The sequence below is a fragment of the Schistocerca nitens genome, chromosome 9 (assembly GCF_023898315.1).
Source record: "Schistocerca nitens isolate TAMUIC-IGC-003100 chromosome 9, iqSchNite1.1, whole genome shotgun sequence".
In the NCBI taxonomy this organism is placed as follows: Eukaryota; Metazoa; Arthropoda; class Insecta; order Orthoptera; family Acrididae; genus Schistocerca; species Schistocerca nitens.
Genome location: NC_064622.1, coordinates 388,991,203 through 389,052,627, shown reverse-complemented (window position 1 = coordinate 389,052,627; position 61,425 = coordinate 388,991,203). Strand labels below are relative to the sequence as shown.

The 61,425-nt window shown below is 42.1% G+C and overlaps 1 protein-coding gene across 1 annotated transcript; it reads right to left on the bottom strand.

The window, feature by feature from the left end:
• Nucleotides 1-1,527: 1,527 nt before the first annotated feature.
• On the bottom strand, nucleotides 1,528-41,212 carry LOC126204254 (nematocyst expressed protein 3-like). The gene is made up of 4 exons (XM_049938645.1): nucleotides 41,198-41,212; nucleotides 17,125-17,281; nucleotides 6,739-6,899; nucleotides 1,528-1,782 (listed from the first exon to the last, which is right to left on the bottom strand). The coding sequence occupies exons 1-4, from the start codon at nucleotides 41,210-41,212 to the stop codon at nucleotides 1,528-1,530; spliced, it is 588 nt and encodes a 195-aa protein (XP_049794602.1).
• Nucleotides 41,213-61,425: the final 20,213 nt, after the last annotated feature.

Here is a 61,425-nt window from a genome sequence, read left to right as displayed (position 1 = left end):
GAGGCGTCCGCACAACTGAAACACTTACAGTTTCGATATTCTGTGGAATACGAACGGTTCTAGTCAACCCTGTGATTTCTTTTTTTCGAGGAGATTCAGTTTCTTCAAAATTTTTCATCCATGTTTCTATCGTGTATTTCGAGGGAATCGAACCATGACGCCCTAAATTGAAAGTACGTTGGAACCCCCTCTCTGCGCTTCCAATTATTGTGTTTGGAAAACAGTTTTACGGCAGAAGCGTGTTGTTGACCATTCTACTGATCCATGATTACTAACTGGCGAGACTGATTACAGTTCAAGATCCCTTTTCTACAGTGCTGACAACTACTCATGGCTACCAACACGGTTTTCGAAAATTCCGGTTTTTTTATCAACCTGCATAAAGTTCCGGTTTCAATAATTTTACCCAAATTCATTTCAAAATATATTTCTCAGTTCTTCATTTTGTATCTACTGTGATATCTTTTCCTGTTTCAGCTTATTCTTTAATACAGATCAACAAGTGTCACACATGTTCTGGTTCTGAATAGCTACATACGGCTTCTGATTTGTGCTACTTTTGATTTTGTAATTGCATGTGAATGCTTGCAGTTACTATGAACTGTGGCCAAAATTCACAAAGTTACTCCTTGTCAACTGGGACTGCCTAGCTCATTGTCATATTTTGCTTTTCTTTACTTTTTCATATTAACATTACATGTAATTCCTGTCGATAAATAAATAAGTAAAAGTTAACATTATAAATAATTCTTGTCCATTTTGTGAGAGTTATAACAATGCCACTGTCTAAACGGTAAGTAATTTAATGAACTAGCTGCAACCAGTTTCTTTTATACCTGTTTATTTTTACACGATGCTATTCCAAGATGCCTGACATTTACCCTTCAGATGTTTTCTTTTATTTACGATTTGTGAACATTGTTTCCTTACTAACAATGTTGCAGAACGAAAGTTTTTAAGCCAGCTATCGGAAAACGTCATCAGTAAAGATGTTCACGAGGCGTAAATAAATGTAAACATCTGAAGATGAAGTCAACACAAAACGAATGTACTCTCGAAAATGCGCTTTTTGAGGTATAATTTGCTGGCGTGGAATACCAGGAAAGGGATGCCGTTTATGTCAGTGCATTACCCAATAAGCATTAACCTCACGGACGCTATAGTTTTGACTAGGAGCGCTGATGTCGCGTCACGTGACTAGACGGCTCGCGAGCTTATGTATGAATGCGAACCAGGCCCGCAGGTCACCAGTTTACTCATGTCTTTTCTGGAAATACTAAGTTCACGCGCGCCATGTCACGTAGTAATGTCGAGGATGAAGCGGCCGCATCCAATGTGGAGTTAGTGTACGCTCATATATGACGTAATGTGCCCTCCAAATGACTTCATAGCCGGCAGTCAGAGTATATAAGTACATAACAGCACCCATAGGCATTCATTCCAATTGACAGTGGCCGAAAAGTACTTGAACGAAAACTGGTGGCATTTTAACAGTTTCACGCGGACAGAAGACCGAAAACATTTTGTTCAGCTAAGTCGGCCAGGATCCACATGTCGCAGATTATCGGTGACTGGTGGCGTATGTGGCAGCAGTACCTGATAGGATGTGACGCCTGGTGCTGCGGCAGGCGCTGGTACGGCGTGTCCGCGGTAGGCAGCTGCGGGCTGAGCTTCAAAGATGGGGGCCGGGCCGCGGGGGCGGGCCTGGGGGCGGGGGGCGGCTGCGGCGCTGCGGAAGACGGCGGGGGCAGCCACCGCCGCCAGCGACGCCTGCTGAGGCGCCTGCAACACCACAACACCAGTCACAACCTCACATGTCTACCATAGGGCGTGAGGGGCATTTGGTTCTCCCGAAATCTGGGATACAGACTTTTTTCTCGCTACAAAATTCTCTCGTTTTCTAGAAATTATTCTCAGTAACTCAACTAAGTCGCATTTAGCCTGGATTAGCAATCGCCGTATAAATTCGATTTGTCTGATTGGCCAACAATTACATTGCCCCACACTGACCCACATTCAAGATGGATTTGGACCTTCACAGATCAGTCGCGAAACGGAGTCTCCCAGTCTATTCTCCATAGCTGCATCGTGCTGCTACATAGCACGTTTGGCTGTAATTGTACCAGGTTAACATCTGACTGAGCTAAATAGGTATTCATTGTGCAAAAAAAGTAATTAGAATTATATGTGGAACTCACACACGTATGCCGAGAATTCTTCCGGGTTGTATGGCCGTGGTCCATGGGACTCTTCTATCCCTGACGTTTCTTTCACTGCTACGTTGGACATCTTCGGTGGTGCTCCTGGTTGTGCTGAGTCTTGCCGACAGAAAACCAGGAGCACTGCTGAAGATGTCCAACGTAGCTTTGGACGAAACGTCAGGGATAGAAGAGTTCGATGGACCACGGCCATACAACCTGGAAGAATTCTCGGCAGCTGAAACATCCGGTCGTGAAAACCTACATTGTATGATCACACACGTATATCTTACAAGAATGTCTTGACACAACTAAGAATATTAACAGCAGCCTCACAGTACATTTATTCACTTGCGAAAGTTGTTTTCAATTTGAGAATAGTATGGACATTCACCAATACAATACTACAAGGAAAAGTGATCTGAGCACAGAAAGAACTGCAATACTCAGCTATAATCTAAAGATGAAATGATCATAACGCATTGATGGCCGGCAGTCCCCACCGAGTTTCCAGTCTTTCCGGTTGACGCAACATTGGGCGATTTGCGTGTCGACGATGATGAAATGATGATGAGGGCAACACAACAGCCAGTCCCCAAGTGGAGAAAATCCCGACGCGGCCGGGAATCGAACCCGGGGCCACTGCTGGACAGTCAGATGTGCTGGCCAAGGAGCCAAGGAAGCGGTGTAATTAGCTGTGAAACTTATTGATAATCTGCTCATTTCACATCATGACGTTTATCGTATCATATACGGCACTGGAACTGCCTAACCAAATTCCCACATATCCATATCTCCCTCCTGCCACTCGACTTGATGATGACACTACTTTACCTTTACATCCATTAAAATGATGATAAGTGAATGTTTGAAAGCAAAGTGCGGTATCGATTTACGTCCATTAACATGATGATAAGTGAAGGATTGTAAGCGAACTGTGGTATCTCTTTACATCCGTTAACATGACGATAAGTGAAGGATAATAGGGAAACTGTGGCATGGATGCCATCAAACTGACAAACCGTTTTTAATTCTTGTTTGTTAAGCGATGTAAAGGACATTTATCTGTAGGGTCTCTTGCCGCTTATTTGTATTGATATTTAACGAAGTTTTCTCTGTGCTTTTGATATTTTTCTAAGTCCTATTTTCAGAGACGTTATCCTTTACCAATGGAAATATCTCTGTGTATGTTTTCTTCATTTACTTACTAATTTGTAGGATTCCTTACATTTAATCATCTGAGGAAGTAACTTCAGATTATTACCTCAAGAAAGTATTTTTCAAAATGTAATTAGCTCTTACTAATTTCCTTATCTGTAATGTATCGAAGTACTCTACCTTTAAATCGTGTTCCAGGTACCATCCAGATGCGAATACATCGAGAATCACTCTCCAAACTAAATTGAGACTCACCTGTAAAAATAACATCGGCCCACTGTTCGACCGGCCAGGTGACCTGTTGGTGACTCCAATCTAGACGTTCTCATCGCGACAGGGGTAGACATACAGCGTGTCACCGACACTAAGGGCCACTCTGCCGAAGCCTTCTACACACCTTTTGACTCGATACAATAGTCCAGTGCGTGCTGCGGACTCACATGCCAGTTTCCGTGTAGTATTAAGGAGGCTATGTGCCCTTACAGCCAAGTGAAGGTTCTCTCTTCTGAAGTCACACATGGTCGGCCCTGCCCTGGGCCTCGGAATACAATTTAGATCTGTACAAACTGTCGCAACATCCGAGAAACAACGATTCACATAATCTGGCCAAATCAGTTTGCGGCTGTCCTGCTTCCTTTCTATGGCCTTCCACCGTGGAGAGTGAGGTAGGCATCTTGTCTGTGACATACTGCCATGTACACAACTATTATGGATTTGGGATTACCTCTTCTCATAGTGGCTCTGACGTCGCCGTTGACGTGGTTTTCCGTTGACCGGAATGCCATCTTCCGTGCAGAACCCTACCATGCGAACATCTAGTTGACAATTAGTATCATTATATCGTGGATTAGATACAAGACGGGGAATAGCGGTCCGTTGCTTTAATTTTGAGCGCCTGTGTATGTTGCAAATAGAGCTACTAACAAAGAAGTAATAAATTTAAACGTCTTGCACAATGTGGCAGTTTTTCACGCATCTCAGTGTTTATGATGTCATACCTCCCGAACTACGTGTGACACAAGATGTAATTTTGTGGGTGCATTTAGAGGCACATGTGAATACTCCCTGCGACAGTTATTGCTAATGGGGTTAATAGCACAGAAGTAAGAAATTTAAACGTGACCCATGAAGTGGCAGTTTTACACGCATCTCATTATTTGTGACGTCATATCTCCTGAACTGTGAGACACAGATGACTCTTATCGCACCATAAATATTACCTGACAATGAGGGATATGTGTGTCATGTATAGTTGAAATCAGTCCAGTGATTCACGACGAGATCTCAACACTGACACACACATACAAACGTAATATCAGCCAGTATATTATGACAACCGATCTGCTATTGGTATGAACCTGTCCAGGCTATAGCATCGTCACCTGACGAGAAATGACTGCTGGTTAGACACATGCACGGTGCATGTAGTATAAGTGGGCGAGATGTCTGTTGTTTGTGTGTAGAATGGGGAAGGCACGCAATCTATATGAGTTTGACTGAGGACAGATTGTGATGTCCCGGAGATTCTGCACGAGGATTTAGGAAACTGCACGACTTGCCGGGTGTTTGAGAAGTACTGTAGTGAGTGTCTTCAACATGTGGTGAAACCACGTCCAGACGTCTTTGGGTTAGGCAGCCGCCCCTCATTGCAGATGTCGGACATCGTATTCTGAATCGACTGGTAAAACAGGACAGGTGGCGAACTGTGATGGGGAAAGCCTCGTCAGAGATCCACCGTATGAGCGTCTAGGAAAGTGATTCCAGTGGTGGTTTCCCGTTGCCTTCCACTGGTGATCATGAAATGATAATGAGGACAACACAACACCCAGTCCCTCAGCGGAGAAAATCTACGACCCTTCCGGCTGGTTATATGTTGTTGTTGTTGTGGTCTTCAGTCCTGAGATTGGTTTGATGCAGCTCTCCATGCTACTCTATCCTGTCCAAGCTTCTTCATCTCCCAGTACCTACTGCAGCTTACATCCTTTTGAATCTGCTTTATTCATATCTTGATCTGCCTCTACGATTTTTACCCTCCACGCTGCCCTCCAGTACTAAATTGGTGATCCCTTGATGCCTCAGAACATATCCTACCAACCGATCCCTTCTTCTAGTCAAGTAGTGCCACAAACTCCTCCGCAACTATTCAATACCTCCTCATTAGTTATGTGATCTGCCCATCTAATCTTCAGCATTCTTCTCTAGCACCACATTTCGAAAGCTTCTATTCTCTTCTTGTCCAAACTATTTATCGTCTACGTTTCACTTCCATACATGGCTACGCTCCATACAAATACTTTCAGAAACGACGCCCTCTCACTTAAATCAATACTCGATGTTAACAAATTTCTCTTATTCAGAAACGCTTTCCTTGCCACTGCCAGTGTACATTTTATATCCTCTCTACTTCGACCATCATCAGTTATTTTGCTCCACAAATAGCAAAACGCAAAACTCCTTTACTACTTTAAGTGCCTCATTTTCTAATCCAATTCCCGCAGCATCACCAGACTACATTCCATTATCCTCGTTGCTTTTGTTGATGTTCATCTTATACCATCCTTTCAAGACACTGTCCATTCCGTTCAACTGCTCTTCCAAGTCCTTTACTGTCTCTGACAGAATTACAATGTCATCGGCGAACCTCAAAGTTTTTATTTCTTCTCCATAGATTTTAATGCCTACTCCTAAGATTTCTTTTGTTTCCTTTACTGCTTGCTCATTATACAGATTGAATAGCATCGGAGAACGGCTACAGCCCTGTCTCACTCCCTTCCCAACCATTGACTCCCTTTCATGTCCCTCGACTCTTATAACTGCCATCCGGTTTCTGTACAAATTGTAAATAGCCTTTCGCTCCCTGTATTTTACCCCTGCCACCTTTAGAATTTGAAAGAGAGTATTCCAGTCAACATTGTCAAAACCTTTCTCTAAGTCCACAAATGCTAGAAATGTAGGTTTGCCTTTCCTTAATGTAGCTTCTAAGATAAGTCGTAGGGTCAGTATTGCCTCACGTGTTCCAACATTTCTACGGAATCCAAACTGATCTTCCCCGAGGTCGGCTTGTACCAGTTTTTCTATTCGTCTGTGTAGAATTCGCGTTAGTATTTTGCAGCTTTGACTTATTAAACTGATAGTTCGGTAATTTTCACATCTGTCAACCTGCTTTCTTTGGGATTGGAATTATTATATTCTTCTTGAAGTCTGGGGGAATTTCACCTGTCTCATACATCTTACTCACCAGATGGTAGAGTTTTGTCAGGACTGGCTCTCCCAAGGCCGTCAGTAACTCTAATGGAATGTTGTCTACTCACGGGCCCTTGTTTCTGGTAATATATAAACAATATGTTGCTGTACCATTGACCAAGTTATTGCAGTGACTTACCACAGCCTGAGGGACAGGATAGTAGTGTACGGCTACCGGAGCAGCGGCGTAGGCGACAGGCAGCGGTCTAGGAGCTGGCGCATGGGCCACTGGTCGTCGCACAGGGGCGGGCGCCGCAGGGGGCGGGAACACTGAGGAACCCAGGTCAGCCACACCTGAAACTGTGTGACGCACACGCAGCAATAGCATTGTGGAAGCTGACACATCTTGCAAGACTGCAGTTTGGTCAAGCTCTGTGACAACTCGATGCAGAAAGTCTGTTACTACCACTGTTATCCCTTTCTTTGGTTCTAATTGCAGGGTACTTATCAATGTTTGTAAGTTTAACATACAGTTAAGAAAATTCATATTCATTGTTTACCTTTCCCCCCTGTAGTGTCCTGCGGTCGGCAGGAACGAACTAACAGTCAGTTTGAACACACTTTATTATAAATAAGAAAAACGCCTTCTTGGCATCCACTAAGTGTAAAACACAAGAACAAACAGAAAAACCACACAACTCATGTGGTGGCGAACCAGATAAGGAAACAAGACAAAGAAAGAAATACTGACCAGAATCTTCTCTACAAAATGCAAAATACAATGTGCTACTGCAATGCTACGGCGCGTGAATACAACGCTAGGGCCGGCTTAAGTACTGGCAGGAGCTTATCCTAGCGGTTGGTAAAAACAGCCGGTCTAACAGTCTAGGCGTGCTTATAAAGCCCGGTCGACGGAGTGCTACATGAGTCATATGAGTTCCGATTGATGGAACACTGTCACATGTTTTCTAGCGAAGTAGTTCCGTGTTTATTTGGGAAGTCTGTTATTGTTTCTGTCCGCTGGCAATGCTTCTCTCCGCTCTCCTGAAAGAGGTTCGGCAACCCATCTTGCGTCTCCGTTCTGCGGGCCCTCTAATAATAAGCGGCCGCTACGACACTCCGTCTCCAACATTTCAAGATTGCAGCTGCAAAGAAAGAAGTTCTCTAAAATCCCACCATGCCTTCGGACTTATTTGATATTTTGTTCTTGATAGTTCAAAGAATTCAGAACTAATTGGAGTAATCAGTAATGTAAAATTTTGAGTTCATTATGAAATGATTTTTAAAAATTAATGTTTAAGTTTACACAAACTATCCGATGTCATTATAGGAAATTAGGCGCGTGGTCTAGAAGCTGAAAGAAGCACTACATTAACGTAAAGCAACTACATAAATAGGACGAGCAAAAAATCTATATGACAGGATAAAGATGGATCTGCCATTTGTGGTGCATTGAGTTTCTGCAGAATTAGTATCTGATGCGCATAGACTATGAATACCTTTGGAGTGACCATACAGATGTACAGAAGAGGATTTTTATCGCGAACACACGTAAAAATGACTCCAAACGTCATGTGATTATAGGGTGGTTTAGGTTTACCGATTGGCGCTGTAAGTTTTTCAATTTTATAACATTTCTCGTAATACAGACATAGGCCCTGAGGATTATGCACATACGCCTCATCAGCTTTATACAAATTTGCATTTAGAATATCGAATGAACTTTGCTTAACGCTCTAATGAAGAAAAGGCAGGGACAACTGGCTTCTTTCCTACAAGTACCGCAGCGTAGGTACCACTTTTTTGTTACAGAAAATTAAGGGATAACTATTGCTAAATCTTCTGTATGGTTGTGTCCACGAAACTTTTACTTTACTAACGTTTCGTCCAGAGCTGAGCTGGACATTGTCAAACGTGATCCTGTTTTCGCTGAGTCTTACCAACTGACGGGTCGGACGTCAGAAAGAAATATAAATATTGTGAAATATGGGGTGAGGTGGAACTTTGCAAATGTTCGGTAGACACAATCCTTCCCAGAGATAAAACTGAACTACCATCTTTTCGATTGAAAAGCCACTAAGGATATATCACCAAGTTTCAAGGATTCTTCTTTTTTGTTAAAATTATACTCATGTTTATATATCTCTCGGCTTCTCCATACGGACATGGATAGTACTTTGTGAATGTATATATTTTGAATGCGGAAAGCCAAATTCATGATTTCCTGACTCAAGAAATGTTCTGCTACAGTTGGCCCTGCTATTTTCCCTAGTTGACGAAGACCTTTTGTTCCATCAGCCGTCCATTTAAACATCTCTAAGTAGTTGTAATATCGTACGTGTATAGAATGTCATGCGCTGATGACCTAACTGTTTAGCACCCTACACCATAAATCATCATCATGGCATTTCATGTATCTTACATGGGGACACATGAGGGCGTTTATTCTTTACAGATAAGAACGTTTGACAAACCAGTCTAATACTATGTTTGTGTAAAACATTCCCGAGATGATCATTTTTAGTAAAAGGGAGAGAAACTAAGTGCTTCCATCGTAGTGTTTAAATCTTGTCTTTTGTGCTATTGTTACTTGGTTGTAAGACTATCACTTGTTTCCAGCAGTAATTTATTTATCGGAACACTATGTTGGTCTTTTAATGCCAGGGCAGTAGAAGCAAGTGAAAAAACGTCGTACAGGTGGCATAATAAATAAACTAATATTCTGAGAAAGTAATCTACTTCATTTCAAAATGTGGGTGAGAAACCTATATCGATGGCTGACGCTATTTCTCCCAGATGTTTTGGTCTGGTCTTCCTCTGACGCCTATTGTTAGTGCTATCAATCCTCCCGCGTATCATATAAAGAGACATCAAGGGACTTGTTTATAACCACATATTGAGAAAACTGACTCATGGCTAAGAGACTCACGTAGTTTCACTGAAATTTTGAAGAGCTGACTTTGGCTCCTGAAGATATTTTTGTATACTTCGACAACCTGTCTTTAAAGATTATAATTCCAGTTAACGAAGTTATGATTTTATAGCAGGTGTTTCCTCCTGGGATTTGACTGTTCTTTGTAGACATTGCTTTACTTTTAGGCAGTTCCAAAAGGACAAGGTTTAGAGACAGTTATGGAAAATGTTGGTTTCTGCCCCTTTCATTAAAAAAATAACTGGCCACATCGGAGAAGTTTTCCAGAAACATAACTCGAGACCATATTTTACACCAACAAAGAAAATATGTCAAATGCTTTGATATATAAAGGTTAAATGTCCACAATTGTCGGAATGCAGGGTATAAGAAATTACGAGTACGTTTGGCGAGAACTAGTTCTTCGTTGGAGCTACGAAACAGGCGTGATTTTCTCCATCTGGAGAAAATAGAAAAATCTACTACAGCAGAACATTTCTTTAGTCAGGGAATCATGAAGTACACTCCTGAAACAAAGATTTTATCTACTGTGACGAACTGCTATCGAAGGCTATATAGAAAATCCATCGGAATTTACTAAAATGGTTATAATTTTAACAGAAACGAACGATCCATGAAATTTAGTGATATATCGACAATAGCTATACAGAACCGATAATCAACTTTTTGGCAGGCAACTAGTCAATAGCTAAGTTTTTCCTCTAGGAAGGATTATCTCTCTCCATCATGTGTAAATCTCTGGCAGGCCTACGTAGATCTCTGACGTCCCACCCGTCGGTTGGCAAGACTCAGCGGATCCAGAATCACATCTGACAATGTCCAGCTCTGCTCTCGACGAAACGTTAGGAACGGAGAAGTTCCATGGACGATGGCCACACATCAAGAAAGTTTTGTCAGCAGCAATGACATCTGGTCATGAAAGGCTTCATTCTATGAAAAAAAGGGATAGCCACTGATGTTTTTATTCATTTATTATTTGTTTACTTTTTACTGGTCACGGCCTATGTTTTATAAATTATGAAGCGGCGGCATCGCGGAGCGGCTTCATCCTATGAGAAAGAGCACAGAAAAAGTATTGAATCTGGGACTATGTGTACAAATAATTAGCGTTTTGTCACACGTTGACTGATTTCTAGAGGCGATATAATTCCGATTTTGCTTGCAGGATATTTAATATTCATTCTTTTTATGAAAAGGAAGTTACTAACTGCACTCATTGCCCATGACATCGGTCCTGGTACTCCAGCTTCGTATTGTGACTACTTGAAAACAAGCACAATGATTTGGAGATAGGTACAGTCTGGAATTAATGACACAGACAGTCAACATAAATCTTATCGGTAGGAGGAAGCTAGTCGCAGTGCGAATATATTCGGCGGATTGATAGGCAGCGCATTCCCACGCTATCTACTTATGTAATACTTGATACATACAGGGGATGGAGAGAAAAACACCAAAAACACAGCACATTAATATGCCTAATGCGGTGTAGAAAACCCGATGTCACACGAAACAGCTTCCAGTCGTCTCGGAATGGATAAATATAGGTTCGCATGCTGTTCAAGGGTATCTTATAGCATTCCCCTGCACTATAGTTGCAAGAACAGTTAACGTTGATGGATGTGGGCAGCGCCACGCACATTTCTCTCAAGAGTAGACCATAAAGGCTCCCTAACATTAAGATCTGGTCACTGGTGACCCGGGAAGATGCTACAGTTCATCCTTGTGCTCACAAAATCAGTTGAGAACGATGCGAGCTCTGTGAACAGGGGTGCAAGTACAATATTCAGCTCTGCATTGACTTTTGCAGCTACCATTCCCTTATTTTTCATCACAACCCTGTTCAGTGACCGTCTGTCACAAATATTCTACACACATCTTCGTTCGCATTGTGACATAGCTTATGACGTTTCTCTGCCTTCCCTGTATGTAGCATAAATCTTCGATACGGTGCCTCCGGAAACACCAGAAACTTAGACTACCTTGGTTACGGAAGCATAGACCATACGAGCACTAACAATTTGCCTACATTCGAATTCGCTTAGATCCGTAACTCGGAACTACAGAGAGCAGTGTTCTGATCTCGACAGACACTTTTAACGCATTGGGGATACAGCAAAGGTGCCGTTTGCGGTCAGATACAACAGCGCAACCTGCACACTTCGTTAGCATCTGCATTTACAGGGTGTTTCAAAAATGACCGGTATATTTGAAACGGCAATAAAAACTAAACGAGCAGCGATAGAAATACACCGTTTGTTGCAATATGCATGGGACAACAGTACATTTTCAGGCGGACAAACTTTCGAAATTACAGTAGTTACAATTTTCAACAACAGATGGCGCTTCAAGTGATGTGAAAGATATAGAAGACAACGCAGTCTGTGGGTGCGCCATACTGTACGTCGTCTTTCTGCTGTAAGCGTGTGCTGTTCACAACGTGCAGGTGTGCTGTAGACAACATGGTTTATTCCTTAGAACAGAGGATTTTTCTGGTGTTGGAATTCCACCGCCTAGAACACAGTGTTGTTGCAACAAGACGAAGTTTTCAACGGAGGTTTAATGTAACCAAAGGACCGAAAAGCGATACAATAAAGGATCTGTTTGAAAAATTTCAACGGACTGGGAACGTGACGGATGAACGTGCTGGAAAGGTAGGGCGACTGCGTACGGCAACCACAGAGGGCAACGCGCAGCTAGTGCAGCAGGTGATCCAACAGCGGCCTCGGGTTTCCGTTCGCCGTGTTGCAGCTGCGGTCCAAATGACGCCAACGTCCACGTATCGTCTCATGCGCCAGGGTTTACACCTCTATCCATACAAAATTCAAACGCGGCAACCCCTCAGCGCCGCTACCATTGCTGCACGAGAGACATTCGCTAACGATATAGTGCACAGGATTGATGACGGCGATATGCATGTGGGCAGCATTTGGTTTACTGACACAGCTTATTTTTACCTGGACGGCTTCGTCAATAAACAGAACTGGCGCATATGGGGAACCGAAAAGCCCCATGTTGCAGTCCCATCGTCCCTGCATCCTCAAAAAGTACTCGTCTGGGCCGCCATTTCTTCCAAACGAATCATTGGCCCATTTTTCAGATCCGAAACGATTACTGCATCACGCTATCTGGACATTCTTCGTGAATTTGTGGCGGTACAAACTGCCTTAGACGACACTGCGAACACCTCGTGGTTTATGCAAGATGGTGCCCGGCCACATCGCACGGCCGACGTCTTTAATTTCCTGAATGAATATTTCGATGATCGTGTGATTGCTTTGGGCTATCCGAAACATACAGGAGGCGGCGTGGATTGGCCTCCCTATTCGCCAGACATGAACCCCTGTGACTTCTTTCTGTGGGGACACTTGAAAGACCAGGTGTACCGCCAGAATCCAGAAACAATTGAACAGCTGAAGCTGTACATCTCATCTGCATGTGAAGCCATTCCGCAAGACACGTTGTCAAAGGTTTCGGGTAATTTCATTCAGAGACTACGCCATATTATTGCTACGCATGGTGGATATGTGGAAAATATCGTACTATAGAGTTTCCCAGACCGCAGCGCCATCTGTTGTTGAAAATTGTAACTACTGTAATTTCGAAAGTTTGTCTTCCTGAAAATGTACTGTTGTCCCAAGCATATTGCAACAAACGGTGTATTTCTATCGCTGCTCGTTTAGTTTTTATTGCCGTTTCAAATATACCGGTCATTTTTGAAACACCCTGTATGTTCAACCATGCATTTCTCGAAGCGTTGTCTCACTTCTGTCTAGTGCCTGTCAGCTAGTTCTCCGGTATTGACTCGTTAGTAACCCATGTCTTAATAGCTGCAACAAGTAAAGCTGCTCTGTAAATCGATCTTCCGGTGCTAACTTATTGAAGCTGCTTTCCTCTTTTAAGTATTACGGTGTGTTTCCCAAGCAGCAATAATTATTCAACAGTGCTGTCGATCTATATGAATAAAAATTTAATTGTTCGTTTGTTGGATATATAAGTTTATATATAAGTATGTATAAATTTTTGACAATTTTTGTAACAGCGGTTCCCAGTTATTATATTTATTTAAAAATCTATATGTTAAATATATTTAAAAAAGGTACTTAAAACATACGCGTATTACAGTGCACGTTGTGTAAAAATTTCAAAGCATTCGGTCAAAATATTTCGGAGATCAGCGAGTAGAAACATATACAGTTACTATATAGGTGCAAACGTAGATTTTCGTTTCTTCAAAATCTCAAATTTCTGAAAGCTCTTCACGAATTGCTTTGAAATTTTGACGTGACCTTACATTCGAATTCTCATATGTTTTTGTATAGCTAGTTGAACGACATGTAATAAAAAAGAAAACTTTACAAAAATAAAAGCGTCGATTCGTTCAAAATCGTTAATATTCGAAAGTTCTTGACTGACTGCTTTAAAATTTCGCCACAACGTTGAATTATATTACGGGTTTGTTTTTAGGTACCTAATTCATTAAAACAGACACACACACAAACACACACACACACACACACACACACACATGTCAAAGAATCTCAAAATGTACCTTTACACGTTACTGCAATCGACGTTAATGCACATATAAATTACATACTTCCAGGAGATGAACAGAGAGGGGGAGGACAAGATGAACACAGAAAATGAGGAGGAGGTGCTGGACTGAGGGACACAGCACTCTGCAACAACACGCTGTTTACCGCTCTGAGAGAACTGACCAAGGACACAGAACAGAAAGCACACACACGCAAGAGAACCACCTCCCCATCACACACAGAAACATAAATAATGAACAGAAGTCGTCGCAATTCGCGCTACAGTTTTTCATAGTCTTTCTCGCCACATGCGATACGCCTCTCGCGACACACGTGAAGATGGCGTAATATTCTGGATCAGAAACTAAGTGCAAAAGTTTTGTTTTTCTGTGTATAAAAGCAGTCACATACCATCCAACGAACGTGAGTACACAAATAGCTAAGCAACAGCTCAGTACACACCAAATAACCGGTTTCCACAACACTACCACAACCCCAAGTATATACTGCTGACATACGAAGTTCACCTTTTAGTATTTGTTTACGAACAGCCACTCACATGGTTGCAGATGACATGATGTTCGCTAAGTAAAAAGACGACAACAGAAAAAACGCAGCACAGGAATTATGTCGCAAACAGCGCCAATAATTGTTTAAAACATGCTCAAACATACAATAAATAATGTAGTATGAAAGTATCAATAGAAAACTATATTTCAAAAGACGATTTATAAATATGTAATAATGTTTTACTGTGTTTACACAACCATGCCATTTTCTGCATATTTTAGATTAAAAACTCCACTGATGATGGTGATATTTGTCGCCGAAACTAGTTTGAGATATGTTGTTGTTGTTGTTGTGGTCTTCAGTCCTGAGACTGGTTTGATGCAGCTCTCCATGCTACTCTATCCTGTGCAAGTTTCTTCATCTCCTAGTACCTACTGCAACCTACATCCTTCTGAATCTGCTTAGTGTATTCATCTCTTGGTCTCCCTCTACGATTTTTACCCTCCACACTGCCCTCCAATGTTAAATTTGTGATCCCTTGATGCCTCAAAACATGTCCTACCAACCGATCCCTTCTTCTAGTCAAGTTGTGCCACAAACTTCTCTTCTCCCCAATCCTATTCAATACCTCCTCATTAGTTACGTGATCTACCCACCTTATCTTCAGCATTCTTCTGTAGCACCACATTTCAAAAGCTTCTATTCTCTTCTTGTCCAAACTGGTTATCGTCCATGTTTCACTTCCATACATGGCTACACTCCACACAAATACTTTCAGAAACGACTTCCTGACACTTAAATCTATACTCGATGTTAACAAATTTCTCTTCTTCAGAAACGATTTCCTTGCCATTGCCAGTCTACATTTTATATCCTCTCTACTTCGACCATCATCAGTTATTTTGCTCCCTAAATAGCAAAACTCCTTTACTACTTCAAGTGTCTCATTTCCTAATCTAATCCCCTCAGCATCACCCGATTTAATTTGACTACATTCCAGTATCCTCGTTTTGCTTTTGTTGATGTTCATCTTATATCCTCCTTTCAAGACACTGTCCATTCCGTTCAACTGCTCTTCCAAGTCCTTTGCTGTCTCTGACAGAATTACAATGTTATCGGCGAACCTCAAAGTTTTTACTTCTTCTCCATGAATTTTAATACCTACTCCGAATTTTTCTTTTGTTTCCTTTACTGCTTGCTCAATATTCAGATTGAATAACATCGGGGAGAGGCTACAACCCTGTCTCACTCCTTTCCCAACCACTGCTTCCCTTTCATGCCCCTCGAATCTTATAACTGCCATCTGGTTTCTGTACAAATTGTAAATAGCCTTTCGCTCCCTGTATTTTACCCCTGCCACCTTCAGAATTTGAAAGAGAGTATTCCGGTTAATGTTGTCAAAAGCTTTCTCTAAGTCTACAAATGCTAGAAACGTAGGTTTGCCTTTTCTTAATCTTTCTTCTAAGATAAGTCGTAAGGTTAGTATTGCCTCACGTGTTCCAACATTTCTACGGAATCCAAACTGATCTTCCCCGAGGTCCGCTTCTACCAGTTTTTCCATTCGTCTGTAAAGAATTCGCGTTAGTATTTTGCAGCTGTGACTTATTAAACTGATAGTTCGGTAATTTTCACATCTGTCAACACCTGCTTTCTTTGGGATTGGAATTATTATATTCTTCTTGAAGTCTGTGGGTATTTCGCCTGTCACATACATCTTGCTCACCAGATGGTAGAGTTTTGTCATGACTGGTTCTCCCAAGGCCATCAGTAGTTCTAATGGAATGTTGTCTACTCCCGGGGCCTTGTTTCGACTCAGGTCTTTCAGTGCTCTGTCAAACTCTTCACGCAGTATCTTATCTCCCATTTTATCTTCATCTACATCCTCTTCCATTTCCATAATATTGTCCTCAAGTACATCGCCCTTGTATAAACCCTCTATATACTCATTCCACCTTTCCGCCTTCCCTTCTTTGCTTAGAACTGGTTTGCGATCTGAGCTCTTGATATTCATACAAGTGGTTCTCTTCTCTCCAAAGGTCTCTTTAATTTTCCTGTAGGCAGTATCTATCTTACCCCTAGTGAGACAAGCCTCTACATCCTTACATTTGTCCTCTAGCCATCCCTGCTTAGCCATTTTGCACTTCCTGTCGATTTCATTTTTGAGACGTTTGTATTCCTTTTTGCCTGCTTCATTTACTGCATTTTTATATTTTCTCCTTTCATCAATTAAATTCAATATTTCTTCTGTTACCCAAGGATTTGAGATAATAAATAAATAAACAATAACAAGGTGTTTTCCATCAAGGTGGACTCAGTTTCTGATATTAATGTTTTTCTATGCAAACATGGACTAAATGGAAGAGTTCCAAGATAATATTATTGTGTGCTTTCTCTTCTCTTTCTTTTCCGTTTAAGCAAACTGACCCTCGGCAAGGTGTGGGCCGGTACAATGAGTAATATGTAGATGTGTAATCTTACAGTTTCAGTCTCCGCTCTGAATAGTGTGTTATACACAAGTCAAGTGACATTTTCGGTTTGATGATGATTAGATGTACAGTATTCTGTGTTCGTTCCAAAGCTTTCTTACTCTGTGGACGTGACGTACCTGCCGGCTGTCGCCCTCGGAAGGCGCCCGACGAGTCGAACTGCGCGTCCAGGTCCGGGATGAGCGTCATGCCGCGCTCGCCGCCAAAGTCGCCGAAGGACTCGAAGTTCCCGGCGCCCACAGCGACCGCCAGCAGGGGGAGCAGCACTCCGGCCGCCTGCGCAACGCACCTGCCTCACCCTCCGTCCGCCCACAAGTAGGAAAGCGTAAACTGGCCCGGAAAATACAGCGACGGAAAAAAAATTTCTGCACGAAGAGGGCGTTCTGCGACATAAATTAAAGTTGGCGCGCATATTTCTACACGTTGAAGATAGTTTCCATATTTCGCGCCATTCCCAAAGGAGTGGCTCTAGAAGTGCCACTATGTGGATCCACATACGCTGCGACGGTCGTAATCGTTAGTTGCCTTTGAAATTGGACATGGTGAGTTGGTGTTACTAAACAATACCTTTAAGGCACCGTTAACAACACCTCATTGAGTTTAAAAGGTATGTACTAAGGTCTGATCAGGGTAGACCCAGAAAATAAAGCCGATAGTTGCCAACCCCAAGGTGGAATGAGTATAATATCTTTGAGTAGGAGGATCTTTGATGGTTAAGAGAACCGGGCGCGCGCAGTAAAAAACTCCGTCGTCGGAGCTAGATGCCCGGAGGAAGCAGACGTGTGCTGACAGCTTCAAGGTAGCATTCGCGCTACACATTTTTCAGGTTATACACTGAGCAAACTTTAGCACGTTAATGGGAGAAGCTATGAAATGATTTCAAAGTGGTTTTTGTTAGATAGTGTTCAGAGTTAGGATTTTTATGTCCAAGTTTTGATGCAGTAAGCGTTTTGTAAATTATTTTTTATAGGAGTGATTCGTGCTGCAAAAATATTGGAAATGGTAGTTTTCGTATACGACTTAAATTTTTAACAACGTATATATTGAGATCAACATTCTGTTTAAATCTAACAGCCTGAATCATAATCCACATCCTTCGCTTGTACTGAATATGAAAATGAGTAGGAAAGTAAAGTTACCCACCAAATGAAAGAACGTAAAGAAAATGAGGCCTTTATGCTATATATATGTGCAGTTCATGGTTCGAAATCGATTTTGGTATAACTAAAGTTATCAGAGCAAAGTTATTTCAAATAACTAATTTTCTGCCATTGAACAACTGGCATTAGTCAAGTCAAGATAAAATTTCATTAAGTAAACATCAGGCCCGAAACTTAATTTTTCAGTACCATCTTAATGCCATTGCACAAAAGGCATTATTCTCTTCAACTTGATTGCTGAGTCAAATACATGCTTCATTACTGGCAAAATGGAGGAGTGCAAGAAACAAGTTCGCAGACGCAGGTTTGTTGAATAATAATTTTGGAACAATGTTATCTTTGATACTTTCACTAATTAAAAGGAAACAATTTTGGGTTAGATACTTTCACTTTCATTGATAATTTTGAACATGATTCTTCCAAGTTTGAATGAGTTTGTGTAATAGGGCTATGAGAAGATGGATGTTCCTTCTGCGATATTTCAGAAAGACTTGGCTGGAGTGTAGCCACGGTACATGACTCCTGGCAGAGATGGTCACGAGAATGTATGGTCGCAAGAAGACCGGGCCAAGTGGCACTATCAACAGGGTGGACCATATCGTTCGGCGTTTGGCTCTGGCGCATACACTATGTGATCAAAAGTATCCGGACACATGGGTGAAAATGACTTACAAGTTCGTGGCGCCTTCCATCGGTAATGTTGGAATTCAGTATGGTGTTGGCCCACCGTTAGCCTTGATGACAGCTTCCACTCTCGCAGACATACGTTCAATCAGGTGCTGGAAGGTTTCTTGGGGAATGGCAGCCCATTCTTCACGGAGCGCTGTACTGGGGAGTGGTATCGATGTCGGTCGGCGAGGCCTGGCACGAAGTCGGCCTTCCAAAACATCCCAAAGGTATTCTACTGGATTCAGGTCAGGACACTGTTCAGACCAGTCTATTACAGGGACGTTATTGTCGTGTAACCACCGCCACAGGTCGTGCATTATGAACAGGTACTCGATCCTGTTGAAAGATGCAATCGCCATCCCCGAATCGCTCTTCAATAGTGGGAAGCAAGAAGGTGCTTAAAACATCAATCTAGACCTGTGCTGTGATAGCGCCACACAAAACAACAAGGGGTGCAAGCCCCCTCCATGAAAAGCAAGACCACACCGTAACAACACCGCCTCCGAATTCTACTGTTGGCGTTACACACGCTGGCAGATAACGTTCCCCGGGCATTCGCCATACCCACCGTACCATCGGATGGCCACATTGTGTACCGTGATTTGTCATTCCACACTACGTTTTTACACCGTTCAGTCGCCCAATGTTTGCGTTCCTTACGCTAGGCGTCTTCTGGCATTTACAGGCGTAATGTTCGACTTATCAGCAGCCGCCTAACTGTCATAGCACTTGCAGTGGATCCTGATGCATTTTGGAATTCCTTTGTGATGGTCTGGATAGATGTCTGCCTGTTACACATTACGACCCTCTTCAACTGTCGGCGGTCTCCGTCAGTCGAGGTCGTCCTGTATGCTTTTGTGCTGTACGTGTCCCTTCACGTTTCAACTTCACTATCACATCGGAAACAGTGCACCTAGGGATGTTTATTATAGTGTAAATATCGTGTACAGAGGTATAACACAAGTGACACCCAATCACCTGACCACGTTCGAATACCGTGAGTTCTGCGGAGTGCCCCATTCTGCTCTCTCGCAATATCTAATGACTACTGATGTCGCTGATATGGAATACCTGGCAGTAGGTGGCAGGAAAATGCATCTAATATGAAAGACGTATGTTTTTGGGGGTGTCCGAATACTTTTGATCACATAGTGTATTACTGTATCTGCAGCAGCAAATTGAGCGGCAGTTGGCACCGCAGAGGCACAACAAACTATTACAAATAGGTTACTTCAAGGACAGCTCCAGAGGCTCTGTTGCGAGCATTTCAGTGAGCCAAAGCAACGGTAATTTTCGACTTCACTGGTATCAGATGAGATCTCATTGGAGGGCAGGGCGGAGGTCTGTCGTGTTTTCTGATGAAAGCTGGTTCTGCCTCGGTGCCAGCGACGGCCGTGTGTTGGTTAGATGGTTCAAATGGCTCTGAGCACTACGGGACTTAACATCTGAGGTTATCAGTCCCCTAGAACTACTTAAACCTAGCTAAGCTAAGGACATCACACACATCCATGCCCGAGGCAGAATTCCACCCTGCGACCTTAGCGGTCGCGCGGTTCCAGACTGAAGGGCCTAGAACCGCTCGGCCACAACGGCCAGCGCGCTTACATTAACCTGTGATCGTTACGTATACGAATGTATTCCCAAAATTTCACTCCTTCTACATTAATTATTCTTTGATGTTGCTACTTTTTACCGTCAGAGTATTTAACGTCTATTAAGATAAGCAACCCAACTATCTTCCGGGCCTGTTTCATTTTGTCCATATGTACAAGTCACTAACAAAGTAGTCCAACGAGGGGTCGCCATTGTAATGAAGACCACACCTGTGTCTGTCAATGCGTCGCCTTTCGTCCTGAACTCCGATCACAGTAGTCGTGTTCCGGACCCACTCCTTTCCTCCCTTCAGAATGTGTTAGCGTTCATTTCACACGAGCTCTGCAACCTCTAGCTTATCAACACACGAACTCCGCAAGCAGTCCAAAACTTTCCTTATCACACCAGACCTTCTCAACTAGCAGCAGACTTATGATTATCTCCTGGCCACTAACCGCAACAATTCAATAAGCTACATTCTAAGGGCTTTGTAATGTTAAGCGAAAGAGCTCCATTACATTTCTATTAAAAAATTTATAAAAGTAAATTATTATCTAAAATACAGTAACTGACAGATAGATGGCGAAAAAGAATTATTTAGTAACAAGCTTCATTTGAAAGTGCTTTTGAAGCACTTCAGAAAGCACAGTCTGTCCGTTTCAGTAATTGCCGATTACAGAATTTTATCGTGGATCAATACTTTTCTTTTTTTTTTGTTAGTTTTTGCTACGGAGACAAAGCTGACATCATTGAGGCCCTGTAAGAGTTTATTTGGGCTCTTCGCAAGTTACTCATAAAAATGTAAATTTTAGGATGAACCCATTCTAAAACGCACATATTCGTCGTTCTCAAAACGGCAGAGGATTTGTCTTCCCATGTAACGAGACAAAGATTCATTTTCGTCTTCACTATAATTTTTTGTGAGATAGCGAATTGTGCGAGTAATGGATCCCCTGGTATGTTGCTTTCTCTCTTTTATTTCAGTTGTTATCGGCTTATGTAGACCTTCCTGCAACCTTTCTAATCTGAGATTACTCTCAGTGTGTAGAAGAGTGCCAATGACGATTACGAAAACTCTCCAATTTGACAGGCTATTTCCACTATACTAAATTTTGATCATACACTGCCTGATCAAAAGTATCCGAACATGTCTATTTAATTCGGAATTGACCACCAGATGTCACTAGAGCGCATCCATCAGTGTTAAGGGGTGCAGGGGAATATTGTGTTGTCAGCAGAGAGGTGGTACAACAAAATGCGTCGGCCGGCGCTGCACAGTGTCTTCGAAAATGAACTAGTCACTGGATATCACCTGAGTAAAAACCCCATAGGAACTTTTCAACCCCACTAAAGCCACCCAATTCGATGGATGGTGGTATGATAGCGAAGCGGTACCATGAAGGAACAACCAGTTAAACTAAGTCGGGCATTACGGAGCATGGTTGTAAAAAGTCAGAAGTAACCAGTGGAAGGAATCACACGTGAGTCCCAAGTGCTGCTAGCAGTTCTGCTTGTAAAATGACTGTGCGTAGGATGTTAAACGAGTGGGATAAAATGGTCGAGCAGCTCCTCATAAGCCACACATATCTGAGCCAGTATTAAGCCAGGCGTGAGGTGCTGCAGAGAGTGACGACTCTGGACAGTAGACAACTGGAAGTTAGTGTTTTTGAGTGACGAATCTCGCTGAGGCGACGCGACGGCCTGTGCCTGTGGTGCTCAAAATAAGTTTCAAGTTGGTGACCTTTCACCATCCACAATTTTCTGTACATGTGATTGCATTACTTTTTCTTAATCATTAGATGTACCACTTCTCGGATGTGGTGATGGAGGTTGCATGGTATTTACTCCAAACGGCAATGGATTAATTAAAAAAAAGAGTGAAATAAAATCGCAGTCGTCAGAGGATGAAGCAAACAATACCAATCACATTTTTCTATGACTGAAGGAACGCTGTTTTAACTCTCATTACAGTTCCAAATTTCACAAATTGTCTCTCAACCCAGACAACAACAATTTAAGTGACACTGTGCTACGATTGGCAGTTATCCAGTTTCTCACGTCTAATTTTTCGTTTGGTTACGCTTCCTGATTTCATGAGCAAGCGGCCAAGCCGGATTGTACAGTAGTCAATAGACCGGAAGCGTATGAGAGAGGACTTGGATTTCAATCCCAGTCCTACCTTACCAAAAGTCCTCGGGACGCATTTATCACGCAAAGACGAAGAAGAGTTTGTACTGTAAATGGATATTGAGAAAATTTGAACGGTTCATCTAGGAAAGAGTTTCTTATGGGATTAGGGCACAATCTACTCATTTGTGTTTTCCATGAGTCAGGTTCTACGACGAGTTGTAGAAGAAAAGTTCAAGCACAGGTGTCAACAATGTAACCTAAAAGATTCGCGGTCTTTTTATACATCTTCGTATACCGCATATCCATACATTAAATGATCAGCTAGAGTGGCCGTAGCTATATCAAATTTTCTGAAAGTTAGAATTTTGCTTCTCCCACAACCCACTTTTGTTCCAATTGACAAATCATACCCTGCGAAAATTTTCATCTCAAACCAACGGCCAAACTACTTTACGTTGGAACATAACATCTGCATCATCTAATTCCGTTGAAACGCATAACGCATTCTAGTCTTCTTTGCCTTTCGTGAGATTAATCTACGTGACACGTTCAAGAAACTGCACCAATTGTTTAAAGTCATTCTGACTCATATTAGTGAAACGTTCATTCGGGGGATTCAAGGCACTGGACTCGCATTCGGGAGGACGACGGTTCAATCCCACGTCCGGTCATCCTGATTTAGGTTTTCCGTGATTTTCCTACATCACTTCAGGCAAATACCGGGATGGTTCCTTTGAAAGGGCACGGCCGATTTCCTTCCCCATCCTTCCATAATCCGACCTTGTGCTCCGTCTCTAATGACTTCGTTGTCGACGGGACGTTAAACACTAATTTCCTCCTCCTCCTCCTCATTCCTCAGGGATTCAAGAAACAAAATTCAAGAAACAAAACGAAAAGTTAAGAAATACCAAGTTTTTTTAATAAAGCACACATTTCCACTTTGTGAAACTTTTTTTAGTTAATCACTTTACTTCATTCATCTCTGTAGAATCAAAACATAATTTGATTGAATGAACACTGGACATTATTTATTCCTAAGAGAATGTTTAGTAGCACCTGGGTATTATTTACAGTCACCGGCAGTGATTTGTAAATCAATTTGTTTCTCAGATTCGTCTTTTGTGAGAATGTTATTGTAGCCCTGAATGAGTCTGACATCTCTTTCTGGAACATGTCTCACGATAACTATGTCATAAACTTTGAACTGTAATTTTGTAACGGGAGTCGTCTTTCTGTGATGAAGGGTCTTCGTGGAGAAAATCGATACTGATAAAAAGTCGTGAACAAAGTGTTCGTAACAGGTGTTACAAAAGATGAAAAGTCAATATTCGTAAAGGAAGGAACTTAATTTTTGTGTATAATGTACCGTCCACTTGATTTTTCCTTCTTCCTCTTCTTTACCTTTTTCTAATTCCAACTTGAGCCATATTGTCCTTGACCGTTGTTGGAACACTGTTATCAAAGCTAAAGGCACAGTTTCTCGTGCTAGGTGCCGGAAGTGTTTTGAAGCTTGTTTTGCAGCAGTCTTCCTGTTTACTGGTTCAGTATGATAATAATTTATCAGTTGACTCTTGAGCAGGAAATCATGTTAAGGTACCGTAATTGTTTCTGGTGACAGAAACCAAGCTCGAACATAAACTGGTGCAAGAAAAATACACACTCTTGTCAAGAGCTGTTCTCCATATCAGACATTCGTTGAAATATGTGTAGGTGTTCTCCACCTAGAATGACTTACAGCTCTTGGGATCCGAAACGATATCACATTCTTTGGAAGGTCGCCGAGGACAATCATTACTAACTGCAGCACTTCTTGGTAATAGTCTCGCCGTTGTTTCTGCGTAGAATGTAGGTTTTCAAGAACTGTGAGACTAGAAGACCGTGCATCAACAGGTACTTCCTGCCACCGTTTACGTGAGCGCTTTGTCGAGTTTCGACCACGTCACTCTAAATTTCTTGAAAAGTTCCATGTCCAGACCAGAAGTTTTCTCCATCAGTATGTCGAAACAGGTCTCGGCACAAAACTAAATATACGATGAGGACAATGGAGGTATAACAACAGACGACTGAATAATCTTTGAAATTTCTGCAGGCACTATATACTCGACCTGTATTTCTTACTTTCATATGATAGCAAAATGCCTGAATTTTGTCTACCCCTCTTCTCTACTACCTGGTAAACAACCATGGCTTCATATTTTCGAAAAGATGTTGGTATTACAGGGACAACTGGCAATTGTTCCTTGCCTTGAAAGTTTACTAATACTGCCAGCCAATCGATCTTTTCAACACGTTTGAGTGCTGGGAGCAACGTTCTGTCCCTGTGCAACACTAGTTTGCTGACAATACCACAGTAGTCACGTTGTTTGTTGTTAAGTGTTCACCGCTATGCTGCAGCACTCTCCAAATCAATAAAAGGGAGAACTAGTAGCCTTTACTCCCGACTGGCTACTGCGGCCGTCTGTGCTTATACTATTAATGTTTTACTGTTAATAAAATCATGATATTTTTCACTCTAAGACAAACTAAAACGCCGTACGGTGAAGGACGGGACGGAAATCGGTGGATGTGATGAACAATAATTACAATTTAAGGAAAATTAGATAATGTATTCAAGAGAAAGAGTTTCACCAACGAAGCGTCAATAAGGCGTTGATACAAAATGGTTCAAATGGCTCTGAGCACTATGGGACTTAATTTCTGAGGTCATCTGTCCCCTAGAACTTAGAACTACTTAAACCTATGCCCGAGGCAGGATTCGAACCTGCGACCGTAGTGATCGCGCGGTTCCAGACGGCGTAGATACACCTCTGGCTCTTAGATAAATAGTTCTTTGGCTTGTCTTGATTGATAGAGTTGTTGGATGTTCAGTGATAACGTGCCAGATTCTGCCCAATTGGCATGTTAGATCGTTAAAATCCCGAGAATTTTGGAGGGCCCTCCCATAATGCTGGGAGATTCGGCGACATTGCTGGCCAAAGTAGGATTTGGCAAGCACGAAGACAAGCAGTAGAAACTCTAGCCGTGTGCGGGCGGATATTATCTTGTTGAAATGTAAGCCAAGGATGGCAAGGAGGGCAATGAAGGCAAGAAATCAGGGCACAGAATATCGTCAACGTATCGCTGTCCTATAGTGGTACCGCAGATGACAACCAAAGGGGTCCTGCTATGAAAATAAATAGCATCGCAGACCATCACTCTCGTTCGTCGGACTGTATGTCGGGCGACAGTCAGGTTGATATCCCACCGCAGTCCGGGGTGTTTATACACTCGTTTTTACTGGACATTGGACCTCAGTTCGAAGCTGGACTCATCACAGTTTTACTCCATTAAAGAGATTCCAGACTGAAGACGTGTCTGGAGACCATCCGAGCAGCGGTGGGACGACTTACTGCCCACAGTCAAGAGTTGCGGTGTAGGGTGCGCTTTCTTTTTGTAACAGACGCCCTTTGGTTGTCATGCGTGGCACCGTTACAGCACAGCGGTATGTGCCCTTCATGGAATGCCATCCTCGGCTTATATTTCAGCAAGATAATGCTGCTTGCACACGGTCTCCGCTGTTATCTTCCTACCTGTCAAACACTAACTTGGTCAGCAAGGTCGCCGGATTTCTCTTCAATTGGGAAATTTTGGAGCACTATGGGAAGGGCTCGGAATTTTGACGATCTAACGCGCCAATTGGACGGAATGTGGCTCGACGTCCATGAGGAGGACATTCACCAACTCTACCCATCAGTGCCGAAGGCTTGTATAAGAGAGAGAGGTGTATCAACGCCTTATTGACTTGCCCAGTTTCTGAAGATCATTCTCTTGAATAAATCATCCAGTTTTTCTGAAATGGCATTTCCTTGTCTGTACATGTACGTCGCGACTAACAATTTCTGTCCCATTCTGATGATTCCTTCGCAATATGCTTTTCTTCTTTTTGTCTTAGAGTCCTCTGTTTACGAGGCGTGTTTTTTTAAGTAAGTACCGTTGTGAAATTAAAAAAAAGACGTGCTAAGATATCTCAATAACATTATTTTTACATGAAAGCCTGTACATTAATCTACGCACTGACGCCATTACAGTCTGATTCTTCCTTGTTTACGTTGTGTACTGTGTGTTTAAGATGCCTCCGACAATAGTGAGTCCCGTCGACTGTGAAGTACGGGCTGTTATAAGATTTCTTAGTGCTAAAGGCGTAAAAGCGATCGATATTCATTGTGAGATCTGTGCAGTTTACGGAGAAAACATTATGAGTGATGGAATGGTAAGGAAGTGGATGAGAGCATTTAAAGATGGCCGCACAAATGTGCATGATGAACAACGGAGTGGGCGTCCTTCGGTGGTTTATGAAAGTTTGGAGCAGGAAGTGGACAATAAGGTGAGAGAATACAGACGCTTTACGATTTCCTCCTTGCGGGATGACTTGGGTACCGAAGATGTTGACGGATGTGCACAAAACCAATCGTTTAGACAGTGCATTGACTTTCCTTGAGCGGTACCACAACGACGGTGATGATTTCTTAAGCCAAATTGTTACGGGCGATGAAACATGGGTGGCCTATGTCACACCAGAATCAAAGCAACAGTCCATGGAATGGCGGCATTCAGATTCACCCAAAAAAATTAAGTTTAAACAAACAATTTCTGCCCGGAAAATCATGTGCACAGTTTTTTGGGACGGAAAATGAGTATTGCTTCTGGAATTTCTGCCTCGTAATGAGACAATCAAAGCAGCAGCTTACTGTAAGACATTGCACAATCTGCGCCGCTCAGTTCAGAACAAAAGATTCAGAACAAAAGACGTGGAAAGTTGAGTAAGGGCATCGTTTTGCTGCAAGACAATGCCCGTCCGCATGTGGCGCATCAGACCAAAGATCTCAACACATCTTTTCGATGGAAAACTCTAGATTATTCTCCGTACAGCCCCGATCTCGCGCCCAGTGACTACCATCTGTTCCTGCACTTGAAGAAACACCTGGGCGGTCAGCGTCTTCAAGACGATGACGAAGTCAAAACAGTGGAAAGTTTCAGATTGAGTTTATAATAGTAAGACAAAGATTTCGAAACAAGATTTTTAACTAAAGACGTTTCCAGGAGAAGATGTGGTTTCTGACCTTATTTATTGCTTATGAATTGTAGATTAAAGTGAATAATTTGCAATAGGTAGGAAATTAAAGAGAGGAGACCTGGACAAAATGAAGGAAACAAAGGTTACCGAGAATTTCAGAGGTAGCATTCGGCAATGGTGGATTGAAACAGGCAAAACAAATATAATATAAGGCGCTTGCACAGACCTGATAGATGAAATAGCGAACGTAGCTAAAAAACAAGGCGTAGAATTCCCTGGGTAAGACGGAAGGTACTGGATGTAATAGGCAGGAATTGAAGTAGACAAAAGAGAGTACAGACATCCGAAATAGGAGGTTCACAGGAAGGGCATAATGGTCAACCAGGAATGGTTAGAAGACAAATACAACGGTGTAGAAGCATGTTGAACTAGGGGAAAATATATGCCGCCTGTAGAAAATAGATCTCTGGAGAAAAGAGAAGTAGCTGTATGAATATTCAGGGTTCAGATGGCCAGCCAGTACTAAAGAAGGAGGGGAAGGTTGCAAGGTGGACTGAGTACATAGAGGATCTATGTAAGGGAAGCAAACTGGAGGACAGTTTTATGGAAAGGAAGGGAAATGCAGGTGAAGATGAGGTTAGAGATGTGACAAAGCTGGAAGCAGAGTACTGAAATATTCTGGAGAAGACGACATTACCTCAGAATTTCTGAGATCCTTGGGAGATACCCTCTGACTTCTGGAAGAATGTGATAATTCCAATTCTAGAGTACACAGTTGTTGACCAATGTGAATACTATTGAACCATCGGTTTAGTAAGTCGTAGTTGCAAAATACTGAATGGAATTATTTAAAGAAGAAAAATTAGTTGAAAGCGACCTCCCGGAGATCAGTTTGAGTTCCAGAGAAATCTAGGAGCATGCGAGGCAGTACGATCTCTATCAGCTACTCCAGAACTCAGGTTGACGAAAGGCAAACCTATATTTATAGCATTTGTAGACTTCGAAAAAGTGATGGGAATACTGACCGGACTACAACCTGACACAAATACGGGGAGCAAAAGGGTATATTCAGCTTGTAAGTAAAACACACGGCAGTTATGAGTGGAAGAGCATGAAAGGAAGGCAGTGGTTGGGAAGAGAATGAGCCAGGGATGTAGCCGATCGACAATGTTATTCAGTCTGCACATTGAGGAAGCTGTAATGGGAACGTAGGAGCAATTTGGAAAGAGAATTAAAGTTCAGGAGACAACAAAATAACTGCTATTTTCGATGACATTTTAATGCCGTCAGAGACAGCTGAGGACTTGGAGGACCATGTGAACGAGATAGTCTTTTGAAAAGAGATTATAAGATGAACACGAAAAAAAGTAAAGCAAGGGTGACGGAATGTAGCCTAATTAATGTCTATTGTAAATGTGTTAGAAAGTACTTTCTAATGGTACCCTTGGACGCAACTGAAATATAGACGATAAGCATACCAGACAAGAACGATGAACAACCTTTTGATATGCGGTGCCATGGATGAATGCTTAGGTCAAGTGGGTAGATCCGATAACAAATGAGAAGGTACTGAATCGAACTGAGGAAACTAAGAAATTTATGGTGCTTTATTGAAAGGAGGTGAGAGTAAACAGTGTAGAGGAAGACCAAGGCTTGAGTACGTTAAGCAATTTCAAACTGATGTAGGCTGTGCCAGTTATACAGAGATGGCGATGCTTTTACAGGACAGATTAGGGTCGAGAGCTGCAGTGAACCAGTCTTCCGACTGAAGACCACAACAACGACATCTCGCGAAATGACTGTGGCGGGAAAGTCAGATAAATAAGGGCTCATTTAGCGTTTACTCAGTGACAGATAGTGGTTATTACCATGCATCATTCACGTTTGGGAATGGGAAGAGAAGGAATCATAGTGGATAGCGGATAGTAGTCTCCGCCACACTGTATAAAGTAGGTTCTGGGCTATAAGTGTACATTTAGAAATTTGTTGCACAGTCTGCTGATAATGAAATTGTCTTCTTGCTACCTAAATACTGTTTGTATATCTGAACTAACGCCAAGATTTGAAGCAGTCGAGTGTCAAACGTTGGTCAGTGTTGCGAAAACTCGACCTCGAAGTTAGTTATGGCAATGGCGCCGAGGTACATCGGCAGAGCGAAGCAACGTCAAGTCTGCTGATAGATTACAAAACAGCCATTCGATCATGGTTTGAAAATACAAAAACATGCACATAATTACGAAAGGGTAGCATAATAAGTAGACTTAGAAGAATTCCTTATAAGATTTAGGACGGAGAAACGCGGCGCGTTCGATAAGCCGCAAGATGGAAGGCGTGAGATTCAAGCTCACAAACAGTCCTGTAGAATTGAAAAACGCTGATGGCCGCAACACATAGAACTCGTAACAACGGATAGATGCCTTTTGTCGTTTGTTTTAAATGACTGTTAGCCTTATAAATTGAAATAGTAACGAAAGCCATGTTTTTATTTTGATTAACAATCCCGCCTGAGATGTTGAGTCTTAAGAAGCTGTTACTAGCGTGACCAGTCGCCAAGGCTGCACGCCTGCCATCTGGTGGCGGTCGCAGATCAGTCGTATCTGATATAGCTCACCGATCCCCATTATCATATTAAAGAGGCTAAGTAACAAAACGTATTTCCTAGGCTATTGAGAATAAACTTTATTCAAATAACTAGAATATAAATATGCACTAACTCCACATTACCACTTGCACATTGGCCTGGAAGTGAAGAATCTTACAAAGGATGTCAATTAACAACATATACTTTCGAGGCTATTGAGAATAAACTTTATTGAAGTAATTGGAACATAAATATGCACTAACTCCACATTATCACTCGCTCCGTGACTTGGATTGCAAGTTACCAGTTGCCATATTAATGTGGACTTATCGAGGAAAAGCGAAGGTTATTCCTGTGAGTTACCAACAAGGAATGTCAACAAATATCCAGCAGAATTTAATTTCCCATCTAGAATCCCTTCAGTGCACAGCTTACACAACAAATATTGTTTGTACTGTGACGTTACGGCTAGAAGACATTATAAAGACACAAAAGATTTAAAGACATTAGCTGTCAGTGGGCACTGGTTCATACCAATGGGGAAATTTGACAATTGTGCTGGACAGCGATTCGAGCCTCGGTGTTTCGCTTACTGGGCAGATACGCTGACCACTACACCATTCAGACACGGTAGCCACCACAAACCCACGGACTACCACAATACGCCTCCAGTGACACCCCGATTCTCGATTAATACCACACGATACTGCTGTAGGGCCCTCCTCATTCGCCTAATTACTCGCCGCTTCACGTCGGTTTCCTTAACAGGAGGCATTGTGATACCACGGAAGTGTGTGCCGATTGAAGAGTTATCATATTACAGAGGATAAGTAACAAAATGTACTAGTGAGAATAAACATTATTCAAATAACTAGAATATAAAACTGCACTAACTCCGCATTATCACTTGCTCATTGATTTGGAAAGCAAGTTATCACGTGGCATGTTCAAAAAATAATCACAAACACTAACATTTCTAAATAAAGTTCCACTGAATTACTAAACGGGCGAAGTCCAGCAAATAAGTTTTGTATTATTTCTACCACTACCTATCATTTTACTCCTCAGTATTGGCACAATTCACAGTAAAACTGTTTATGCACTTCAAGTAAGTATTCTATCATACTTTTCAGCTCCCTGTTCTTCTCTCAATACACTCCCTCACTGAACTTGATGGTTTTGAAATCTTCACTTCGCCACATTTTTCACAACACTCTTTTCACTTCCCATCCCTCTATCCCATCAAAGTCTTTTTTAGCTGAATTACCCCTACTATGGTGGTTTCAATCCGAAACTTATACACTACTGGCCATTAAAATTGCTACACCCCGAAGATGACGTGCTACAGAGGCGAAATTTAACAGACAGGAAGAAGATGCTGTGATATGCAAATGATTAGCTTTCCAGAGCATCCACACAAGGTTGGCGCCGGTGGCGACACCTACAACGTGCTGACATGAGGAAAGTTTCCAACAGATTCCTCATACACAGTTGACCGGCGTTTCCTGGTGAAACGTTGTTGTGATACCTCGTGTAAGGAGAAGAAATGCATACCATCACGTTTCCGACTTTGATAAAGGTCGGATTGTAGCCTATTGCACGAATGGCAAAACGTCATTTTTTCGGATGAATTCAGGTTCTGTTTACAGCATCATGATGGTCACATCCGTGTTTGGCCACATCGACGTGAACGCACATTGGAAGCGTGTATTCGCCATCGCCATACTGGCGTATCACCCAGCGTGATGGTATGGGGTGCCATTGGTTACAAGTCTCGGTCACCTTTTGTTCGCATTCACGGCACTTTGAACAGTGGACGTTTCACTTCAGATGTATTACGACCCGTGGCTCTACCCTTCATTCGATCCCTGCGAAACCCTACATTTCAGCAGGATAATGCACGACCGCATGTTGCAGGTCCTGTACGGGCCTTTCTGGATACAGAAAATGTTGGACTGCTGCCATAGTACCGCCAATGAAGACACGCAAGAGACCGGCTACAAAACGGCACGAGCAGGCGGAAGTGTATGATCTCTACGTGCAGTACAGTCAGCCCGTGTAACATGACCTGCACTTATCCCGTTTAACATGAACAAGTCACAAGAGTTATCTTTAGCCGGCCGCTGTGGCCGAGCGGTTCTAGGCGCTTCAGTCTGGAACCGCGCTGCTGCTACGGTCGCAGGTTCGAATCCTGCTTCGGGCATGGATGTGTGTGATGACCTTAGGTTAGTTAGGTTTAAGTAGTTCTAAGTTCTAGGGAACTGATGACCTCAGATGTTAAGTCCCATAGTGCTCAGAGCCATTTGAACCAATTTTAGTTATCTCTCACAGCATCTCTGGCCTTAGCAGCACGTACATGTGCCATATAATTGTAGACATCGCTTTTAGTATGTGAGTGCGCTGTTCACACACCACTTAACGAAGAAGAAAACACATAGCATGATAACTCTTCAATTGTAACCACATTGTTACCTTAGCTTAATCTGTGTCCTGCACTAAACATATCGTCGTTTAATTTAGCGTCCATATTGGAAATAAATTATTTCTTCTTATTATTTATAAAGACAGACGCTACACTATAAATTAGTCAGCGAGTTCACGCACTGGTAAAGTACTGGACTTGTATTACGGTACAAACCACAGTTGTCCTTAAATCGCTTAAGGCGAATACTGGGTGTTTCCCGTGAAATGGCGCGGCACTTACTACGAGTATTTCCATGCTTCATCAATCCGAGCTTCTTCTCCGTCCATGCAGACACTGTCGTCGACGGGATGTTAAACCCTAAGTTCCCCTCCCCACTAATTAAAGGTTCATATACAAGATTATAAAGGAGAAACAATGATTCAGACTTCGCAGGAAAGGCGGAGAGGTAGGTTTCCGCTACGCTAACGAAACTGGTACCTGTCGATTAGGATCTTTTAACAAACACTGTTGCTCTTTCTCATAGTTTACCAGCACTATCGCAGTTGAACAGTAATGAGAGTCCTGACTGTTTACGAGCAATACGTTAGATTTGTTTTCTTTGATGGACAATTACCACTTCACGTTACAAGTATCAGTTCTCAGAGGGTAATCCTGCGTTGCGCTGTGGGTTTTTGGCGTTGAAACTTTCTTATACGTAGGCTGTTTCACAATTCATGTTAAGCGCTTCGAGAGGTCGCTGTACCGGAAATGAACGAGTCGGAAGTCATAAGCGGGAACTGTTGTGACACCTCTGACACTGCGATCCATGTACCGGTACTGCTGTTGCTAAGACTGTAGGGCAGACAAAATTCAGAGGTGGTAGTATTCACCAAAACAAGGAAAAAATGTCCAGTAAAAATGAGTTCTAAAATGCATACCTGAGGAGCTATGAGCACTTGTTCATCTTCGCTACTGTGAAACACGTCTGCTCTATTGAAGAAATATGCATAGCTCTTAAGGTATGCATTTTAGAGTCAATGATACTAGACAATGTTTTTACTGCGGTCCATACTAGCACCTCTAAAACTTGCCTACCCTACAGTCTTAGCATGATCAAGTCACAGGAGTTATCTTTCAGCTGGCTGCTGTGGCCGAGCGGTTCTAGGCGCTTCAGTCTGGAACCGCGCTGCTGCTACGGTCGCAGGTTCGAATCCTTCATCGATCGCAGTGTCAGAGGTGTCACAACAGTTCTCGCTTATGACTTCCGACTCGTTTGTTTGCGGCACATAGACCCTTACCTCAAATTGATACGTTCTTCCTTCTCCATCATCCCAGAAAGTTTCTAACATCGTCACGCAATCACGCTGTATATATACCTACATTTACAGGTGACGGCGACTATAATATTACCCTTTGTAGCGTTGTTGGGTGACCTTTCTGGACATGGGTCTCAACGTAAAACATGATCTGCTTAGTCCCCTCTACAACCTCTAGAAGTGTGTAACATGAATTGTAAACCACCCTGTAGAAAAGTCCCACGGGGCTTGCAAAGCTATCTATCAGGTGATTGATGAATACCGTACCCATTGGGATACGCACGGAGTCCCTTTATGTCTCACGTTTTCACCCTATCGGAAACAGCTTGCTGAAGTCTGTGTTCTAGGAATTCTAAGTCCAGTCACAGAGGTGGAAAGGAAGTTTCGTTATTTCACAATATTTATATCTATGTCTTTAAAGTGCAGAGTGGTATGTAACGGCGACCGCAGAAATATAGTACAGGCGCGTACCATACTGAGACTCATGGGTAGAAATGTGATGAAATGTGGGTTACACACTGAGGTATTGACGTTCGACGGCTTCTTGGGAGTTTCTCGGTGATCTGGTAAACATATCAAAAAGGATAAATATCCAAAGAAGAGCAGGTCCTTTCGTCACGAATTCGTTAACTGAGTGACAGACGCTAAAAGAGAGGCGTTGTGCACCGCAGAAATGCTTACTGTCAAAATTTCGAGACTGTGTTTTCCAAAAAGAAGAAAGCTATTACATCTTCACACATACGTCTTACGAAATGTCCACAACAGGAGCAGCAGAGAAATTGGAACTCATACGAACTCTCTCCGTCTGACCTCGTTGCCACATAACTTGGAATAGAACAGGAGAGGAAGAAATTGATAATGGCGACTGAGGTACCATCGGCACCCACCTGTGAACTTACGGGGAACGGATATGCATGTCTGTGCAGCTCACATTCCAGGCTCCCAGACTGCTGTCACCACGATAGCGGATAGTACGTATGTGTCAAGCACTATAGGACAGGTTCAAATTGGACAAAGACGAAACGCCGGTGACACCAGGCACTCATTGCAGTTGGGTCGGGTTGTGTTTATTGGACACTGGAAGCCTAAGCATAGCGTGCCATCTCTACAGCCAGTACTGTAGTTGAAAGTGTAAGTTCAGTGCGTAGTATGGCGACTATATCCTGCTATGATCACAATGGGTAGCCTACTACCAAAATGCTCAGTTTACAGTGTTTTAATGAATTTTACTAATTTTATAAGTTGGTCTCATTTGAAACGTTGAATTTTAACTCTTTTTAATAATTTTATTCTAGTTTCCATGCCGTGAAATGTTTTACCATCTATTCGGCCTTATCATTTCGCTTTAAACGTATTCTACCAGAAACAAATTATAGACAATGTTTTCGAGGAAAAAGGTGCAGTAGGTATGACGCACGGAGTAGATCACACGAAGTTTCTTAGTATGATTAAATACAGTGGGAAAGAATTGCAGCCGGATTTGGGGGCTCTCACTTATGCTTTCCTACCAAATGGCTAATCTTTTAATGGAGAAGGAATCATCGCACGAATATAGTAAATTTTGTGATACTGGTTCCAGTTTACTCGACCTTGGATTCCCTGTGCCTGCAGGCAACACGCACAGCACCACACCACAAGGTTGAAGTAAATGGAAATGAGCGTATGGCTTCAGTGGCCGGGAAGTTACCAATAGGGAAATTCTGCCGCCAAGTGCAGGTTTTATTGAGTGCGACGCCACATTGGGCGACCTGAAGTAACGAGGATAGCACAACACCCACTGCCTGAAATCTCCTGCCCCAGCCGGGAATCGAACCCGACTCCCGTGCGTGGCACTCCATTCAGCTAATGGGGCGGACGCGGGAGGTGAAGTGACAGCTACGTTGGCGAGGCGTAATTGCTGGGTGGCAGTTACACAAGAGGCACACAGATAGCGCCTGTTACCTGCCACCGCTGGCTGTGAAAGTAGCAGCATAACGGTGCGTCAACACTTGCCGTTCCGGAGGCGTGGGCGTCACCAAACAACGGCACGGGAGTGCGAGATGCGGAACGTGACACCAGGCCACTGCCGCCACGACCTCGCGCTGCCTCAAGCCTCCCCAGGTGACACTGGTCTGTGAAACTCTAAAGCGACGAGAAGTACGACTCTCCTCTCTCAGTCGTCCGCACACTCAATAAAGTCATTCGCCTCATCCTTGCCCATGCAGATCCAGGGTGGAGAACTACTGCCCTGCAGTTTTACATCCTCGAAATCCTAGCAGTGAATGAATTGTGCCTTATTTATTGTACCTGTTGTCCTAAAACCGTTCGTAACATGCCGACTTGCTTTTGGGAGAACTTACATTCTAATCTCCGTCTCCCATCGAGAATTCACCTAAATTTTCGTCAATCGATTGACGTGAATTCAAAAATAATTCCTTAGCTCGGTTTCTTTCGTTATATTGTTTTACCTGAGCTAATACTCCTTGTACAAGAATGTCTCTCAGGGAACGTTAAGCGCTAATCTTTTTGTCTCCGTTCCTCCCTGTTTTAACATGATCAAACAATAACCCAGCAGTCCGACAATTCCGGTATCTTAGTACATAGGCCTAGTAATCTTTGATTCACCTGCTGGTGCAATAGAACATCTGGCTCTCGATGAACTACAAACGAAATTTTCTAGAAGTAGACGTGAACACAAAATTCCGGGATAGTTCCTTTCAAACGGCGCGGCCGAATTGCTTACTTCAAAATCAGAGCTTCAACACCCTATCTTAAGAATTCGTCATCTACAAGACATCAAACTCTAATTTTCCATTCATCTGTTACTGAAGAATAACTTTACTGAGGAATAACTTTACGGAAAATAGTTTTTCCAATATTCCATACCATCAATTTAAATCGCATAGGAATATATAAGTATATTTCTCATTTCAAAGTAGAAACTCCCTTATCAGAAACTGCCAGGAAGAAGTTGGGGGGAGGGGGGGGGAGGCGGCAGTTTGGGGGAGAAGATCCGACAGCGAGGTCATCGGTCTCATCGGATTAGGGAAGGACGGGGAAAGAAGTCGGCCGAACCCTTTCAAAGGAACCATCCCAGCATTTGCCTCGAGCGATTTAGGAAAATCACTGAAAACTTAAATCGGGATGGCCGGACGCGGGATTGAAAGTCGTCCTCCCGAATGCGAATCCAGTGTGTTTGCCACTGCGCCACCTCGCTCGTTCAGAAACTATCAGTCTGTATCATCTATGAATGTAATCGTTGTACGTTTACAGTGCTATAACCTCTTAAGTGAGTACTAGGTTCTCTTGGATTCCAACTAATGCAGGTAAAGAAATAAGTAATAGGCATTATAGACAAGAAGAACAGCACGTTCTTTATGTATGTGCTGTATGAACACTTCTTTAACTTGTAGCTTGTAAATAGGTCTACAAAAAAGGCGTTCACTCAGTATATGCTATTAGAATTGTTGAATGTAAATGTTTCAAATCTGAGTTGCGGTATAAAGTCTTACAGGATCCAAGGGCCACTGCGTAAATACTGAACACACTTTTTTCATCGCTTTCTTCGGTCGTTAACAACAACAGTGCACTTGATAATATTTACTTGATTACGAGTTCTGGACGTAGCCTGTTATCAGATCATCAGATAGAAAGTCTTAATATGACACAATGCTATGTACGTACTGAGTCCTTTTAGTTGTTCTTCCTATGAAAGATAATTTCCAAAATTTTTGTCAAGTAAACTACTGTTATTATCGAGCAAAAAAGGGGCGAAAAATAAGTGCTCAGTATTCACAAATATTATAATCACGCCCGCATCTCGTGGTCGTGCGGTAGCGTTCTCGCTTACCACGCCCGGGTTCCCGGGTTCGATTCCCGGCGGGGTCAGGGATTTTCTCTGCCTCGTGATGGCTGGGTGTTGTGTGATGTCCTTAGGTTAGTTAGGTTTAAGTAGTTCTAAGTTCTAGGGGACTGATGACCATAGCTGTTAAGTCCCATAGTGCTCAGAGCCATTTTTATTATAATCACATTTTCATTGCCTTACATCGTGCCGTGTGGAGCGTATGTAAATTTATTGACATTTTTGTGGGGTAGCGATACGCACACATACAGATGGCGGTAGTATCACGTACACAAGATATGAAAGGGCAATGGATCGGCAGAGTTGTCATTTGTATTCAGGTGATTCATGTGAAAAGATTTCCGATATGGCTACGGCCGCAGGACAGGAACTGACAGACTTTGAACACGAAATGGGAGTTGATGTTATATGCATAGGTCATTCAGTTTCGGAAATCGTTAGGGTATTCAATATTCCGAGATCCACGGCGTCAAGAGTATGCCGAGAATATCAAATTTTAGGTTTTACCTGTCACCATGGACCACGCAGTGGCCGACGGACTTCACTTAACGACCGAGAGCAGTGGCGTCTACGTAGAGTTTTCACTGGTAATAGACAAGTAACGCAGCGTTAAATCAATGAGGGACGTATGACGAATGTGTCTGTTATAACAGTGCGTCGAAATCTGGGGGATGGGCTACGGCAGCAGACCGACATGGATGTCTTTGCTAACAGCAGGACATCAAATGCTTCAAATGGCTCTGAGCACTATGGGACTTAACATCTGAGGTCATCAGTCCTCTAGACTTAGAACTACTTACACCTAACTAACCCACGGACATCACACACTACCATGCCCGAGGCAGGATTCGAACCTGCGACCGTAGCAGTCTCGCGGTTATGGACTGAAGAGCCTAGAACCACTGCCGGCAGCAGGACATCAGCTGCACCGCCCCTCCTGGGCTCGTGGCCGTATTGGTTGGCTCTAGACAACTGGAAAACCGTGGCCCGTTCAGGTGAGTCCCTATTTCAGTTGGTAAGAGCTGATGGTAGGGTTGGAGTGTGGTGCAGACCCCACGTACCCATGGACCCAAGTTGTCAATAAGGCACTATGTCAGCTGGTGGTGGCTCCGTAACGGAATGGGCTGTGTTGATGTGTGAGAGAGTGGGTCCTCCGGCCCAACTGAGCCTATCATTGACTGAAACACTATTTGAACACCTTTTTCAGCCATTTGTGGACATCTTGTTCCAGAGCAACGATGGAATTTTTATGGGTGGCAATATCAGAACATGCTGGACAGTTTTTTAAGCGAATGACGTGGCCACCCAGGTCGCCCGACATGAATCCCATCGAACATTTATGGACATAATAGAGAGGTCAGTTCGTGCACAACATTTTGCGCCGACAACACTTTCTCAATTATAGACATCTATAAAGGCTCAATACTTCTGCAGGAGACTTCTAGCGACTTGTTGAGCCTATGCCACTTCGAGGTGCTGCACTAAGCAGGGGAAAAGGAGGTTCTAGATGACATTAAGGAAGTACCCCATTACTTTCGTTACCTCAGTGTATGTGTACAACAGTAAACGTCTCCCAAGACATAGTTCGCCATTAAAGTTCTGTTTATTTTTCATGCTTTGCTCTCAGTTTCGTTGGCTAAAGTTTGATCAACAAAACAAAATAGACCTTACTCTTGTAAATATTCATATTAGATTGCCCTGCATGAAAGTTCTACTTCAATGGAAATTGAAACATAAATAGGGTGTTTCAAAGAGGAGTTTAAAATTTTAAAAAATCATATAAATTTATTTAAAAGAGATATAGAGCTGGGTTTGGTGTTATTTTGTAGAGAAACACATCAAGTTTTCAAGTTTTTTTACCTTAAACTAGTTATGCATGTGGCTTCCGCTGGTTATCATGCACACATCCCTTCGGAAGTCAATTTCTTCCCAAATTCGCTGTTGCGTTGCAGATGTAACTTGCTCAATGGCGACGTAAATTTTTGCTCAGGTAGAGAAGCCATCACAAGAGGTACAAACACGATACCCTTGATGAATTCCCGTGAAAAAATCGAGTGGTGTCAGATCTGGGGAACGTGGGGGTCATGCAGTTGGTGCATCACGGCCAGTCCATTGATCTGGAGAGCGGTCACTGAGAAAATCTCGGACGTCAGCCAGGTAGTGGGGTGCTGCACCATCTTGCATGAAGTAAACATTTACTTCTTGGTCATCATCATCGATGTGTAGTACCAAAAAAGGCTGTAACATATCCAGGCACACTATCCCGTTCAAACGGGCACGGATAAAAAGGGCCGTATACTTTGTTCTTGCTTAGTGTGCAAAATACGTTCAATTTAGGTCTGTCACGAACATCTTGCAATGTCTGATGTGGATTTTCATTTCCCTAAATCCTACAGCTACGTGTGTTAACCTTGCCACTTAAGTGAAACGTCGACTCGTCAGAAAAGATGATTTTTGTCCAAGAATCCGCACAGAATTTCTTATAAGCAGTTTTATCAATGTCTTTTATTGCTTGTACGATCGTCAGTCTATGCAAACGGTTTCTCAACACACGCCTAAAAGTCGTATGTGCGCTGTGCAGTTCGTGAGATGCGCGCCGGGTCGATTTCCTAGGACTGCTGACAAAACGTCACACTCGCTCAATGACGTCGTCAGATGTGCTTGGCCGACCTGATGATTTCCCACGTCTTACCGAGCACGCTGTTTCTATAAAATATTTATGACAGATGAATTTTAGACCTACTAGGAGGATCTTTAGTGTATTCTGTACTGAAATTACGCTGAGCTGTTGTCACCGACTTCGATTCTTCGAATCAAAACACACAGGTAGCACGCTCGGGTCCAGTGAAGGCAGCCTTCTTTATCGCAACTGCCACTAGCGCTCCTTGCGGTGCGATTCGACACTGGTGAACTGCGTGAGACCAAACTTGGTGTATTTCCCTGCAAGCTGATACTACAGTCACCTCTGTAGGTGCTATGAATTGATTTATTTGCATTTTCAAGAAGTCCTTTTTGAAACACCCTGTAGCGAGAAGACACGGATCTTTGTCCTATTTTAGACATGTGAAGAGCGACGAGATTCAGAATAGGAATCGCGTATCGAAACGTGGAGATAAATCACTCCGAATGCTGGATATGAAGAAAATGAATATATGTTTTAAGAGATCAGCTATATTATTTCCACGAAATAGTCTCAAATTATATTTTGGCACTTGCTAAGAGCAAATTTCCTGGGTTGCAATTAGTGAAATAGCAACGATCATACACATGAGAAGAATGATCATATTCTAAACCAACGAATTTGTGGTAAAAATTAGGTTATATGCTTTCAAACTCGTATATTAAGAAATAAAATACAGAGCATAGCTAGAAATGTGTGTTAGTGCTCTTCTGCTTTTACGCTCTGAAATAATAAATCGGCATTCTACACCATATGGCCACCTACCTGTAGTTGAGCCATTTCCAGTGGTTTCTTAAGGAATGTGTGCTGACGTCTAAAGGGCTGCCTTTATAGCCGGGAGGCGGCGGGGGCCTTGGAGGGGCGCGTGGCGGACAAAACACGGCGGGAGAAACGCCGACCGACAGAGACGTCGCGCACCACCGCCGACCGCTACCGCTGCCGCGGCCGCCAGCAAGAACTGGCAGCGCGACCACGGAGGGCCGGGAGGAGGCGCCACTGCTGGCCTACCCACAGCGTACCTGTGGCTGCGCGTGTGTCAGGCTAGCAGTTTGATCGTGTGGGTAGGGGTGGGAAAAACCGACCGGTTAAACGATACCATTAATTTAGTTCTGAATAACCGGTATTTTTAGATATCTGTCTGGTCTCAGTTTGTAACATTTACTTTTGTTTCTCAATAATAACCGAGTAAGAAACCGAAATATTAATTAATCGTAGTACAGTGCTAAAATTTTTAGTTTTCAAATATGTCTTTATTAGAATAAAGGAGTAACTTTTATTTGTAAAATTTGCATTGGTTTGAAATATTGCCTTATTATAGAACTTGGGAAAAGCGAGCAGTGCATTTTAACAACAGTGCTGACAGAAAAGAGCAGCAACAAATACATGATACAAGAACTGGTGCACCATCGCTGAGACTACGATGTCCCTGCTGCCGTGTGTCGTGAGTTAAGATAGCGCGTATACACGCAGTGTGCAACACTTGCCCCTTTCTGCTGTACACGATAGTTTCTCGCTATCGTCACTGGACATCTGTTGTATTTCACAATGGCACCAACCATAGTTTTTTTTACGAAGTGGTGTAGGAATGAAGTACAGTGCTTCATTTGCTTTAATAGATTAAAGATTTGTCTGCAATTTCTGTGAAATAATAAAAGAGGAATGAAATTATACTAACAGTAAAAAATTTGAAAAACTTAACAACAGTTTATTCATCCAATACAAAAAAAGAAAGTAACTGTCCTGCTACATAATATGCGTTCATCAGCTTGCAGCCCTTGGAAACGGACATATTAACACGAAAAACAGAGTTTTTCAATCTCAGTTTTCACCCTTTAGCACTAGCTATTCGTAATGCCCAAATAGTGGTGTGATCCCCGATTACAACGTGATTATTCAGCAGAATTTCAAAAAATTAGCACAAAAAGAAGAATATTACTGATTTTTTTTCAGTATCCTAACACTTCTCATTTTTCGATAAAAGCAGCGATCTTTGGACGGACTAAGTTTTCTTTTATTTGACTATTTCATTTACTATTTTTATTCTATGTATCGTGAAATTTACCGAGTCAAAAGTTTTCAATCTAGCTTGATTTCTACGTTTATTACTGGAAATAATAGGAGTAAAAAATAGAAAACTGGTTCTTTCAGAAACCAGTTTTAACTGTCAGGCTAAAGAGGAGTGAAAAAAAAAACGGTATAACTGAATACCATTGGTTCAACATTAATCGCTATCCCCCTCTCTTATCAGTTCAATCACCCGTCACTATAATTTGTAGATCTGGAGAACGCTGAGTTGAGACGTATTTCTCAACCCACATTAAGCTGTGGGTCGCCCTGGAATAAGTCAGTACGAAACTCAGAGGAAACAAAGGCCATACTATTTCCAATAGGGCTATGTTAGTAAAGCACTGCGGTCTTCATATTGTCTTTGTCTTTGCGGATTCTACAATTTTACTTTGTTTCTACACAACTGGGAATGAAAACTACAGCACCATAAAGACAGCATGCAGTAAATGTCAGACTGCCAGAAACATACTACATTGCAAATGATTAGATTTTCAGCCCGACTGCTGAAATTAGATACGAGCAAATCCATGAGGGTTGTGTTTATAAGGATAGATTTGCAGTGAGCTACTCATTCAGATATCTGGTTTGAATGTTGTCTTTCTATGCGAAAAGACGCTTGTTATGCCTGACATACGAAGGGGAAACGTTCACCGGCACCTGTTCAGTTCCACACTGTGGTTTGTTGTCGCTGTTCACGGTGGTCAGCGTTTCACGACTGTCATGTGAATACAGAATCTATGGGTTCTGGTGAGCCATAGTCAAAGCCATGTAGCGTCCGAGTAGCCGTGCAGGATGGACTGGCGCCCGAGGGGATAACATTGATCAGCCATGTGGGATCGTACCGTCACGTCACGCACCTTGAGCAAGGAAATTTGTATGTTTCGAGCAAATCAGGCACCCACAAGGGGGGAGCCGCGACGTCTGGAGAACCCTAGCATGAGGATCATTGTTGGACCTTTTCTTGACGCGGCGGAAGAGAGCGGTGCACCTGAAGCTGCATTTGCCCCGGTGTGGCTTGCTTCTGGTTACCGTGCACACCACACACAAGCAGAGCCATAAATGTTGTGCATGCCTCTTTCTCAACGTGTACACGCGAGTGATTTCGTTCACACCTAGAGAGAGGCACGTACGCTACTCCAGTGATGAAGGTGCGGCTGAAGATTAAATGCGCCTTTGGGCAGTGGGCGTGCTTATCAGAGCCAGCCAGGTGTGGTGGCGATGTGCACCAACTAGGCGCAGCGTAAACATGCACTCTAAAGCCTGGCTGCCGGTCACCTAATATTACTTTCGAGGCTTACTGCGAAGTTCAAAATATTTACTAAATTCGTAACTTTTACACAGAACAGATCAAGAATCTGCAAGTATATGTATTTAATTTATCTCACAAAACATGTAAACATAATGATGCATTCTTAAAAAGGAGAAAACTTGACATTAAAGAGAAAAATAGCAAATGAAGAGCACTACTTCCCTTTTGGTGAACAGTGTTACTTTTATTGTGTTAACTGGTTTTCGGCTTAGAAGGCCGTCTTCAGAAATTCATTAAGTACTGTCACCAAAGAAGTTATAGTATTTATAAGCAACATTGGAAGAGAAGTTATACGTCTAGATTGAAGCCTGAAACGTACAGAAGTAACATCTTTGACAGTGTGGTGGCAATGCAATGTAGAAAGTAAAAATTGTGCAGTCAATAAATAAAAACGGAGTGGACAGGAAAAACTTTAACGAAAAATAGGAACAGCATGCCTACATGACAGTTTCTATTAATAAACAAAACCAGTAAAATAAAATAAAATTAGTACTTGACAAGGTTACTTCAGGAGGTATAAAACATTGAGAGTAATACACAAACCAACTAAAAGGAGAAAGAATTATAAATGTAAGTAGAGAATATGTAGGGAACTTAAGCAATATTAATAAGGTAGACAGAAACGGATAAATGTAGGAAAATAGAGGAGTGTGAGAGAACATACAGTAAATGTGGTGGTATTGCATTTTAAAAGGTAAAGAAACGCTGAACAATACACAAATGCAAAAGGAGCAAACAGGAAAAACATTAACATTATACTCAAAACAGTGACTATGTAACGGTTTGCATTAAATAAATGATCCAAGTAAAATAAAAACATTATTTTTGGAGACAACTACGAGAGGCATTAAAAATGGAAAATAATACAAGTACCAGTTGAAAGAAAGCCTTAAAATTGAAACTACAATTTATATGGATGACATAGACAATTTCAATAAAATAACTTACTGAATACAGGAAAATGGGAATTTGTAGGAACAGACAGTGTGTGAAGGAGTGAAAAACAGAAGATTATGTGAAGTTTAGGAGAAGGGAAGTGTTGAGCTGTATCTTGTCATTTAAAATTAGATCTGGACTGTGAGCTAGATGTTTGTTAATTTCCAGGGATTCCAGCAGGTTAAGTGATGGGCATTGGACTCTGGCTGGTGGTTGTGACCTTCACTCAGTACCTGCTCAGCAAATGTGGAGCCAGAATTCTGCAACCTTCAGCTGCTTTTGTGTTCACCCATCCTAGTAGCTATGTCTCTGCCTGCTTGAGAAATGTAAAACTTGTCACAATCAGAAGAGGTAATTTTGCATACCCCACTGTTGGCTAATAAGTTGCTTATATACTCTGTAGTTACGTTGATAATTCTTTCTTCTTTTAATTGGTTTGCGTATTACTCTCCATGGTGTATACCTCCTGAAGTAGTCTTGTCAAGTACTAATATTATTTTATTTTACTGCTTTTATTTATTAATAGAAACTGTCATGTAGATATGCTGTTCATATTTTGTGTTAAAGCTTTTTCCTGTCAAATCCGTTTTTATTTATTTACTGTTCAAGTTTTACTTTTTATATTGCATTGCCACCACACTGTCGAAGATGTTACTTGCTGTACGTTTATGCTACAATCTAGACATGTAAATTATCTTCCAATGTTGTGCCGGCCGCGGTGGCCGTGCGGTTCTAGGCGTTCCAGTCCGGAACCGAGCGACTGCTACGGTCCAGGTTCGAATCCTGCCTCGGGCATGTGTGTGTGTGTGTGTGTGATGTTCTTAGTTAGGTTTAAGTTGTTCTAAGGTCTAGGGGACGGATGACCTCAGATGTTAAGTCCCATAGTGCTCAGAGCCATTTGAAACATTTTCTTCCAATTTTGTTTACACATATTGTAACTTATTTAGTGACAATACTCAGTAAATGTCTGAAGACGGCCATGTAAGCCGAAATCCGGTTAACACAATGAAAGTAATACTGTAGAAAAAAAGTAAACTAGTAATCTTCATTTGTTATATTGTTGTTCTACCAAGAGCCAACGGCAGATTCAGTTAACATGAGAAAAATAGCAATCATCGAATTAACATGCATGTGAAGCTCCTCAGTTTATATTATGACTGCATATTTTGGATTTACTTGGAGAGTTCTTAGACTGAAGTATTAAAAAGCGGCTGGAACGCCTGGAAATTTTAACATTTTTATAGTCGGTTTCTTCCTTGTCTGTCTGTTGGGTACAAATTCTGAAGTTGATTTAAACAATCTTCCCAACGAGTTAGAAATCTGAGAATTCCAACATAGCTCAGACCTAGATTACAGTGCAATATTAATTAACGTTCTTGTTTGCCTTTTCGGTTGGGATGCGGCTGGGGGTGAGAAACGTTGATAGTGCCTGATATCTAAACAGCCCCGCTCACCTGGTATGCTATACGGGTAGTATCAGAATGCATTTCAGGGGTATCATGGAGATGGATACAGTTGAGCAGAGAGAGGGGAGGAGGAGATAGATAGTGAGAGGGAGAGGATGGGAGCAGACAGAGGCACGGGAGGAGGTGGAGAGAGAGGGGCAGAGAGAGGGAGAAGGAGACGGACCAGAGAGATGGATAGGAGGATATGGACGGAGTGATGGTCAAGACGTGATGTGTTCAATATGTGTGACACTCATTACAAGGGCGAAACTGCAGGTATCATGATAGTAGTGATATGCCACAAGAATGCTACAAGAAGTTTTCTTTCTTTACGTCTATGGTCACAAACTGTTTGTTAACCCTTTCATCAGCCGTGGGAAACATGCTTCCCACTACAATGAATTCGCTCCTAGTCCCGTGGGATTCACAGTTCCCACCTCTGTACGGTGCTACTACCTAGTGAACAGTATAGTTCCCACCGTTTTTGCTGTACTTTCACGCAGAGGCATTGTATAGCTGAGTGTTGCTCTGTAGAGGAGCCTTTCAGTGCTGTTTGCGTGACATTTTGTGATTTTTTCCTCAAAGCCATAGTATAAGGTAGATACTTTTGATTTACGCAAATTTATGAAGGAAAACGTAAAATTGAAACGAGAATTCCAGTTTGAAACAAAAGGAGCAATTTCTGCAGTAAAATGGATGGATAACCGTCCAGTCACTTTCCTGTCCTCAGTTCATTACCCATGAGAAACAGCAACAGTGAAAAGGAAAAACAAGGATGGTACTAGTACAGAGATTTCTTGTCCTGAAGTTGTGGCAGAATACAACAAAATAATGGGTGTTGTCCATAAGTTTGATCAATCACGAGAAAGATATGCTACTGGCAGACGTTCTGTAAAATGGTGGCACAGAATATTTTATTTCCTGGTGGACGTTGCTGCAGTGAACAGTTTTATCCTGTGGAAAATAAGTCAAAGAGAAAGTGATCAGCTCACATACAGGATCAATCTAGCCAGACAGTTGATTGCTGGCTTCTCATCCCAAAAAAGGCGTGGACAAAAGCCTGTCTTTCTGGCAAAAAGTAAAATACCTCAAGATTGTCGTCATGTGGCTGTAGGGGAGCATCAACCCATTTTAGGAGAAACCTGCTGGACGTGCCGTCATTGTAGTACCAAGGCTGCGGAAAAGAGCACTCGCTGTGTTTGTACATATTGTCAAATACCACTTTGGATAGACCCATGTTTCAGAAAATTTCATGGCAAGTAATTGTGAACAATCATTGTAACAAGTATGCTGTGGAAAATAAGTAATAGAGGAAGTGGACAGCATGATCAGCTCACATACAGGATCCATCTATCCAGACAGTTGATCGCTGGCTTCTCATCCCAAAAAAGGCGTGGAAAAAAACCTGTCTCTCTTGCAAAAAGGGGTAAAGTACCTCAAGATTTTCGTCATGTGGCTGTAGGGGAGCATCAACCCATTTTAGGAGAAACCTACTGGACGTGCCGTCATTGTAGTACCAAGGCTGCGGAAAAGAGCACTCGCTGTATTTCTACATATTGTCAACTACCACTTTGGATAGACCCATGTTTCAGAAAATTTCATGGCAAGTAATTGTGAACAATCATTGTAACAAGAGAAGTAAATTTATCAAATAAATATGACATACATTGAAAAATTTGTTTTTATCATTTAACTCCTAGGAAGGGCAGTGGGAAGAATACTTCCCACCTTGTTGTGTGACCTCACTTTCACAGTTGGTGCAAATTTGATATTCTGTGTGATAAATATACCTATCTGTTAACTACTATCTGCTCTCCATTCATTAAAACAAACTGCTCAATAATTTTGCCCACGAAAGGGTTAACAGATTATCGGTTTCAGTCTATATCTGCAGCAAAAAATTGGAAAAAACATAATAACACTTTGCGGGTGTATTGATGGTTTTTCCCATTTTTGCTGCAGATCTGGTGATGGTCATTATTGACCGAAACCGGTAATCTTTTAACAAAACGTTTGTGACCAAAGACGTAAAGTAAAGGAAACTTATTGCATACACGGCTCACTGTTTCATTCGCGACAATGTCGCAGCTTGTGAATTCTACAAGAAATTTACATAAAACTTATTTTGCTTGTTTCCATATTTTACTTTTTGGGAAAATAACAATTAAGTATTAGTAGGTAGGTATAACACTATTCCCTTTCATAAGTGATCTCGTAAGAAGAGAGTGACATACACCTGAAATATAACACCTATTTCCCTCCCCCCCTTTCTCTCTCTCTGATAATCTAATCATCTTTTTAAAATACAATAAAAAACTTCACATACGCACACACAAGAGTAAAATGCTGAAAATAATTATTCAAATAGAAATACATTTTTGATGTAACACGTTTTCAATATGGAATAAAAATTAAACGTAAGTTCTCCTAGCCACCTAAGGATTCCTAACCCACACACATAGTTCTGAAAATTTATGACTGAATTTTTTATCGCTATGAAAATACATGTAAAATTTGTAACAAAATATGTGAGATACATGCAATAGATAATTGTTCATCTCGTAGATGCAACCTGTTGCATGTGGCCCTTGCATATCGTTGTAAATATTACAAGCATTTTTATAGGTATTCAGATTTCACAGTCAGAAATTTTCAGAACTATCTTTATAGCATTACGATTGTCTACAGACATAAATAAAAACAAAGCTGGCAATCTATAAATCAGTGTGTGGAATGTTGGATCTTATTAGGCAGGCAGGCTAGATATTTTAAGAAGGAAAATGGATAGACTAAGGTTAGATAAAGAGTGATTTAGTCAAGTGTGATGTAGGATCAAATGGTTCAAATGGTTCTGAGCACTATGGGACTCAACTGCTGTGGTCATAAGTCCCCTAGAACTTAGAACTACTTAAACCTAACTAACCTAAGGACAGCACACAACACCCAGCCATCACGAGGCAGAGAAAATCCCTGACCCCGCCGGGAATCGAACCCGGGAACCCGGGCGTGGGAAGCGAGAACGCTACCGCACGACCACGAGATGCGGGCTGTGATGTAGGAGGAACAGGACTTAGGGTGAGGTGAATAGGCTTATAAATGCAAATGCAAGGGTGGGTCTAATAATGATTAAGAAATTAAAGCCGCGCAGGACTAGCCGAGCAGTCTGTGGCGCTGCAGTCATGGACTGTACGGCTGGTCCCGGCGGAGGTTCGAGTCCTCCGTCGGGCATGGGTGTGTGTGTTTGTCCTTAGGATGATTTAGGTTAAGTAGTGTGTAAGCTTAGGGACTGATGACCTTAGCAGTTAAGTCCCATAAGATTTCACACATATTTGAACATTTTTCTAATAAATTAAGAATATTGGTAAACTTCTGTTAACAGAATAGTCAATACGTTATCTTAGACAAGATCGACACGAAGTCCACAATGATCACAATGATACAAGATATATGCCAACTAACTCCGCAGATGATGAAGAGATTAGACGAATGTATGACGAGATGAATGAAATTATTCAGACAGTTAAGGGAGACAAAAATTTAATTGGGATGGGGGACGGAAATTCAATAACAGGTTAAGGATTGGAAGAAAAAGTAATGGGAAAACTTGTTTTGATGGAAACGAATAAAGGATGTATTCGCCTGGCATAATTTTGCACAGATCATGAGTCAAGCATCAATAACACTTAGTTTAAAAACGTGAAAGAACGCTTTATATGTGAAAGAGCCTGGAGACTGAATTAGGAAAACAACAACAAAAGCTACGCACAGTTCTGGAAAGTAATACACCAGCTTATATTATAAAAATACGAAAGCAAACCACACCCTTCATGTACGATTGGTCAACCACATTCATATACACTTCACGGAACAAGAACTAAACCTGCTAGATAGATAACCTAAATACAGTGGCAACACACAGGATGCACACAAGATTGTGGAGAATCTAATAACAGAAAGTGAGCACATAATAAAACAACGAGAGAGGAATAACAACCCTACGTGAATTGAGACCTAACGAGAGAGATGACACCAGAGGAAAATAGATGCATAAAAAATAGATGCATAAAAACAGATGCATAAAAATAACATATTGACAGGGACGAACAGTGAGGAAGAAGACAAACACCCAGAAAAATAATGAATAAACTCAGAAACAATGCGGGACTCATCACAAATCATACAATGGCAACAACATGGTACTAATGAAAATGGAGGAGTACAAAAATAAAATTAAAATTTCCTTTAGAGGAGAAGTACATAGCAAAACTAACAAGTGAACCAACACACAGATATAAGAGAAAAACGCAGACGACCCCCCCCCCCCTCCCTAGAATCTGGATCCCCTGCAGGGTTCCTAGCCTAAATCTTTTCCTATCTCCAGTGTACCAATCATATGTGCCCCAAAAACACAATTTTCCTCATTCCAGTGGCTGTATTCCGCACGTCTCATGTTTTTTGATTAACCAACACTGGCCGATGGCATATTTTTGTAATTGTTTCTATCTTCTCTGTGTAAAACTGTTTCTACAATAACTGACTAACCGCCAGCCATAATCTAAAAAGTGGGACTGAGAAGCTGTCTCACGGACCATTCAGCAATAAGTGATAGTGTAATTCCCACCAGTGAGCTTTCACCACCATGGGAAAACAAAAAGGAAATGATCGGCTAACTTGTCTTGGCATCAGTTTGGCGGACCAACAGCCATGTGGTAATAATTAAAGCTAGGTGGTGTTTTGGTACGCTTCCTCAAGGTGTTATCTGCGGGCAGAGCCTATGCTTTTCCAAATTCAGAGACAACAGCTTTTCCATGAAGTGCCTCGCCCACATCAGTCCTTGGACACGTGTTATGGCCAGCAAGTTAAACGGTGGAGCGGTGATGGGCCGTGTCGGAACACAGCGGCGGAGGCTCGGTATGTTTTCTCGTCGCTCTAGAGCAGGGCTTAACAACTGGCCGGTTTTGAGCGCGAGTACTCACGTGTGCTCAGGCATGTGCTCGCGAGCAGCTGCAAGGTCGCGGAGTAGGGAGGGAGGGGAGGGAGGGGAAATGCGCGCGCACGTTTGAATAGGGCCGCAGCGTGCCTATTGAATTCGCGCCGACTGTGTAACGTTTAAAGTACTACGATCAGCTCTAACAGTCACTTCGCTGGTTAAGAATCATGTGAAGTCGCCGTTGTGTAACCCCAACCATGCTTTCGCAGTTCAACCCCCACTGAGAGGAATTGTATCTGTTTACTGAAAAAGATGGTGTTGCAAAATGTTTACTATGTCACAAAACGCTGAATTCTTTTACGAAATTTAATTTGCAGCGACATTATATGTCGTACCACGCGAAAGACTACGGACGAGGAAAGTGTGATTGACCAGATCGTGCACAGGAAGTTATTAAACTTAAAAGGAAGCTATCTGAAGAAGATCTGGACGACGAAGAAAAATCAACTGAGGCAGCTCTCAGAGTGGGTTACAAAATAGCTTTGCTTTTAGCAAAATCCCTGCGCCCCTTAACTGATGGCGATTTAATAAAGTTTGGAATGTAGGAGATGAGACGCTGGCAGAAGTAAAGCTGTGAGGACCGGGCGTGAGTCGTGCTTCAGTAGCTCAGTTGGTAGAGCACTTGCCCGCGAAAGGCAAAGGTCCCGAGTTCGAGTCTCGGTCGGGCGCACAGTTTTAATCTGCCAGGAAGTTTCATATCAGCGCACACTCCACTGCAGAGTGAAAATCTCGTTCTGGAAACATCCCCCAGGCTGTGGTTAAGCCATGTCTCCGCAGTATCCTTTCTTTCAGGAGTGCTAGTTCTGCAAGGTCGCAGGAGAGCTTCTGTAAAGTTTGGAATGTAGGAGACGAGATACTGGCAGAAGTAAAGCTGTGAGGACCGGGCGTGAGTCGTACTTCAGTAGCTCAGTTGGTAGAGCACTTGCCCGCGAAAGGCAAAGGTCCCGAGTTCGAGTCTCGGTCGGGCACACAGTTTTAATCTGTCAGGAACTTTAATAAAAGAATGTTTGGTAGTTGCAGCGGAACATTTGTGTCCTTATCAAGTTGAACAGTTTCGGATTGTGCCATTATCTAACATGACCATTATGTGTCGCATACAGGACATGGCAGACGACGTCCAGAGCCAGCTTGCAAATATCTGTAAAGATTTTATGGCGTATTCTCTAGCTCTGGACGAAAGTGTTGATATCACTGGAACAGCGCAGCTTGCCATATTTATTAGAGGTGTTAACAGAGATCTTCAGGTGAGGGAGGAGCTCCTCGATGTAGTAGCCATGAAGAACACTACAACCGGAGGTGATATTTTAAGTAGTGTTGAAGAAAGGGTTGAAAATATAGTATTGTCGTGGAATTCTTTAGTTTCAGTGTCTACAGATGGTAGAGGCATACACTAAGCTAATAAAATTATGTGGCATGTGTACATTCTCCTTTATTTGTTTCATTTGTCGCAGTAATAATTCGTGAGTGATATCCCTGCAGGTGGCCGCGGATTTACATTGACTGGCGGCAGCTGTTGTGTGCCCCACGTGACTCTCCCCACTCTCCGCTCTAGTCCGCCGGTCCGGTAGTGGGGGTAGCGTGCTCGCGCTGCTCCGTGCTCGCGCCTTTACGTGGGCTGCAAGTGAGCTGTCCGGTCTGAAATGAAATCGGCATTCTCCCTCAAGTGCCTGCTTATATCAAACGCCTTCTTGTCTGTCTCAGCACACAATTTCTATAGCGTGTAGGAAATTAAATCGGAATGTAACAAACACCCAGAGCTAGTCATTCCAATCATTGTCGCACCCTTTGTTTGAATTCAAAGTGCGATTACCAAGTCTACTTTCCATCAACACACTAATTTGTCTCATAATTTCACACACAAAGTTATACGTTTCTGTAACTTTTAAAATTATTTCCGTTGTCTTTCTTGTCTTTACTAATGATATAAACCTATCACCAATCATCAGCAGCTTTTCCACAGCTCCAGAAGCCATTTAACAACTGCTATGAATTGCTATTATTGTATGCCCAGTAGTAATATTAACATTCACAGGATGTTTCCTATTTTTAAATATCTTCAAGCCAATCTTTAAGTGTGCCATATATATGTTGTGAAATCCACCAGTGTCCATATGGAGCAGCTAAGTTATATGGTTATTCTTCAAAGATAAAAACTTATTTCTACTTACTGATCCTGCGTTTATCGAATACAATGATCACTTTGATTTGATGTATTTTTACACTCCGTGAGTTTTAGAAAATTTAGAATAAAAACAATTGCGCTCCAGTTATATAGTGTTCTAATATCTCAACTCTCTGCTCCTAGGTTTGTCTCTTATGAACTTCACACATAAACCGTAGCTTGTCGCACTACCATGCCTGTAAGGGATAACCACTCTAAACAGCCCATGTCACTATATTTATGTTTCACCGTTGCATATGATTCAGAGAAAATTTTTTATATTCATATATGGGGGAAATTTTATTACATTCAGGTTACAAACTAAACTATTCAGTTTCAAATCCCTATAAAAATATATGGGGGAAATTTTATTCCATTCAGGTTACAAACTAAACTATTCAGTTTCAAATCCCTATAAAAATATTGTACACAGCACTCAAATCGTAGGCTTCTTCCACTAGTTGCATATAATTCTGAAGCTCCTCCTGTCGACTGCATTGGGATTGTGCTCAGAAACTTTAAGTGATTGTAGCGTCCTGTACCGCGACGTTCACGAAAGGTCTGTGATGATCTCAGGATAACACAGAAGTAGTCAAAGAGGGTACTAAGACTACATTTATTTTCTGGATTCCGTCTGAGTAACACAAAACGTCCACAGCGTCTGTCATTAGTTTCATTAGAGACCATGTGCCACTAATATACTCACAAGAATACACATAATACATATCACAAGAAGGAAAGCGAAAATAACCTCCAATTATTCACTAAACTAAAACTGAGATGTGTGCGTTACATATATATCTCACATGAAACATATCTGCTGGGTAATTGTCAGTCGGATATGATTCTTATCTCTGTTATTCTATCTCTCGCTCTATTCCTCTCTTCCCATGTTCACTCATTGCAAGACTAATACTGCATTTCGCTTCAGATACGATATAACTGCTCTTAGGAATAAGAATAAATAATCTTCCAACAGCCAAACTCGCTAAAATGTTCACTACATTGCGGAATCCATTTCTGAAATAAATTTCCTTTATTTTGCGTCTATGCTCACAAAATTTTTTGCCAACAGATTTCCGGTTTCGGTCTATAATGACCATCTTCAGATCTGGAGAAAAACATGGGGAACAAGTACATTAGGAGATTGTCTACAGCTTAAAGCAATAAATAGACCATAATGAAAAGAATTACTGACATACATATGCATTTGTGCGCTTAAGTATGAAGAGGCGTACCTGTTTTTATAAAAACAATGTCCTAATGTACTGCAGCCATAGTGGATTCGTCAAATGTTAAATGCAAAATCATCACCAGCATCGTCATATATACATTAGGACATTGTTTTATAAAACAGGTACGCCTCTTCATACTTAAGCGCACAAATGCATATGTATGTCAGTAATACTTTTCATTATGGTCTATTTATTGCTTTAAGTTGTAGACAATCTCCTAATGTTCCCCAGGTTTTTCTCCAGATCTGAAGTTGGTAATTATACACCGAAACCGGAAATCTGTTGGCAAAAAATTTTGTGAGCATAGACGTAAAATAAAGGAAATTTATTTCAGAAATGGATTCCGCAATGTAGTGAACATTTTAGCGAGTTTGGCTGTTGGAAGATGCATTTGCACGTTTCATGTTGTCAGCACCACTACTGTTCAAAACAAACTGCCGTACAGTAACCAGAATTGTTTGTGTTGTAAATTCACCAGATGTCGCTACTGTAGGCACACACATGTCTTCAATGGTAAATTGAACAACGTAAAATAAAGGGGGTGGGATACGATCGCTAAAATCTTTAATGGGCTTATAAGGTATAAGAAGCATTTCAGTAATAAAAAACGATGAAGTAGAACACGACAAAAGTTAGATTGCTAAAAAGAGGAAGAGTTAAGAGACAGTAATTGACATATGCTCAAGTGCCAATATTCTAGATAATGACATAAGAAATAAACAGTTTTCATAGTACACAGAATAATGTAAAAACTATAAAACAAATAGCTAAAGAAGCCTCAATGAAAAAAAAAACATACTGCTGCGCATAATCAGCGCTCTCTGTTAGCGCTAACGCCAGAATTACGCATAGGTGAGAAGTGGTTAGAGGAACGTGACCGCCAGAGGGCCCCTCGTACCCTGAAAGTTAAAAAAAAAAGTTCAAATGTGTGTGAATTCCTAAGGGACCAAACTGCTGAGGTCATCGGTCCCTAGACTTACACACTACTTAAACTAACTTATGCTAAGAACAACACATAAACCCATGCCCGAGGGAAGACTCGAATCTCCGGCGGGAAGTGTCTCGCAGACCGTGACATGGCACCGCATACCGCGCGGCCACTCTCCACGGCTACAAGTTAAAGTCCAATTGCAAATACACCTCTATGTGGAATCCAAACTCTTCTGTTCATGTTATGTCCTACGCTAAACGATGCTAATATACACCGTTTCTACGAAAGTGTTTATAGACATGAGTAAATTAAATTTACATTAATTGTTCTGTTATACAGGGTGAACAGAAAACGCTGCACTAGACGCTTGGTCAAAAAAAGAAAAGGCTAGTCCTCTCAGCTGGTCTAATAGAGACGCGATTTAAAAATCGGGGCTCTGGTACACTGAGTTCAGTGTGACCGAGAACCGTTAGCACGAGTTCTGAGCTTTGCCGGAGCTGACAGAGTTATGCCTGCGCATCGAGCGAGCACGTTGTTCTTACTTCAGCTTGTATAGCAGCGCCGCGTGTGTCGAACTTATGTGTACTCAGGCTTGTGTGTATGTTTATGTAAGCTGGTGTCGCACCACTCCTGCCTTGCAGAGTTTCTTGTTGGTTTGTTCGCTGGCGATGGGGTTCTCTGGCCGCGTCATGATATCAGTGAATTTTCCCAACGATGTCTCTCATCGAGATTCCGTTCGATTGCTTTGACAAGAGTATGTGCAACAAGGCTCTCTAGAAATTCACGAAAGTCTGGTTGATGCGATTCGAGTTACGTCTGATCAGATAGGTACTGCTCGTTTTTATTCTGTTTTGTTTGCCTTTATCGTGAAGATTCCTTGCAAGTAGAACGGCTTCCCTATGGGGATTAGGTGACATTTACATATGGTGATGGTTCCGTTACTCCAGTCCTTCTTGAATATACAGTGATCGAATATATTGCGATTAATGTTTACAATCTTTCACCAAAAATGGACGATTCATTTTTTAACCTTCCGGGTGCGTGCAGTACTGACTGCTGCCTACAGACAATCAGCTTTTCGGCTCATGTAGCCCTGTTTTCGATGTAAGGTAGGTAAAATCATTAGAAACAAATGCCGATATCAAACTGAATTATATATTTGGTTCTTGAGCACGTTACAGCCTTTCAATATAAAGTATTTTTTTCAAAGCAAACTAGAATTCGTTTCTCAATAAACTTTTTTTTTTTTGGTCATCAGTCTACTGACTGGTTTGATGCGGCCCGCCACGAATTCCTTTCCTGTGCTAACCTCTTCATCTCAGAGTAGCACTTGTAACCTACGTCCTCAATTATTTGCTTGACGTATTCCAATCTCTGTCTTCCTCTACAGTTTTTGCCCTCTACAGCTCCCTCTAGTACCATGGAAGTCATTCCCTCATGTCTTAGCAGATGTCCTATCATCCTGTCCCTTCTCCTTATCAGTGTTTTCCACATATTCCTTTCCTCTCCGATTCTGCGTAGAACCTCCACATTCCTTACCTTATCAGTCCACCTAATTTTCAACATTCGTCTATAGCACCACATCTCAAATGCTTCGATTCTCTTCTGTTCCGGTTTTCCCACAGTCCATGTTTCACTACCATACAATGCTGTACTCCAGGTGTACATCCTCAGAAATTTCTTCCTCAAATTAAGGCCGGTATTTGATATTAGTAGACTTCTCTTGGCCAGAAATGCCTTTTTTGCCGTAGCGAGTCTGCTTTTGATGTCCTCCTTGCTCCGTCCGTCATTGGTTATTTTACTGCCTAGGTAGCAGAATTCCTTAACTTCATTGACTTCGTGACCATCAATCCTGATGTTAAGTTTCTCGCTATTCTCATTTCTACTACTTCTCATTACCTTCGTCTTTCTCCGATTTACTCTCAAACCATACTGTGTACTCATTAGACTGTTCATTCCGTTCAGCAGATCATTTAATTCTTCTTCACTTTCACTCAGGATAGCAATGTCATCAGCGAATCGTATCATGGATATCCTTTCCCCTTGTATTTTAATTCCACTCCTGAACCTTTCTTTTATTTCCATCATTGCTTCCTCGACGTACAGATTGAAGAGTAGGGGCGAAAGGCTACAGCCTTGTCTTACACCCTTCTTAATACGAGCACTTCGTTCTTGATCGTCTGCTTTTATTATTCCCTCTTGGTTGTTGTACATATTGTACATCACCCGTCTCTCCCTATAGCTTACCCCTACATTTTTCAGAATCTCGAACAGCTTGCACCATTTTATATTGTCGAACGCTTTTTACAAGTCGACAAATCCTAAGAAAGTGTCTTGATTTTTCTTTAGCCTTGCTTCCATTATTAGCCGTAACGTCAGAATTGCCTCTCTCGTCCCTTTACTTTTCCTAAAGCCAAACTGATCGTCACCTAGCGCATTCTCAATTTTCTTTTCCATTCTTCTGTATATTATTCTTGTGAGCAGCTTCGATGCATGAGTTGTTAAGCACTCGCACTTGTCAGCTCTTGCCGTCTTCGGAATTGTGTGGATGATGCTTTTCCGAAAGTCAGATGGTATATCGCCAGACTCATATATTCTACACACCAACGTGAATGGTCGTTTTGTTGCCACTTCCCCCAATGATTTTAGAAATTCTGATGGAATGTTATCTATCCCTTCTGCCTTCTTTGACCGTAAGTCCTCCAAATCTCTTTTAAATTCCGATTCTAATACTGGATCCCCTATCTCTTCTAAATCGACTCCTGTTTCTTCTTCTATCACATCAGACAAATCTTCACCCTCATAGAGGCTTTCAATGTATTCTTTCCACCTATCTGCTCTCTCCTCTGCATTTAATAGTGGAATTCCCGTTGCACTCTTAATGTTACCACCGTTGCTTTTAATGTCACCAAAGGTTGTTTTGACTTTCCTGTATGCTGAGTCTGTCCTTCCGACAATCATATCTTTTTCGATGTCTTCACATTTTTCCTGCAGCCATTTCGTCTTAGCTTCCCTGCACTTCCTATTTATTTCATTCCTCAGCGACTTGTATTTCTGTATTCCTGATTTTCCCGGAACATGTTTGTACTTCCTCCTTTCATCGATCAACTGAAGTATTTCTTCTGTTACCCATGGTTTCTTCGCAGCTACCTTCTTTGTACCTATGTTTTTCTTCCCAACTTCTGTGATGGCCCTTTTTAGAGATGTCCATTCCTCTTCAACTGTACTGCCTACTGCGCTATTCCTTATTGCTGTATCTGTGGTGTCACCGCCAGACACCACACTTGCTAGATGGTAGCCTTTAAATCGGCCGCGGTCCGTTAGTATACGTCGGACCCGCGTGTCGCCACTATCAGTGATTGCAGACCGAGCGCCGCCACACGGCAGGTCTAGAGAGATTTCCTAGCACTCGCCCCAGTTGTACAACCGACTTTGCTAGCGATGGTTCACTGACAAAATACACTCTCATTTGCCGAGACGATAGTTAGCATAGCCTTCAGCTACATCATTTGCTACGACCTAGCAAGGCGCCATTACCAGTTACTATTAATACTGTGTCATGTACAGTCAAGAGCGACGCGCATCATTAATGGATTAAAGTTAAGTATTCCACCAGCTACGTCCGTTTTTCTAAAGTCTAAATTCCTTGTCCTGTTCCAGACCTCACGCCAGCCTGCGTGAGCTAAAACGCGTGCCTTTCGGCTTCCTCTAGTACCGTGTGTTGGCTCTCCTGCCAACCCACAACGTTATCTATAGCGTTAGAGAACTTCAAACGTATCTCGTCATTCCTTAGTACTTCCGTATCCCACTTCTTTGCGTATTGATTCTTCCTGACTAACGTCTTGAACTTCAGCCTACTCTTCATCACTACTATATTGTGATCTATATCTGCTCCTGGGTACGCCTTACAATCCAGTATCTGATTTCGGAATCTCTGTCTGACCATGATGTAATCTAATTGAAATCTTCCTGTATCTCCCGGCCTTTTCCAAGTGTACCTCCTCCTCTTGTGATTCTTGAACAGGGTATTCGCTATTACTAGCTGAAACTTGTTACAGAACTCAGTTAGTCTTTCTCCTCTTTCATTCCTTGTCCCAAGCCCATATTCTCTTGCGACGTCGGCATGTATACCTGAACTATCGTTGTCGGTGTTGGTCTGCTGTCGATTCTGATTAGAACAACCTGGTCACTGAACTGTTCACAGTAACACACCCTCTGCCCTACCTTCCTATTCATAACGAATCCTACACCTGTTATACCATTTTCTGCTGCTGTTGATATTACCCGATACTCATCTGACCAGAAATCCTTGTCTTCCTTCCACTTCACTTCACTGACCCCTACTATATCTAGATTGAGCCTTTGCATTTCCCTTTTCAGGTTTTCTAGTTTCCCTACCACGTTCAAGCTTCTGAAATTCCACGCCCCGACTCGTAGAACGTTATCCTTTCGTTGATTATTCAATCTTTTTCTCGTGGTAACCTCCCCCTTGGCAGTCCCCTCCCGGAGATCCGAATGGGGGACTATTCCGGAATCTTTTGCCAATGGAGAGATCATCATGACACTTCTTCAATTGCAGGCCACATGTCCTGTGGATACACGTTACGTGTCTTTAATGCAGTGGTTTCCATTGCCTTCTGCATCCTCATGTCGTTGATCACTGCTGATCCTTCCGCCTTTAGGGGCAATTTCCCACCCCTAGGACAAGGGAGTGCCCTGAACCTCTATCCGCTCCTCCGCCCTCTTTGACAAGGCCGTTGGCAGAATGAGGCTGACTTCTTATGCCGGAAGCCTTCGGCCGCCAATGCTGATTATTTATCAAAATTTAGGCAGTGGCGGGGATCGAACCCGGGACCGAAGACGTTTTGACTATGAATCAAAGACGCTATCCCTAGACCACGGGTACTTTCCTCAATAAACTATAAAATATCTAAAGCAAGTAACTAAAGCGATAATATATTTCGTTATCGGTGGTAACATCACCTTTTGAAAGAAAGAACGTGCACCTTTTAAATACAGCCAATTTCACAACATTACAAATCAAACATATAAAAAAATATAACCAGAATTTGACAGACAAAATACTAGGTAGCTGCTAACGCTGGGAACGTTATCAGAAAAAAACAACATTGAGCAAGAGTACAGTAACTGAATAGACCACTACCGTCTGAACATAATTTGTAGGTTTGTAAGGTTCTCTCTTGAAAATCGAGATAAATAGAAAACATTAGAATGCAGGATTTTCAAACGTATCACAATCTTTACACGATTCAATACATCATGAGTGTTTCTTAGAAACAAATTGTTTACAATCATTACATATGATAGTTGTACGATTGCACTTTTTTCCTCTTCGTAGATGCCATGGCCCATTTCTTTTTGCACCGTCTGGGGCTGGAATTGGTTGGGGTGGCTCGCAGTATTTTACAAGAAACAGTCCGATATCTTTAAGAAGTGTGCACATTGAGCCCTTATTTTCAAATGAGCGTCTAAAAGTTCGAGCGCTAATCCCCTGGGAAAGTCACGACGGCGTATCGTGGATTCGGGGTCATTTTTGAGAAACACCACTTGTGAATTTATGCCAGCCAGGTCGAAAAACTGAAAAGAATCCTTACAAGCCATATCCTTGTTTTTCGTGCAGTTGAGTAAGCAACCCACATTTTATCGACTATCGACACCTCCCTTGGTGGTCATGCATAATCGATAGGAGTAGTATACATTTCCTTCACTTGGTATGAAAGGAAACAAGTGTTTTCTCGTACCGAAACCTGTAAAGACATGAACCGATTTCCCGTGATAAATTCAGGAGGGATATCTCTTTTGTTGGCTTTGAGGGCACTGTTGACAGTCAATCCTTTCCCAAGTGTAGCAGCTGTCTACTAGTGTAGTAGCTGTCACTTGTAATATACCTGTTGGAAC

Excerpts from the sequence above, each read along its gene's own strand:
- LOC126204254 (XM_049938645.1), bottom strand. Across the intron at positions 6,900-17,124 it reads CCGAGGGCGACAGCCGGCAG|TTTCAGGTGTGGCTGACCTG; the intron begins GTACGTCACGTC and ends TGCGTCACACAG. Across the intron at positions 1,783-6,738 it reads ATCCTGTCCCTCAGGCTGTG|GCGCCTCAGCAGGCGTCGCT; the intron begins GTAAGTCACTGC and ends GTGGTGTTGCAG.